This window comes from Cnephaeus nilssonii (assembly GCF_951640355.1).
Source record: "Cnephaeus nilssonii genome assembly, chromosome: 3".
In the NCBI taxonomy this organism is placed as follows: Eukaryota; Metazoa; Chordata; class Mammalia; order Chiroptera; family Vespertilionidae; genus Cnephaeus; species Cnephaeus nilssonii.
In genome coordinates this window covers 19535416-19596363 of record NC_137074.1, presented here as the reverse complement: position 1 = coordinate 19596363, position 60948 = coordinate 19535416, and the positions used below count along the sequence as shown (strand labels likewise).

Below are 60948 nucleotides of genomic sequence, written 5' to 3'. Positions count from 1 at the left end.
GGGCAGCTTCTCTGTCTTCCCTGGGATGCAGTGTGGGCAACTTCTCTGGCTGGCTGCGGCCTGCGTCTCCCAGGCCGCACCAGCCTCAGGCGCTGGGGCCAGGTTTCTCCGTCTCCCCCAGGACATGGGGCAGGTGGACATGAGACTTCTGCTGTTGGCTTCGGCTTGGGATCACGGGGCAGGTGGCTTCTTCGTCTCCCTGGCTGCAGCCAGCCTCAGGCACTGGCGCCAGACTTTTCTGACTCCCACAGGCCTGGAGCGGCGGGGGGCGGGGCTGCCGCCATGGTTTCAGGTTAATTTGCATACTCACTCTGATTGGCTGGTAGAGTAGCAGAGTGACGTTAATTTGCATGTTTCTCTTTTATTATTGTAGATCATATATAATCCCAAAGACTTCCAGGAGTTGTGACTGACAGAGGCAACCATTTTGAAGACAGAAACATCACAGTATTACTCACAATATAATAAAAAAAGAGACCCGGTTTGCATTATTTGGAAGCTTTTCTCAACATGGTTCTGTAGTATTGCATTTCATAAACAGTCTCTTAATTTCTCATACTAGTCAGCTCCTTCCATTCATTTACTTATTACAATATTGAATGAATGCATACTACATTCTAGATTTTGTTCTACGTTGTTAGTATTATAACTGTGAACAAAAACAATCTAAATATAAGTATACCGTATGTTTGAGCCAACTGCAAATTTAGACAACATAGTCCACACAGAACTTTACTCACTTCTGACACCAATTGTGAGTTCAGAATGTTCCCAAAACCACTATCAGTCTCAATACTTCACCAAAAGGACTCCCAGAACTCACTGAAAACTGTACGCTCACAGTTATGGAATGTTGCATGGCAAGAATACACGTTAAAATTAACCAAGAGAAGAAGCACACACAGCAGAATCCAGAAAAATTCTAAATGTGGAGCTTCTGTTGTCCTCTCCACATGGAGTCATGGATAGCATTCCCAGACTCAATGTGTATCACTATCTTGCTTGTACAGTGGAAAGAACACTGGGGTAGGAATCAGAAGGATTAATTTCTTTTTTTAAAAATATATCTATTGATTTTTTACAGAGAGGAAGGAAGAGGGATAGTCAGAAACATCGACGAGAGAGAAACACGGATCAGCTGCCTCCTGCACACACCCCACTGGTGATGCGCCCGCAACCAAGGCACATGCCCCTGATCGGAATCAAACCCGGGATCCTTCAGTCCACAGGCCGATGCTCTATCCACTGAGCCAAACCGGTTAGAGCCAGAAGGATTAATTTCAATCTCTGATTCTGATTCTGACTTTACCACTGTTTGACCACACTTAAACTCTTCAGAACTCAGTTTATTGTAGAGTAGATGTTAGAAATATCAGGGGTGAAGTGAGTCCAGAAAGATTAGATGATCTCTAAAACCTTTTAGCCATTCTAAGATACTAAACGAAGGCTAGACGAAAACCTACCGTGATTACATGATTCTCTTCTGCATTCAAGAAGGATATCCTTAGTGGATTTGGGCCTAGCAAAGGACCAAGAGAACTCAATGCTCACAAATTTTAGTATTAAGACCAGGAAAAAGACTCCCCAAAGATAAGTAAGGCAAGAGAAGCTGGTAGTAGGAACAGACATACGAAAGGACAGATCAATTTGAGATAATAAAAAAGTAAAACCTCCTAGAATTCCAGGGGAATACAAGGTTTCAATTAGTAATTTTTTTCTTTGGCTTGGACATACTAAAATCTATAACCAGAGATTATATGATCATATATCTATATATATGTATATATATATATATACACATATACATACACATATATATTTTATATATATATATATATATATATATATATATACATATATATACACACACACACACACACATATATATGTATATTAAAAACATGGTCTGCTTGCAAAGCTTTAAGCAGGAAATATGGCAAGCTGAAATGGGAGAAGGAATTCATAATACAAACACATCTTCCCTTTTTTCTCCCCCATATGTCCTCCACATTATCCTACAATAATAAGGTCTTCTTGTTCTTCGACTTGCTATGTGCCAGGGATTTCCATTTCTTCATATCACCTTTCTTAAGGCAAGCTTCACTCTGTCGCCTCCCTGGAGTTATAATTGTGTAATGTCTATTGGGGAACTTGGCTTAGGGGGGTAGGATTAAAAATATATCCATTTAGTATCTATAATAATAAAAGCTTAATATGCTAATTAGACCAGACATCCTTCCGGACGACCTTCCGGATGAAGCCAGGGCTGCGAGGGAAGCCCGAGTCCCGGGTGCCAGAGGGAAGCCAGTGCCAGCAGCTGGGGGAAGGAAGACCTACTCTTGCACGAATTTCGTGCATCAGGCCTCTAGTTTTAAAAATATTTTTTATATAGGTAAATTGAGGTTTTAATTATTGAAAATAAAAGCTTTATAAATCAAGGAGGCATAAGTAATGTGTAGACACCTAGTTTTTGTTATCTTTCATAAGACTGCATTATTTATGAACTATATCACTAATTGTGGTATTTTTCCCTTGGAATTGTCTCATTGTTTTTAGTCTTTCTGTCCTTGAGTTTCTTGGCCTAACTATAGTAAAAGAGGAAAAAAAATAGTACCTGCTTATATTACCTGACATAAAATAAGCACTCATTAAATGCTACTTATAGTATTATCATTCCTTTTCCTACTCCTGGTTGTAACATGGACAACAGCAGGAGTGCTTGTGATGCAACACAAGAAGTCTATAAAACTCTCACAAGGGTGGTGTAACATGCGTTTGCAGAAGGCCTGAATGAGGACGTATAGCAGATTGTATCTTTCAAAGATGGGCACAATATCTCCCATCCCACATGCTTTTCTCATAGCGTGACCCTGGTTCTCCTCCCATAGCATGGTGAAGCCTAACTGCCCTTTTACCTGGTGGACATCTATAATTGACGCAAATAATATAGTATAGCGGACATGACTTCTGAGGCCAGTTTAATCAATATGTCAGCCCGCTTTGTGACACTTGTTCTTGGAACTCAGCTGCTATTCTGTGAGGAGGCTGAAACTATGCCACACATAGAAACCAAATGGAGAGGCTACATGTAGGCGTTTCAGCCCATAGCCAGGGTTCCAGCTCCAAACCAGCATCAACCACCAGATGTTTGCGTGAAGATGTTTGCACATGATTCAGGCCCCCAACTATCATCCCACTGCAGAGAGGAAAGAAGGAGTAAAAAAGGCCTAAGAGAGAGAGCAATTTCATAATTACTTAAAACAAAATAAAAAACGAGTTGGTAATTTTATGATGTTCCCTCTATTTCCTTCTTGCTTAGCAAGAAGGAAATTAAGAGATTAGATCAGTAAGAAACAAACAAACAACCCCCACCCCACATTTTCTTTGCACATCTTCATTGTATTTTCAATAAATTTGTGATTTTACTATAAGTTATAGTCAAGAAGAGTCATTCTCTACAAATTCATTTTCAGTGTAACCACACTTTTCCAATTTCAGTTAAAAAACGTTATATGAAAAGACACTCTATTGAGTTATATAATAAGTTCTTCCATATCTTTCCTGATATAAGAGAAAAACAAACATTTTCTCCCCTTTCCCATCCTCACACAGCCACATCTTTATATTCTGTAGAGGTGTAAGATTATTTATATCAGCATATCCCCTCGTCTTTCCACCTCAAGAGGAAGTAAGAATCAATTAAGAGTTACGTTTTCCAAGGGAACACTAAAAATATTCCCAACCAGGCCTTTAGGAATATTAGACCCATGACAAAGTACACAAGAGTTGATTCACAGGATTGAGTTAAAGAAGATGAAGAATAAGAGATTCCTGGAGACTGGGAAAGCTGTAATAGTTTCCCACAGTGGTGTGCTTTGTGTGGCTCACCCTTGCTGCATATTAGAGGTGACTGGACTGGGAGGTGGATGCCTGTGGAAGTTAGATATCAAGCACTGTGGGTTTGAAAACAAATCAGTGTAGAGGACATTTGAGAGAGACAACATTTAGCCTTCCCAAAGCACACAAATGGCAAAGCACCAGTAAGAGTAGCCATGAAAATTATAATGAACCGATCACACCATTTGTTTTCCGACATTAGTTAACTAAGAATTCCTGTGGTTCCAACCAAGGCAGAAAAAACAATAATCAAGGAACAAAAGACACTTTTCTTCTGACCAATATCTTTCTTAAAAATCACCCTTTTGTGCAGATTTTTACTATAATGACATTTGTGTTAAGTGTCTGCCTAAAGCAACAACTTCAATGAATACCGTACTACATGCTGAAGACATCAGGAAAAATTAGTAATTTGCTAATCAACAAACATGAGGTGAAGAGAAATAAGACAATTCATCAGCAAAAAGAATTAGCACAACTTCTCTCTGGGGTTTTCATGAGGATTGGGTGAAATATGAACTGTCATTACTTTTCTATTGCTGCTATAATAAATTACCACAAACTCATAATCTGAACACAACTTACTATTTTACCGTTACATAGCATAGAAATTTTGACAAGGGTCCTCACTGGCATTGTCATGGTATTCCTTCTGGAGGCCCTAAGGGAGAATCCCTTTATTTTTTTAGTTCTACAAGCTATCTGCATTCCTTGGCTCATAGTCCCCCTCCCTCCATTGTTAAATCCAGCAGCATTTGGCTGAATCCTCATATCACATCACTATGAACTTCTCTTTTGCCTCCCTCTTCCACTTTGAAGGATTCATACCTACTGGGCTCATCCAGATAATCCAGGATAATATCCCCATTTTATGATCAGCTGATAAGCAATTTTATTTATTAATTAAAAATATATATTTGTATTGCTTTCAGAGAGGAAGAGAGAGAGAGATAGAAACATCAATGATGGGAGAAAATCAATGACTGGCTATCTTCTGCACGCCCCACACCTGGGGATCAAGCCCACAACCAGGTCATGTGCCCTGATGGGGAATCAAACCATGACCTCCTGGTTCATAGGTCCACACTCAACCACTAAGCCATGCCAGCCTGGCTGATTATCAACTTTAAATTCTCTTGGCCATGTAATGTAACACATTCACAGATTCCAGAAATTATGATTGATCATCTTTGGGGGTCATTATTCTGTTGATCACCAATGTGCACCACCTAGCCAACACCCTAGCAAATGCTAAGCAGCCAATAAATGCTAGTTCTTTCCTACACTCTGTATTAGTCTGCTCAGACTGCCATAAAAAGTACCGCAGGTTTAAGCCTCAGTGACATAAACAACAGAAAATTATTTCTCACGGTTCTGGAGGCGGGGAAGTCTAACATCAAGATGTCAGCAGGTTGATTCCTGGTGAAAGCTCTCTTCCTGATTTGGAGACAGCCCCTGTCCTCACATGAGGAAAGAGTGAGCAAGCTGTCTGTTGTCTTTTCTTATAAGGACACTAATCCTGTCTGATTGGCGGGGGGTGGGGAGGGTGTCCCACCTTTATGATCTAATTTAATTACTTCCTTTAGAGGCCACATCTCCAAATAGTCATACTGGGGTTAGGGCTTCAACATATGAGTTTCGAGGGAACACATTCAGTCCATACCACTCTCTTTCCTCAAAGTCCACACTCTTTCTCCCTACCATCTCCAAGATGCCCACCTAATCTTACCTATTGAATAATTCACATATTGTCATATCAGGCATGCCCAATGGGTACTTTAATTAAAATTATTAATTCCTATGGTCTTAATATTTGCCAAAAACTCACATATGTGTGGACGAAAGGAGCCACATGCTAACCTGACAAGCTCAGGGGAGGCCTGCGTGGCGGTCTTGCAAACTCAGAGACCTGGAATAACCACAAAGGATGGTTTGAAAATTAAATATTTAACTACAAACAGGTTATGGTGGGCAGTCATTCCTAGGCTGCTATCTTCCCTGACGAAGATCAACTTGGATCTTCTTTACTCAGCCCATTTGCCTTTTTGCCTCTAAGATAACATATCTGTGAGATGTCTGGGTAACTTGTAACTTCCTTCTTTTGCTGGAGCCCCTGGGGCACAACCAAATGTGGTGGGCGCCAGGACAGATGCCTCAAATTCCTTCATTATCATGTTAACTGTTCCTGTACCCACCTAAGTATGTGTCCATCATTTTACTTTTTGTCCAATCCCAGGGGTTTCCCACCATTTGACTTTATCCAATGAATTTCATGTAGCCCACCTATGTCCCTCCTTTGATGGCAATGCATAAATACAGATGTAACCCACCATTCTTCGGAGCATAATCTCAATTCATTGAGGTTCTGCTTCCCGGCATATGTCGACAGTTTGGCTCAAATAAACTCACTAAAATTCTTTACAGGTTTCAATGGTTTTTTTCGTTAACATATGTATAATCTTAGTCTGTTTTCCCTGCACTTAAACTCATATAACCAACTGCTTTCTAGATATCTCAATTTGTATGTTTCATAGGCTCCTCAAATTCTACATACATTATTTAAACACATTAACTCAACCCTTTTCCCAACCCCCCAAAAAATTCTCCTTGTCCTTTTTCTCATTTCAAGATATGGTACTGCCTCATTTGATAGACTTTCAAATCTTAAACTCGAAAGTCATCTGACCCTTTTTTCCACATTCAATACATTATCAAATATTAACAATATTGTCTCCTAATATTTCTTAATTTCAATCCTTACCACATCCCATCTTGCTCTGTCATCCCTTCATGCCTCCCTATATCACAGCCTGCTTACTAGTCTTTCTTTATCCACTCCTGTTTCCTCTATTCCTTTCTATTCAAAGGAGCCAAAGTAATCACTCCCCTACTTAAAGTGAACTCTTGCTATTCATGTAGCATATAAGGTCCTCCACGATTTTATATGCCACATAAGATTTTTTACCTTCTCCATCAGTGTTTAAGTTTCAGTGTAGAGTTTTCTCACTCCCAAATGCTTTACCATCTCTTTTCACACACATTATTCCCTCCACCTATAATAATCTCTCCCCTCATCATTAGTCTGGTAAAAGTCTACTTATCTAGCAATTCACTACTTAACCTCTCATTCTTTAGAAAGGACTTACCTACCTCCTAAATTAAATTCTTTTTGCTGTAACATTTCATGGCTGTTGGGGAAGAAAAACTTTTCCTCTGTCCTCATAGGTTTAGTTCTTGGGGGCCTGCAAATTAAACTGACAACAGACAAATAAGCAAGAGAACAGACAGATTTAGTCACACCTAAGGGAATTCAAAGAAAAATATGACTCACAAAAGGAATTAGAACTTGGGGCTGAATGGCATTTTAACAGAGGAAGAAGAGGAATAAAAGGTTCTTATGGGAAAGCAAAGGACTTTTAGGAAAGAGAAATGGGCTTTATGAGAATAGATGGGAGATATGATAGTTTTTTGAGAATGTCTGTTTAGGTGTGGTGCTGACTTTATAGCCTCCAGTGGTAGGAGTTAGTCTTCCCTGGTTCCTCCACCCAGGAAAGGGATTTATGAAAATTGAGTTCTTTGGGGAGGCTCTGCTTTTAGGCAGATAAGCAATTTCAGGAAATCAAATCTATCTGCTCAAAATATGTTTTATGCCACAGAGGCAGTATTCTGTAACCCTTCCCAGCATATAGCATTTTCTTTCTTCATTCACTGCACGGTAATTTCTTTAGCCTTTGTTTTCTTAAGATTGCACAAAATAAAAGCTGATGCCCTACTTCCTTTATTCAGTGGGTATCCTCAGTGCCTTTAAATCCGTAAAATGTGCAAATAAACTGATTCTCTCTTTGTGAGCATCCAAGCCTGCGTGTCTCAGTCGGTTGATTATTCAAGAACAGCTAGACACTTGGTGGCCTGGTCAATCAACGACAGAGAACTTCATATGAACATATGACTCTTCAACTGATGTTTAATTTAATTGCCTAACATGCTCATCTCATGGTGTTGGATAAAGGTAGCAGTGATAATCCTTTTTAAAAAGGCAGGGACGTTTTTATATTTAATTAAATATTTGAAACAGGTGCCAGGCAGTTTCCAAGACAGAGCACCAGAAAAAGGTTAACTCATTCCATTTCTTTAGGGACTTTTAGGAGAGAATGCATCGTCCCACTGGTCCTTTTACAGTGTCAATCGATATTCACTATCCAGGGCCTAATTGGACGCAAACTCCAGATTTTACCGTGAAGAACATGGAAGCAAAACCCATTTCCTCACTTGTTGGGCGTCGGGAGAAAAAACCTTGCAGCCTTTTGCTCGCTCTCCCTCCGGAGGCACACAGGTAACCGGCCGACCGAGGGAACATCAACTAGGACTTCACTCCAGCCAACCTCCCGCTCGCCGGGTGACGTCACCGGAAATGGCTGCTTGTGACGCTCAAGGGCCCGCCTTCTCGCGCTGGGCGCCGGAAGGAAAGCGGAAGTGGACGTGCATTCGCTTCCGGCCCCGGTCGCCATTTCTATCGGTTGCGGGTCCTCACGCGTTGTAGTCCGCCGGGACAATGAGCTATGACTACCACCAGAGCTGGGGCCGCGATGGTGGCGGCCGTGAGGGCGGGCCCCGCGGCTCCGGCGGGGGCTATGGAGGAAGCCACGGCGGGGGTCACGGGGGGAATCGAGGCTCCGGCGGCGGCGGAGGGGGTGGGCGAGGAGGCCGAGGCCGACATCCCGGGCACCTGAAAGGCCGCGAAATCGGCCTGTGGTACGCGAAGAAACAGGGGCAGAAGAACAAGGAAGCCGAGAGGCAGGAGGTAAACTGAGACGCGGTAGTGCCAGGCAGGGCAGGAGGCAGGGTAGCGTTTCTTTCTTTTTTTTTTCCCTGCCGCCGCCCCTAACTTTTCCTTTGTTTCTGTTTTGTGTCTTAACTTGGTTACTGACCCGAAGCAGTCAGGATTCTTGTGGGCTGAAGACAGACTTGGCCTGAGAACGGGAGAGCGGTGGGCAAAGCCAGCGTTCACTCCAGGTCCCAACCGAGATGGACTTTCCTGGGATGTCACTGTCATAGTATCTGCGGTCGCCCCCTTTCCCTTTAGAATAATGGTTACTTTTAAGGTTTTTCACCCTTTCCTTTCCTTTAGGATGATTCTGATCGCTTTTCTTTAAGATTTTTTTGCCTGGTGAGCTCTACACGAGCGACCCTCTCTGCCTTAGGTAAAGGCTTGCGGGGAACAAAAGCCGCCAAGCCTTATTTTTCCATGTAGATCGTTCAGAAGAATGGTCCAGCTTTCATTTTTTAGTATTAAAACAGTCACAAGCCCACCGTCACTTTCTAAAGAATCTTGGCCAAGTTTTAGTTGCCCCTGTTTCACACAAGGTTTTATGCAGGTTGCTGTGGGGATCTGAAGAAGTAAAATATCCAAGTAACTTAACAGTCTAGTTGGGAAAAATAAAACGGAAACAAAGGAAACGTTAAATCAGGAGTAAATGGTTCATGATTACTTCCACCTGAAACCAGTTGTGCCGTGGATCATTATCAGTGGAACTCTTGATTTCCAACCGCTCCCCAAACCACCTCCGTGTTTGTAAATGTCATTACTATTGATTCACTTGCCAAGGCCCAAAATGGGGTTTATCTGTGACTTTTTCATTTCAGCAAATCTGTCTGTTCCGCCTTCTTAATATATCCCAAGTCAAATCACAACAAGCCCCTATTTTATTTTCTGTTCCTGGCCTCCTGGGTGTTTGTTTTTGTTTTAAAAGTGAAGAGGTTTGACATTGTTCATGTACTGCTGCTAAGGGGGTCAGTGGAGAGGGAAAGTATATCCGAGTGGGCCAGATCATGCTGTAGTAATAAACAGCCCCCAGATCAGCGCCTTATAACAACAGAGGTTTGCTTTTCTACTCATATGACTTGACCATTGGAGTTCAGATGAGCGTTTTCATGATGAGAATGAGGCTCCCCGCGCCTCCACCCATTTAGAGCATCGCTGGTTTTGCTGGCAGCCAGGAGGGAGCACAGTAAATCCCCCCTGATTCTTGGAGACTCCCATTCACATTTCTCTGGCCAGTAAATCATGGCCATGCTTAACTCAGGGGTGGGAAAATGCAGTTCTACCATATATCTAGAAAGAAGCAAACCAGAATATTCATCAATAGCCTAATGACTGCTAGAGAAAGAGAGAGATTTAGGAAAGGAAGATAAACCTCAAAAATAGGAGATAGCCCTGAAAAGGTGAAAGGAATTGAGCTGCAGGGTGTAGGTGGAGAAATTAACTTTAAGCAGGAAAATGGGCTCCTTCCATTTTAACAGGAAGGAAAAGAATAAATGATGGGTTCTGGTAGTGTTGAGTTTAGGTTTGGTTGCAAGCAATTGAGGAGTTTTCCTTTTTTGTTTTCTTTGTGAGTACTGTGTGTGAAGTTATGAGGGTGAACTGGAAGGTGGTATTGAAGTGTCACAGAAAGGAGAAAGTTTGAAATAGTTGCAGATAATTAGAAGCTGGTAAAGTAGACATAGCCACTTTGCTGGACATTATTGAGGGTCTCTTTTGCCAGGAAAAAGGTAAAAACTATTTGAAGATGTCTGGGGAGGGAGAGGGGTAATTTTTAAAAAATCAAATCAAATAGTAAAATCAAAACAAAATGTGTGTGAGAGTTTCCAGACAGGGGTGAGGTAAAGTGAAGCGTGATGGGACTGGAAGGTTAGGAAGGACGCAGCTTACAAACAAATTCTCAACTGCTTGTAGCCTCTGGACCTTCATTGTGTGGAGAGCCTCATTAAAATTAATTTATAAAATATGTAAATTTTGCCCCGGCCAGTGTGGTTTAGTTGGTTGAGCTTCATCCCATGAACCAAAAGGTTGTTGGTTTGATTCCTGGACAGGGCACATGCCTGGGTTGCAGGCTCCATCTCTGGTAGGAGGCAGCCAGTCCGTGGTTCTCTCTCTTTCTCTTCCTTCCTCTCTCTAAAATCAATGAAAACATATTTTTTAAAAAAGGTAAATTGTGTTCTTACTAAAGAGTATCAATTATGTTTTCAGAGGCTATTTCATTTTTCAATCATTTCGCCTTTTTGTCACTATCATGTAACAAGGTGAGGAGGTGAACCTTTGTTCTGTTGGTAGAGGTAAAAGCTTCAAAATGTAAAGTTCTAGTTGGTTTAAGAAATGCTTTACTGTGAATCAGTTTCAGTTGGGAAGAAATTGTTCTTCTGGTAGACATGACATAATCTTCTCTTTGCCATTTTGAAAATGAATGAAAGAAACAGTGGCTTTGAGCCCTTGACGTAGTTGGAAAGGGTGTAAAAATTAAGAAAGCTGTATCTGAGAAGACTACGTCTTGGGGCTTCCTTCCCAGAGGAGTCTTTAATTAAAGTATTGCTGTAGATTCTTAAATTTCTAACTGCCAAGAAAAGACATAGTAATCAATAACCATCTAATGTAGTTCATGGAGCAGTAAATGTTAATATATGTCAAAGACATTTCAAAATTTAAACCATAGGGGGGAAATGTTCTAATAATGAATCTCTGTGTCATGGGTGGCCAAGACCACACTCCGGTACCATGATTCACTAGGAGGAATCACAAAACTCTGAAAAGCTGGTGTACTCACAGTGAGTTTTTTGCTTTTGCTTTTGCTTTTACAGCAAATTATTACAGATTAAAATCAGCAAAAATAAAGGTGCATAAGGCAGAATCCAGGAGAAACCAGTTTTAGTGGACATGCCCTATAGAAGAAAAGATACATTAGTCCAGTGGTCGGCAAACTCATTAGTCAACAGAGCTAAATATCAACAGTTCAACGATTGAAATTTCTTTTGAGAGCCAAATTTTTTAAACTTCTTCTAAAGCCACTTCTTCAAAATAGACTCGCCCAGGCCGTGGTATTTTGTGGAAGAGCCACTCTCAAGGGGCCAAAGAGCCGCATGTGGCTCGCGAGCCGCAGTTTGCCGACCACGGCATTAGTCCATTATATAAACCATCTTAAAAAGATTTCTATGCTGCACAGTTAAGAAAAACAGACAAAATTTTTGGGTTTAGTGTTTGTCAATAATTAGGTTTTGCTGCAGTTCGTAATTTTCTAAGGCTTTTCTATTAGCCAGAGTTTTGCAGTATTAAACTTTTTAATTGTCTGAGCATAATTATGCTTTTAGTAAACCCTTTAGTTAAAGTTATTAGCACAGATCTTCTGGAATTCCCCAAATATCTCATTGTATTCTTTTTGTGTACGTGCTTATTTTCTTAAAGAGAAAAATGGTTTTAACACAAATGTCATATATTCTTATTTTAAAGGATAGATTCAGCCGAAACCGGTTTGGCTCAGTGGATAGAGCGTCGGCCTGCGGACTGAAAGGTCCCAGGTTCGATTCCGGTCAAGGGCATGTACCTTGGTTGTGGGCACATCCTCAGTGGGGGTTGTGCAGGAGGCAGCTGATTGATGTTTCTCTATCATCGATGTTTCTAACTCTCTATCCCTCTCTCTTCCTCTCTGTAAAAAATCAATAAAATATATTAAAAAAATAAAGGATAGATTCAACCATTTATCCATTCTTTGGACAGACTTCTCTGATCTACCATGTGCCAGAAATATATCTGGAAAAAACACTGCAAAAAGTATAGACTATAAAGTTAATAACTTGTTTAAAAAATTAATAGTAACCAAAACAAGATCCTACTGCACATTTTTTGCAACTGACTTTTTTTCATTTAATACCTTGGCCATCTTTACTGTGTGTGCACACTTAAAGACAAAAATCTACCCACTCTTTTTAACTACTGGGTTTACTTATAATTCAACTAATTATAATTTGCAGTTATAAAAGAACAGTTTTTAGAAGTTCTTTTTCTAACTTTGTACAGAGTAACTAATATCTTCCATGTATTATTCCCTCCCAGTAAAATAATGTAATATTTTCTCTGCTATGCTTTTTTTTTTTTTAATACATTTTTTTACTGATTTTTAGAGAAAGAGGAAGGGAGAGGGAGAGAGATAGAAACATCAATCAGCTGCCCCTACTGGGGATCAAGCCTGAAACCCCAGCATATGCCCTGACCTGGAATGGATCCTCTTGGTGCGTGGGAAAATACTCAACCAATTGAGCCACACCAGCTGGGCCTGTGCTGTGTTTGTTTGTTAGTTTGTTTTTTAATAATTCTCATTCTGTGAGGAAACTGCATCATTTGCCATATTGGATCATCATCTCATGAGCAATGATCATTTTATGTTATTTTCTCTGAGCCCAATTTATTCCTCTTTTTATGTAAGAACTTTAAAATGCTCTTAAAATTCTCATTGCAACCAAAATAGTATTTCCAATTTTTAACTTAGTGTTTGTTTTTAAACAGAATATTGGGTTTCATTAACTTCAATTGTAGGTGTCTGAAAATTTAAGGTAGGGAACAAAATCATAATATGTGAGGGTATAAGGTAAAGGAACCCAAGTTTTAGGAAGGAACATAAATATGCATCTTTACCCAGTTACACTAGAGCTAATTTTGTACATATATAATAGAAAGGGATCTTGAAGGAAAAATGTTAACATTAGGTCTAGGAATTGGATTTGGGTAAGAAGGCAAGTGTCGTACTAGTAACATTAACTTTCTCTTACATGTGTTTGTTGAACATATATTTGCCTGTATTTTTGTATCAAATAATTTTACATATGCTTTCTCATGTTGATGAGGATGCTTTTTCTTTGCACAAAATAGAGAGCCGTAGTACATATGGATGAACATCGAGAAGAACAAATTGTACAGCTACTACATTCTGTCCAAGCTAAGAGTGACAAAGATTCAGAAGCACAGATATCCTGGTTTGCTCCTGAAGATCATGGGTAAAACAAAAAGTATTCTTTTAAAAAATGGGCAGAGAGTGACACTTCTTTCATAGCATTGGCTAGGAAAAAAATGACAATAGAAATTACATCTTTAGACTCTTTAATAAGTGAAATTTAGTCTTGAAGTCATTATTTTTCTTATGTAGATGGAGCAGATTTTATGAAAAATTAAATAAAAATAGCGTATTCTACAGGAAAGCTAAGTGATAGGAATAGTCTATCTGCATATGAGGTTTATCAAGTTGTTATTTATTGTTCCCATCATTTATGTATTTCCAAAATTTTCCTGTGGGGCAGATCTGCAAAAAGTGCTGCTGTTTTAAGAAAATCAAAGAAACTGTAATTTAGAGAGAAGATTAGTGAAAATTTTTCTGGTACTGTAATATAGCATCCCGTTTATAGCTCAGAAAAGGTGGCAGGAAGAAATAAAGTTGTAAAACAAAACAAGGCTCATAAAAAGATCACTAAGCCGTAATTGCCACAAGGAATACCTTATCTGGCATTATCTAGTAGGGAGGAAATTTTTTATTTTAAGAATCTTAAGTGTTTTCATAATTGCTCTACTCAGAGAAAAGAATAAAAGCTTTCGATTTTGGTGATTTTGAAATAACTAAATAGCATATTGTTTTCTTTCAGGACTTGAGTAGTTATTTAACCCTTTTGTCATTTTTTTAATTTTGTCCAAATAGGTATGGTTCTGAAGCTCCTGCTGAGAACAAACCAAACTCAGAGAAGAAATTGGAGGATCGGGAAAAAAAAGTGATAAATCAAGAAAAGAAGACATTTAGAATCAGGGACAAATATATTGACCGAGATTCTGAGTATCTCATGCAAGAAAATGAACCAGATATAAACTTAGACCAACAGTTATTGGAAGATTTACAAAAGAAAAAAACTGACCTTCGGTATATTGAAATGCAGGTAATGGGAAGCAAGATGTGGGAAAAACTTCTACTTGTCTTCTCAAACATGATAAAATTATATATATGTGTATTATATATATGTTTTTAAATATATTTTTATTGATTTCAGAGAGGAAGGGAAAGGGGGAGAGAGAGAAAAACATCAATGATGAGAGAGAATCATTGATCGGCTACCTTCTGCACTCCCCCCTACTAGGGATCGACCCTGCAACCTGGGCATGTGCCCTTGACCGGAATCGAACCCAGGACCGTTCAGTCCGCAGGCCAATGCTCCATCCACTGAGCCAAACTAGCTAGGGCAATCTATAATAATAAAAGCGTGATATGCTAATTAGACCAGACATCCTTCTGGACATCCTTCTGTCCTTCCAGACAAAGCTGGGGCTGCGAGGGAAGCCCGGGTCCCGGGTGCCTGCCGACGGCCGGAGGGAAGCCCAGGTCCTGAGTGCCAGAGGGAGCCCGGTGCTGGCAGCCAGGGGAAGGAAGGCCTACTCTTGCATGAATTTTGTGCATCGGGCCATTAGTAAAATTATATTTAGTTGCATGATATAGATTAGTGAGATAATTCAGCAGGCCTTCCTCTGAGAATTTCCCCCCTCATATTGTAGAGAAAAGCAACAAGAATGGAATTACACATAACTTACAATAGCCTAGCTCATTTACAGCAGCTTATTAGTATATGGTGAGGAGAAGAAATATTTGAAAATGGTAACGCAAATGAAAAAAGAAATTTAACTTTTCTAGGCCAGTTTAGGAAAATGTCATAAAAGACACAGTGGTTAGAAGTATAAAGTTTCTTCTCTACCATTTAATCCAAAGCTTACCTTTATAGATGACCACATTAAACCCCTCAAAAGTTATATGATGTGCTTATATTCAACATTTTAAAGACTAGACTGTGACAGGAACTAAAATTGTCCTGAATTCCCATTCCCCCTTCTCCCACCCCAATATTTTTGTGCTAGGCAAGATCTTTTAACCCTTTGCACTCGCTTGCTTTTTTCTTGATTCCTTTATTCTAATGCTAACCATGTCGAGTCATACTCGACATCCGAGTGCAAAAGGTTAAGGTCCCTTCCTCTTCTTCCTTCTCCTGTGTAATAAAAGCCTAATATACAAATTGTCCCCTCGACTGGGAGTTCAACCACTTGCTATGACGTGCACTGACCACCAGGGGGCGGCGCTGGCAGCAGAGGCGCTGCTGGCCCCGATGGGCCCCAACGAGAGTGGGACTGCAGCAGGATGGTGGAGCAGGTGAGCAGGTGGTGCCAGGCCAAGGCAGGTGAGAGTGGGGCCCAATCGCCCCACTGATTGCCTGCCCCGCAGAGGGCGACCAGTGGAGGGGACCCAATGACTCAGGCGGAGGGGGGCTTCCAGGGGCCCAGGTGCTGCCCAGGACCCAGAGGTCAGATGGGACCTGCCCTTCCATGCTAGACACTCGCGCTTTGATTGCCAGCCAGGCTTAGAGACCACACCTGGGCACCAATTTCGTGCACCAGGCCTCTAGTTAAACGATAAAATTGTATGCTTTGTGGATGTTCTAGAGATAGATGCAATAAAATGTTCACATGTTTTTTCAGATGAAAATTCTGAGGGCCATATCTTTAATATGCAAACGCTACTGTTTTAGAGAAAGGCAGGATATCACATCTCCTGTGGGAAGGATGCATTGACTGTTGCTGATTAAGAGTAGATATCTTGATTAGAACAGATGAGCCGAGGTTGTCCAGAGGCCAAATTGTGTAGCTTATTTAATGCCTATTGAGTGATAATATAAGGACAAAGGAGATTTCAAGATGAATTAATTCAGAATGGAGTTGAGAGACATGTATACTTACATGTCTTTTATTTTTTATAATAGGTTTTTTTTTATTTTAGAGAGGGGAAGGGAGAGGGAGAGAGAAACATGGATAAGAAAGAACCATTAATCCGCTGCCTCTTGCACACCCCCTACTGGCGATCAAGCCGGCAACCCAGGTATGTGCCCTGACCAGGAATGGAACTGGTGACCTCTTGGTGCATGGGACAACACTCAACCAACTGAGCCACACTGGCTAGAACAAGAGAGCACAGCTTCTTTTATTGCCTTAGGAACAAGGAGAATTAGCTACTGTCTCTGTTTACTTTGTATGGAGGATAGAGCTAAATGTTATTAAAGTTGAGTGATTGTTTTAGTTTAGAGAAAGTTAGGAGAAGAAATGTGCAAAACAAAACCAGTTGGTGTGTACCTATTGTCCAGACACTGTTGTGAACACTTTACATATAAACACTTTACATATGTCATTTAAACCTCCCAACACCTTGTAAGGGATTATACATGTCTATTACAGATGAGGAAAAAGAATCTTAGGTTAACTGACCTTAGGTTGCATAGCTAGTAACAGAATCGAGATTAAGTTCAGATGTGTTTTAAGAGCTTAACTCTTTAATCCTTGGTAATATGCCATAATTTCTCTTATTTTATGATTTATTTAATAAACATTAATTTTCCACTTGCTAGATGTCTTTCATTGTGCCATGTTTTCCAAAGACTGATAAAATATTCCCTCTCCTCACACACGGAATTGGAAAGAATATTGGGTTGTAAGTCTTCCTTCACCAGCATTTACGTATATAGAAAACAAATATGGTTGATGTTAGTTTAATGGAATAACTTGTATATACTTACATGTTAAGATGGTTGCATTTAACTACGTAGGATACTATTTTTTTTAATCATTAACACATTAAGCCCCATGTCACTCACTGGTGACTGACACTATACTTTCCGTCCGGAAGACAAAACAGGCCGGGCACTTAATGTGTTAAGAAATGGTTTTTAAATAATTTAAAAATTATAATACAAAAAATTATTAAGAAAAGTACTAGTTATAGTACTTTTATAATACAAAAAATTATTAAGAAAAGTGCTTTGTTATCTCAAAGCACTAGAAGTCCTTTAAGTCACCATGCTGACTCATTTTGATGGCACTAGTACGAATTACCTGACCATGACAAGGATGGCATGTAGAGCATGGTTAATAATAGCACTATATTGTATATTTGAAAATTGCTAGGAGAATTGATCTTCAAGTTCTCATCACAAGAAAAATAATTATAACTGTGTAGTGATGGATATTAACTAGACTTATTGTGGTGATCATTTCACAATATATACAGATAGTGAATGATTATGTTGTACACCTGAAACTGACATAATGTTATGTGCCAAATTATACCTCAACTAGAGGCCCGATGCATGAAATTCGGGAAAGGGGCTTGGCCCTTGCAGCCCTGGCTGCCTTGGCCGGCCCTCGTAGCCCTGGCTTCGTCCAGAAGGTCATTCTGCTGTTCGGTCTAATTAGCATATTAGCTCTTTATTATATAGGATAAACTAGTATTAGGGGACTTTGACATAGTCTCCATCTTAACAAATCAAATGGGCAAAAAATTAACAAGGATGATGTTTCAATAAATTAAAAAGCATGGCAGTAATATACTAGATTACTTAGGATAGTTCTAAGTTTGCATTTTTTTTCCCTTTTCAATAAAGAGGGTTTGTTAAAACTATGGTTTATTTTTTTATACCACTGAAGATTTTTTTATTTTATGTTATACTTGAGGCCCGCTGCATGAGATTCGTGCAATGCAGGGGGAGGGAGGGGTCCCTCAGCCCAGCCTGCTCCCTCTTGCACTCCAGGGCTCTTGCAGTCCGGGACCCCTCACTCCTTACCGCCTGCCTGCAGCGGACCCCTCGCTCCTTACTGCCCTCCTGCAGCGGAGGTGGGAGAGGCTCCTGCCACCGCCACTGCACTCTCCAGCCGCGAGCCCGGCTTCTGGCTGAGCGGCACTCCCCCTGGGGGAGCACACTGACCGTAAAGGGGCAGCTCCTGCGTTGAGCGTCTGCCCCCTGGTGGTCAGTGCGTGTCAGAGCGACTGGTCATTCCACCATTCGGTCGATTTGCATATTACGCTTTTATTATATAGGGTTATATAGAATGATCCATCTAGTTCAATGTCAACCATAGTGCTGCTTTCTTAGTGTATGTCATTTTTATGTAATGTAGGTATGGGGTTCCATAAAGTTTTCAAAACTAGAAATTATCATGTAAAAGTTACAGGAAAGAATTAGTCATGCTGTCTTTAGTATTTCTAATTGTAATTGCCAAAAAACTTGTTGAGTAGCTAATATGTGTCAGAAACTGCTACTAGTTTTATGTATAAAGGCTCTTCATTCAGATCTGTGGCAGCCCTGAGTTAAAAACATTTGGGACTCCAAGTTTGACTTAAGACCATAGTTCTTAAATGGCAGTACCAGATTTTCTTAGTGCAGATATTGTTTTAAGTTTTCTTTTATACTCAAAGGCAAGTACGTAGAATACTTTGAATATGTTGTAGTGCCTAATGCATTAGTAAATGGTGTGGATCAATGAGTGGGAAAAGAATGTGATATAGAAATAAAATCTAAAGTGAACATATAAAACAAAGAGAAAAAATTGTAACAGTAACTTAGGGATAGTAAGAATGCTATTAGATGATAGATCAGATTTCATTTTATTGTCACTTACTCTAAGAAAGTATCTCCGTTCTGTTTGATGTAATAGAATTCTATTTTTCTGTGTTTCAAAAACCAAAGCGATTGCTGAGTTATTACTTAGTTCTTTTTTTATAAAATTCTTTTTTAAGTTATGATACTTCACGTAAGCTGTGAGGTAATAAAATACTTTGTATTCTAGCATATTTATCAGTATATTCTGATTACCAGGATTATAAATTCATTCCAGTTTTTGGTGAAAATTTATAACTTTTTTTTTTTATTTCAGCATTTCAGGGAAAAGCTGCCTTCATTTGGAATGCAAAAGGTAAAATGATTATGCACTGTTTAATTTGATTTGTAAAATACTTGAATACAGGTTTTTTTTACAAAGTGCTATGTTAAGAAGAAATATAAATTTATCAACCTTTCTCTGAAGGATATTCTTAGAAACTCATTTTATTCTTTTGAATTGTTGAAAAGGAAATATGGTCATGAAACAATTTTTTCTAAAGTTTGCTTATATTTATGTCCATAATTGAAATTTTTTAGAGTTTAAAAATAAGAGTTTTCACAAAAAGTTATTTTGCTAACTTAGGTTTTTAATATTTTTCTTTATTTTAATTATTTGAAAGGAAGTAATTTTAAATTACATTATTCTTTAAAACAGTATACAAAATTTTTCCTGCAAAGTCATACTTATGAATTATGATATAAATTCTTAATGTCTTTAGTAGTTGTTTAGGTATATCAGGGGATATTTGCCTTGTACTCAATAGCCCCATATGATCACATTCTTTTTAATTAATCCTTATGCATGGAACTTATGAGCTGTTAACTTTTTTGTTCTTACCGGTGTGTTTTTCTTTAACAGTGTCTTGGCTGAGTTCTTTTAATAATTTAGTGCTTCTTAGCTCTTGAAAACTGGTATATCCAGAAACTCAAACTGTCAGCATTTCACATAAAATTTAAAAGGCATTAATGTTTGTTAGAAGCAATTACCTTCAGTTTGGTAGAATTTCGATAACTGTCTTTTCAGACTTAACATGTGATGTCCTTCACTTATTTTTCTTTTTTGAAATAGGAATTGGTAAATATGATCGATAATCATCAGGTGACAGTAATAAGTGGTGAAACTGGTTGTGGAAAAACCACTCAAGTTACTCAGTTCATTTTGGATAATTACATCGAAAGAGGAAAAGGATCTGCATGCAGGATAGTTTGTACTCAGCCAAGAAGAATTAGTGCCATTTCTGTAAGTTATCTCTCACTTCATTTTCCATTTTCCTTTTGGGTAGTCTTGATAATAGCTTTTTTTCCTTTCTTTTTCTTTTTTTCCCCAAGATCTGTTGTTTTTGAATGGACAGTATAAGTAGTGAAAAGTGAAATAATGATGTGTATGAGATACACTGATTGGAAGTTTTACTTCTGAAGTATTTCTTTAAAAGTAATCATGTCATTTTCTGTTTCTAACCTCAATCATCACTCTTCTGTTACAAGATGACTGTTGTTTCCTTTTAGTTACATAAATCAGTATGATTATAATAACATTCATCTATCCAGAGCTTACCTTTGGCACCATAACTTTTAGAACACAATGAAGAACTAGGAACTAAGAAACACCAATCTCGCCTGGCCAATGTGTCTGAGTGGTTGGGTATTGACCCATGAACCAGGAAGTTATAGTTTGATTCCCAATCAGGGCACATGCCCAGGTTTTGGGCTTGATCCCAGGTAGGGAGTGTGCAGGAGGTAGCTGATCCATGATTCTCTCTCATCATTGATGTTTCTATTTCTCCCTCCCTCTCTGAAATAAATAAAAACATTTTTAAAAATTATAAACACACTTTTTAAAAAAAGAAAAAGAACCACCAATCTAACCAAAAGAAACAACCAAATATAAAACTTGCATGGAATTTGAGGGTAAATACATCCTGTCCTATATAATAAAAATCTAATATGCAAATTGACCGAACGGCTGAACGACCGGTCGCTATGACGCTTACTGACCACCTGGGGGCAGACGCTCAACGCAGGAGCTGCTCCTAGCCCTCAGGCCCTAGGCTGGCCAAGGCGGGTGCCAGCGGGGGCTCCCGATAGCCCCGCCGGTCACCCCACAGATTGGCCCTGATCGCCGGCCAGGCCTAGGTACCCTACCTATGCACAAATTTCATGCACTGGGCCTCTAGTGTCAATATAAGTTTAGAGCAGGATTTCCTACTCTTTTAGAAAAGACAAAAAGAAAGAGAAGAAATAATGAGAGGGTGGCTGTAGAAAGGCACTTTGAAAATAGTGAAGAAAGAGCATTCAGCTTTGGAGAGCTTAAGAAAAAATGAAAAGTAAATATAAGAGGCGAGTAAAGATAACAATCTCAGATTTTCATGGATGGTTAGGATATTTATACTAAAGGGAAATCTCTTTCCTTTTAACTGTATTTTATTTTAATTAAAGGTTGCAGAGAGAGTGGCTGCAGAAAGGGCAGAAACTTGTGGCAATGGTAATAGTACTGGATACCAAATTCGTCTCCAGAGGTAAAAAATGTTCACTTGTTTACAGGTATATTTTAGTTAAAATTTGAAGCTAGAGATTAAAAAAGAACAGATTTTTCTCCATTTGTATGCCAATTATAACTACTAGAATTAACATTTAAAGTAACTGAAGCATAGGAGGCTTACAACCCTCTGTCATTTTTGTAACCTCAAATATTTTGATATTTGGATTACCATTTTAATGTCTTTTATATTATGGAATGATTTGAAAAATAACTTATTTCCTAGACATATATTAGTAGATCATCGCTCCCCCTGAAAGGAGTTAGTGTCCTATATTTTGATACCATACCCAGCCCCTGAACTACTTTATTGATTTTGGTATCTGTAACCCCTATCCCACTGCATTGTATTTTTTTAGTGTTTTTTTCCTGGAGATCAAGATTCCATTTATCTTTTTTAATTAACTGACTTTCCAATCACTGAACAAAAGTTTAGGTCCGAAGTAATGAGTCATTTTCTGAATGTCAGTGGTTATTTATGCCTTTAAAAAATAAATTAATTATTAACATTGTATCATGACAACAAAAACAATGTATAATGAACTTGGATGTAGTATTTCTCATTACCCTAGCCTGGTAGGCATTCCTGTAACTACAAAAGTAAGTATGAAGATTTTCATTAAAACTATAAACCTTTTTAAAATCGAAGATTTTCTTTTAGATGTTTGTGGTACTTAGTAATGTACTAGTAAAGAAAACCAAGAATTGTTAACTTGTGTCTTTTATTCACAGCCGGTTGCCAAGGAAACAGGGTTCTATCTTATACTGTACAACAGGAATCATCCTTCAGTGGCTTCAGTCAGACCCGTGAGTATATTTCAATTCAGGACATTTAATTAAATCCTATAAAAGATGTAATTATTTAGTAGGATGTTACTAATTGTTATACTGATTTACATACTTCACCACACTTCTGCTTCAGGCATTTGTCCAGTGTTAGTCATATTGTGCTTGATGAAATCCATGAGAGAAACCTGCAGTCAGATGTTTTAATGACTGTAATTAAAGACCTTCTCAATTATCGACCTGACCTGAAAGTAATATTGATGAGTGCAACATTGAATGCTGAGAAATTCTCAGAATATTTTGGTGAGTAAAATTTATGATTATTACTTTGGGTAACTACCAGATAATTAAGGTGGCATCAATAAAGTCAAACCACAAATCTGAATAATTTTATTAACATTTTATGATTCTTTTGTGGTTTTTATGTACTATTCACAGGCTAGAATGGCAATTTGCAAATGACAATAATACTAGTGATTACTAGTCAGTGTGCCAGGTAGTACATATGGCACTTTGTCTTTATTAATTCTCATAATATTTTGTGAGGTAGGTGCTGTTATTTTTATTTTTAAAGATGAGAAAGCCTCAGCACAATTAAGTAGCTTATCCAAGGTTGCCTAATTAACAGAGGGTTGAGAGGATTTGAAATTAAATTTGACTAGCTACAAAATACATATTTTTTAAGATTATTCCCCTGTCACTTACATTTAATTGGGGAAGGAGGGGAAAAGGGTGGGAGTTAAAATGGAATAGAGCTATATTTAATACATGTTCTTGTATTCAGCCTAGTTGACTCTCAAAGCCTGTGAGATGGGTCGAGTGTATTATGTCTTTTTTTTTTTTTAATGCGATATCCAGAACTAACATTGAGTAACTTACTAAAATTTATGAAAATCAGAGGCAAAGTTGTGATACCAATCAGATACTTTGACCTCTGCTGTATTGTTGACCTTTGCTTACAGTGTGTACTGTTTTGTTTGGTACAAAATATGAATAACATTTAGAAAACAGTTCTAAGAATCTTTTTTTAAAAACTAATGATTCTAAAATAGTAACAGTTTAATATTTGATTAGGTCTTAACTACTTTTTTCTTAATTCTGGGTGCCACGGAGCACTGCTTCTTACATAGATTTAAATAAAACAGGTTCTAATGCAATATTCTGGCTAATGATGAAGAGAAAATAGACTTCTAACTAATGGGTTTTAAGTTCAATTTAAAATACTTTGTCCTTTGGTATTCTGCATTACTTTGTAGAACTCTGAGGTATATGGGGAAGAAGGGGGGAAAAGTTTAGTAGCATTAAAATGGTGTTGAGTGAAGGCCAGGCTGCTGCCTTTTATTGAACTAGATATAGGAAATAGGATAGAGCTGTAAAAGCTCAGGACCATTTTCTGAAGTTATAAAAAGTAATAGATTCATTGTCCTTTTTATAGTGTTCATTTTTATTTTTAATATTTGAGTACAGACTTACGTTGTGTGTGTTTTTTTTTACCATAATAGGTAACTGTCCAATGATACACATACCTGGTTTCACTTTTCCAGTTGTGGAGTATCTTTTGGAAGATATAATTGAAAAAATAAGGTAAGTAAATATTAGGAAATAAAAGAGATTTAAAAATGCTAACATGTTACCTTTTCTATCAAACTTTAATTCAGAAACTCACCCTTAACCACTTCCTTCTAAAACATTGTTAATGAATCCTTAAATCAGGGATTCCCACACTTGGTTGCACATTAAAGTCACCCTCAGCCTTTTGGAATCCAGATGCTGTGATCACACACCATTCCTTAATCACATTACACAGTCTGGGCTGGCAGCTAGGCATCAGTATTTTTCAGAGATCCCTGGGCAGTGAACTTTGGGAGCCTCTGTCTTTAGTACTTGGACCTCACTCTGGTTTTCTCATTCTTCACGGGCTTCTGTCCCCTACCCTTTAAGTATGATTTTCTCCTCGGGTTCTCCATTAGCCTTTTCTCAGTCTGTTGTGATTCCTGTGTGCAGTCCTATTTCCATGACCATACTTCTGTATTTTCACAGCTTTCTGACCTACAACTTCAAAGCTGAAGCTCTTCCTGAACTCTAAACTTGTTATCTAACTCTGCTCAGCAGCATTCCAGTACCACAGACACCTTGAACCTCACATTTTTAAAACCAAAATCATCTTATATTCCATTCCCACCATGCTTTCACCAAAACAATTATGCCTTATAATGGTTACTGATGTTATCCTCCACCCAATTGTCTAAGCTACAAATCAAAAAAGCTAATATTTATCAAGGAGTTATGTAACTAGGATAAGTTAACTGCTTTACTTGTTTAGTAACCAAATTACTCTTAAGTCATCCTGTATTCCTCCCCATACCCACCCCCTAGCACAAACCCTGAGAGCTTTTGCCTTGATCATACATCTCTTCTCATTTTTGTTTCTTCTACTTAAGATCCATATTATCTCTCCTGTGCTAACATAATAGTTCCTCTTTTGGCACCATGATCTTCACTCTCAGAATTGCTGCCATTCTCTACCATGCCAGCCATTGGCCTTTCATTCATGACTTTGTGCTTGTTATATGTTATTTCCTCCTTTTAGACTTTATTTGCCACCTTCTCCACTCTTTCTCCTATAAACTATTGATTATGTAAAAATAAATTCCACCTTCATTGCCCATTAAGCCATCTCTGATCCTCTCTCAGAATGAGTTGTTTTCTAATCCAGACTCCTGTAGCACTGTTATCACGTCCCTTAAAACACATTATCACCATTTAAAGCGCCTCTTTATATTTGCCTTTTACAATAGATTTCAAAAGGTTCAAGGTCAAAGATTTTGTCCTCTTCATCTCTGTAACTAGTGCATAGCACAGTGCCTGACCTCTAGTAAACATCTGAATAAGTATAGGGACAGATGTAGAAACACTTGTGGTGAGATTTTTCAAGATTCCACAGCTTACTTGTTAAATGAGAAAATGAATAGTGGGAAAGTGAGAAATAAGATCCTACTGTATTTTATATGGAGAAAAGTCAGCAGAATTTTGTAGGCATTTAACAAATTTTTTTTAAACTTTATGTCTTGCACTGTGCCTTAGTGTACTGAGAATAAAACAAGGCAAGATTTGGTAGAAACCTCACAGCTAATATTGAGGCAGAGAGACATGTACACTGTTAATATGAGGTGTGATTGACCTGTTGTGAGAAAGTAGAGTGTGTCGGGAATGAGATTATATATAGCAGAGATAGGCTAGGTAAGTCAGAAAAGCAGTTAAATTCGGAGTAAGAAAGAGGGAAGTGTGTATGTCAGTGAGAGTAGAACATATTAAAAGTGAGATATATATATAGGTCTTCCATGCTCTGGTTTTATCATGTCCATAAATTTTTATGCCTTTCCTCAATTCCACTTTCCACTCTGTTCTGCTTCCTACCACAGCACATTTATCAATTGTTTTCTAAGAGAATAAAAGTCAATGCTTGACAATAATGATGAAAAAAAGTTTCAAGGATCAGTAATCTAAAATTACATAAGGATGGATTGCTTTCTTAAGCTGTCTAGAAGGCAGGTTATATACAAGGAACTGTAGTTAAGGGGTCTCTCGATGCAAAAGGATAGTATCTATTTGTAGAAGAGCTGCACTATAGGGAAGTAGGAGGGAAGAAAGTAGGGTGAGATGAGATGGAGGGTTGTGATCGGGCCCTTGGGGTGGGGGTTGAATGTTACCTCTGTTGTTCGAATTGCTGGGAAGGGAACCAACTGTGGGTCCATCCTGCTGACTAGCACTAATCTCTGTCTCAGGTTGCCCTACTTCAAGTTGGTGCCTCTATATGTATGGAAGACTTAGGGGGATCCTGGGTCACAGGTACTGAACAGGGAAGGGGATTAATACTTTTGGGGTGTCTGCTATGTGTCAGGCACTGTGCTTTATCACTTTTTTGCTTTTATTCTTATGCCAATACTGTTATCAAAGTATTAATCTCTTAAAATAAGGAAACTAGAAACCTGAAAGTTACACCTTGTTTAAAGTTACACAGCTAGTCAATGTCAGAGCAAGGACATCATTTCCATAATCTGTCTGACTCACAAAACCAATGCTCCACACCTCCCATTCTATCTAGAAGCTGTTCCCTAGGTGAACTCTGAGGGGATTTGGTGTTAAAAGTTTAGTTCATTTTTCTTTGTCTTTCTCCACCTTCATGCTCTCTTACAGTGAATAGTTGGGATTCTGGGGCAAACAAGCCCTGCTTATAGCAGTCACTGCAGCATGGTGGAGTCATAGCATAATGCTGAACAGACGAGATTTGAATGCTGATTCTGGCTCTGCCATTAGCTATGTCTGTGGGCCTGAGCAGGATAAATAGTTCTCAAGCATGTGTCTGTACATTTATAGATACGCTATCTGAATCTCCTGGGGCACTAATTAAAATTCCTGGGTTAGCTAACCCCAACCAACCAGACTTTAATTCAAATCGCAAGGTATAGGATTTCAGAATTTACAATTTATACACTCTAGGGAATTCTTATGTGTACTCAGGTTTGGAAACCTATATGTAAAATATGAGTCTTCTATTAGGCAATATTAACTATTAGTAGTATTTTGGACTTAATGTTAACTTTTTTTTTAGCGCAAAATTAAAATTGAAGGTGAAAGTTACTCTAATTTTGATTGCTTAAAATGACCTAGAGGTGTATATACTTTGATAGAGAAGAATGATTTTCATCTAAAATGTCAGATTTTATGTTAATGAATACTTGCAAATAAATGGATATTTAACTAGTGCTCATTAGAAATTATAGTGAAATTACTTTTTAAAAATCTTCTTTAAAATCCTAAATATAAGCTGAATATTAGCTACAACCAGAGAGTTTTTAAAAAGTGAAACTACTTACGAATGTTTTTATTTTAGATATGTTCCAGAACAAAAAGAACACAGATCCCAGTTTAAGAGGGGTTTCATGCAAGGGCATGTAAATAGACAAGAGAAAGAAGAAAAAGAAGCAACCTATAAAGAACGCTGGCCAGATTATGTAAGGGAACTGCGGAAAAGGTAAGTTTATTCTGTTTGGAAGTCAGAGCATAGTGACTGAATTGATGAAAACAAAAAGCAGGAATTATCTTCTTGAATTTATACATATTTAAGAAGATTATTATTATCTCATTTTCCACCTAAATACTATGTTGTAAACACTGTTATTTCCCCAGTCACTCTCTCCTATCATTCCCTCATTTGAAGGTTGAGTTAATTTTTAGAATTTATAGAAAGTTAAACCTCAGGAAACTATATCAAGTATTTCATGATTTTTTATTTAACTTTGATAGGTATTCTGCAAGTACTGTAGATGTTTTAGAAATGATGGATGATGATAAAGTTGATCTGAATTTGATTGCTGCCCTTATTCGCTACATTGTTTTGGAAGAAGAGGTTAGTTTTGTTTTCCTCAAGTGACTTAATTTTATTTTCAGATCAAGGCCATAAAAAAAGAAAATAAATTTCTTAAATGCTTTTTGAAGAAATTGATTTGAGAGAGAGTAACATTGATTTGTTATTCTACCCATTTATGCATTCATTGGTTGACTCTTGTATGTGCCCTGAGCGGGTATTAAACTTGCAATCTTGGTGCATCGGGACAACTCTCCAACCAACTGGGCTAGCTGGCCAGGGCCTCGTAAATGCTTTTTAAAAATAGCTATGGATGCCCTAGCCTGTTTGGCTCAGTGGATAGAGCGTCAGCCTGTGGACTGAAGGGTCCTGGGCATGATTCTGGGTTCAGTCCCTGTCAAGGGCACATGCCCGGGTTGCAGACTCGATCCCCAGTAGGAGGCGTGCAGGAGGCAGCTGATCAATGATTTTCTTTCATTGATGTTTCTATCTCCCTTTCCCTCTCCCTCTCTGAAATCAATAAAATATATTTAAAAATAAATAAATAAAAATAACTTGTGGAAGAAATTGCTTTTGACACCAGGAATGAGAATCTCAAAATGCCAAATGATATAGATATTTGACCTATTGAAGAAAAAGACTGAAGAAATGAAAAATCTGGTTTATAAATTCTGTTTTTAAAAAGTGAGCTTGTATTCATTATTTATAATCAGTAACCAAAATTGTCCTTAGGGAGTATAATTTTAATGAAGGCTAAAGTGCACATATTTTTTTGTGTATTTTGTTATGTGATCATTTGTAATGATTATTTCCTTTCCATACAGGATGGTGCAATATTGGTCTTTCTACCAGGCTGGGACAATATCAGCACTTTACATGATCTCTTGATGTCACAAGTGATGTTTAAATCAGGTATTACTGAAATGTATTTTATTGCAATTCCAAGAGTGGTACTTGAATCATATGTAGCCTGGTTTTGGATTATTTTGTGTTTGGTTGTTTTTTTCTGAAATTGTAGGTGAAGATGGTGGGTATTTAGTGAAGTTCTTTGTGTGCTATTATAGGGAGAACATTTCACTTCTCCTCCTAAATTTGCCTAATAAAATTGAGCCCTTAAAGAGAAAATGTTGGCATATGAGTATGTAATCCCTTAGTCCAGTGGTCGGCAAACTCATTAGTCAACAGAGCCAAATATCAACAGTACAACGATTGAAATTTCTTTTGAGAGCCAGATTTTTTAAACTTAAACTTCTTCTAATGCCACTTCTTCAAAATAGACTCGCCCAGGCCGTGGTATTTTGTGGAAGAGCCACACTCAAGGGGCCAAAGAGCCGCATGTGGCTTGCGAGCTGCAGTTTGCTGACCACGGCCTTAGTCCACTGATTCTCATCTCTGACTATACAACAGTCAGCATGGCACTTACTTAGACTTCAGATACCTGACCCCCTACTCACCCCAAATCTAAGAAAGTGACCTGAAGTTTTAAAACTTTCTGAGATGATTTGATTCTTTAACAATATGATTTTAAGAGACATTACCTCTTTTGTCTTAGAGAAATGCAGGGGAACATTTTTCTCCTATAAAATTCAGTTACAGCATCTTCAGGTGTCATTTTTAACTTCTAATCAGTAAAATACAAAGCAAATTCTATTTAATGTGTAATTTATGAATATAACTTTTAACTTGACTCCCTTGAAGTACTTTTGACACATTTTTATTTTATAATACTAAAAAATATTTGGTCTAATTGTATTGGCTAAACTAGTAAAAGGTATATTTTTTATTCTTTGTTAAATCCTATTATGGTAGTGCCCTCAAAGTATTTTTTATAATTAAAATTATTTATCCTTCTCAAGTTAGAAAAATACTTTTATCTGATTACCATGACTTCTCTATGATGAAATACCACTTCTTCTTTTTCTTGTAAGTGGTAACATTTATCTATAGAAGATTAGGCATGATTAAACTCTACGCTGAATTTTTTTTTTTTAAACAGTGGGAATTTTGGGGGGGAGGTGTTGAGTTTTCTAACTTTGGCCTCTTTTTTCCCATAAACACTATGATCCACTTTTAGTTTTAAAAAATGCAGGGAAGATATATACCCAAATGTAATATTATTTCTGTGGGAATGGGGAAAGGGTGTGATATGCTAGATTATTATAATTGACTTCATTAACTTTCTAATTTAAGTTAATTCTCAGGAATGGAGGTATTAATTTATACTTTCACCACCAGCTCAAATTTTTTTAAAGGAAGTCTTAAAAGTTTAACAAGTATTTTTTTCTCAAATCATATTTTAAAATTTTAGCCTTAATAATCAGTTATACACTGCTAGCCATTGTAAAAGGGGAGAAATTGGTCGTACTCATACTGACTGAAAAGTAAATCATAAAATTCAACTTATCAAATGCTTATCAACATTCTCATTCTTGTCATAAGAAATTTTGATCCTGTTGACTACTTTGGTGTGTGATATCAGCTAATTTATTTCATGTCACCAAAGTAATTTTAGAGCATTTTTTTTAGCAAACCATTTGCTTGACAGCATTTTATTACTTTTTAAGTTCAGAAGGGTCACAGACAGTCTCTCTTTCGAATAACACCAGTTCTTTTCTGGTAGAAATATAGCTATCTTGATTCATTTGGGCACTGTTGCTAGAGATTTAAGTCAGTTTGCATTTTTTTTTTTGTAACCACAGCTAAATGTGAAAGATACTTTTGTTTCCTTAACAGTCACCCTCCTTCCTCTCACTATACTGCAACAAACTTTCTATTAGCTGATAATCATGAATGAGCTTGAGCTATTTAGTTTTGAAATTTAAAACATATGAATGTAATTTCTTAAAATTATGTTTCATATATGTCTGATGGAGCTTTTCTGCAACTATCTTAAAATTTAATTTTCTAAAAAGAAAAATTAATTTTCTTTTTAATTTTCAGACAAGTTTCTTATTATACCTTTACATTCACTGATGCCTACAGTTAACCAGACACAGGTATGTTAAATTTATTCAGTCTTTCAAACTGAGGCAATCTTAAAGGACTGCTTATTGTACGTTTTGTTTTATATTTTTTATTTTAAGGCATATTTTTAAACAGTAATCCATATAGAAATACTTCTTTGGGAACCTCTGCAAATGAGTCTTCAGGAGATAATTTTACAAAAACATGAATTAGAGAGGGTAATCCACAAATCAAATTAGTTATGTCAACATTAGGGAAAAATATAAAGATTGGTTTCACCAATAACTTGCTTGGCTTTTATGAATAAAAGGAAAAAGGAATGTGAGTACCACTAAATATAAATCAACCTAGAAATTAAATATCTTGATATTTGAATTTTTTTTTTAATATATTTTCTTGATTTTTTTTTTACAGAGAGGAAGGGAGAGGGATAGAGAGTTAGAAACATCAATGAGAGAGAAACATCAGTCAGCTGCCTCCTGCACACTCCCCACTGGGTATGTGCCCACAACCACGGTACATGCCCTTGACCGGAATCGAACCTGGGACCCTTGAGTCCGCAGGCCAACGCTGTATCCACTAAGCCAAACCGGTTAGGGCGATATTTGAAATTTTGATTTAACAGCATTAGTATATTTATTTGTAAGTGTGAGATTTCCTGTTTTGTCAATAATATATTATTTTGGTTTTTATTATTATGGCTTTGAATATTTTGGCTTAGTCAGATTCAGATATTTCTCTAGTTAGAATGAGCTCTGCATTCTCAAAGGCAAGATAATTTTCTGGATTGCAGTGTTTGCAGGCCCTGGTGGGTCCCTTCTAGTTTTTCCACTCTAAGAAAATATAAAGACTTTTTTTTTTTTTACTGAGACTCTTTTAATATCCTTTCTGCTGGTACCAGTCCTGAGTGAGGCTCAGCCAGCTGAATTAGTTATAGGGTGCTGCTAGATAAAGAAGAGAAGAGGAAAGAGGGAGAGCTCTTGATTCCAAAGACGTAGATCGCAGAGTATTCAGTGCGGAGGCACTTCCATCTCTGACACCCTAACAGTCAATTTTTTACTCCTTTGCTAGAGACTGTGACTAGCCTTGGAAACAGCATTTTCTCTATTACCACTTTTACACATGTAGGGACAAGTTTATGCATTTTTTTGCTTTATAGCCAAGTGGGACTTGGCTGCACGTCTTTTCATCAACTTGGTAGCTTTATCCATGCTGCATTGTTGGTAGGATTCAGCATTTGAAGAGGATTTTGTTTTATTTTTTTTTTTTTTTTTTTTTTTTTTTTATTTTTCCAATTTTTTTTTATTAAGGTATTATATGTGTACATATCTTACCATTGCCCTCCCCACACCCCACTCCCATATATGCCCCCACCCCCCAGAGTTTTGCATCCATTGGTTATGCTTATATGCATGCATACAAGTCCTTTGATTGATCTCTTATCTCCCCCACCTCTCCCTAACCTTCCCCTTGTAATTTGACAGTCTGTTTGATGCTTTACTGTCTCTGTATCTATCTTTTTGTTCAAGATTATAATGTTCTTTATTATCCATAAATGAGTGAGATCATGTGGTATTTTTCTTTCATTGACTGACTTATTTCACTTAACATAATGTTCTCCAATTCCTCCCAGGTTGCTGCAAATGATGAGAATTCCTTCTTTTTTATGGCAGCATAGTATTCCATTGTGTAGATGTACCACAGTTTTCTGATCCAGTCATCTGCTGACGGGCACCTAGGCTGTTTCCAAATCTTAGCTATGGTGAATTGTGCTGCTATGAACATAGGGGTGCATATATCCTTTCTAATTGGTGTTTCTAGTTTCTTCGGGTATATTCCCAGGAGTGGGATTACTGGGTCGAATGGGAGTTCCATTTTCAGTTTTTTGAGGAAACTCCATACTGTTCTCCACAGTGGCTGCACCAGTCTGCAATCCCACCAGCAGTGCACGAGGGTTCCTTTTTCTCCGCATCCTCGCCAACACTTGTCGTTTGTTGATTTGTTGATGATAGCCATTCTGACAGGTGTGAGATGGTACCGCATTGTTGTTTTGATTTGCATCTCTCGGATAATTAGTGACGTTGAGCATGTTTTCATGTGTCTCTTGGCCTTCCTTCTGTCTTCTTTTGAAAAGATTCTATTTAGGTCTGTTGCCCATTTTTTTATTGGATCATTTACCTTCCTTTTATTAAGTTGTATAAGCTGCCTGTAGATGTTGGAGATTAAACCTTTATCAGTGATGCCATTTGCAAATATGTTCTCCCATGCAGTGGGCCTTCTTGTTGTTTTGTTGATGGTTTCTTTTGCTGTGAAAAAGCTTTTTATTTTGATGTAGTCCCATTTGTTAATTTTCTCTTTAGCTTCCATTGCCCTAGGGGCAGTGTCAGTGAAGAATTTCTTTTGGCATATGTCTGACATTTTGCTGCCTGTAAATTGCTCTAGTATTTTTATGGTTTCCCGTCTTATGTTTAAGTCCTGTATCCATTTTGAGTTTATTTTTGTGTATGGCGTAAGTTGGTGATCAAGCTTCATTTTTTTGCATGTATCTGCCCAATTTTCCCAACACCATTTATTGAAGAGACTGTCTTTATTCCATTGTATGTTCATGCCTCCTTTGTCAAATATTAATTGAGCATAGTGGTTTGGGTCAATATCTGGATTCTCTATTCTGTTCCATTGATCTATATGTCTGTTCTTGTGCCAGTACCAGGCTGTTTTGAGAACAGTGGCTTTGTAATACAGCTTGAAATCTGGTATTGAGATCCCTCCTACTTTATTCTTCTTTCTCAGGATTGCTGTGGCTATTCGGGGTCTTTTTTTATTCCAGATGAATTTTTGGAGAGTTCTTTCAAGGTCTGTGAAATATGCCGTTGGTATTTTAATGGGGAGTGCATTGAATCTATAGATTGCTTTGGGTAGTATGGACATTTTAATGATGTTGCTTCTACCAATCCATGAACATGGTATGTTCTTCCATCTGTTTACGTCTTCCTCTATCTCTTTTTTCAGTGTCCTGTAGTTTTCCGTGTATAGGTCTTTTACCTCCTTAGTTAAGTTTATTCCTAGGTATCTTAATTTTTTTGGTGCGATGGTAAATGGGATTGCCTTTTTAGTCTCTCTGTCTGTAAGTTCACTATTGGTGTATAGAAAGGCCATAGATTTCTTGGCGTTAATTTTGTATCCTGCTACATTGCCGAATTCATTTATTAAGTCTATGAGTTTTTTGACGGAGTCTTTCGGATTTTTTATGTACAATATCATGTCGTCTGCAAATAAAGACAGCTTTACTTGTTCTTTTCCAATCTGGATGCCTTTTATTTCTTCTTCTTGTCTAATTGCAATGGCTAATACTTCCAGTACTATGTCAAACAGGAGTGGTGAGAGTGGGCATCCCTGTCTTGTTCCTGTTCTTAGGGGAAATGTCTTTAGTTTTTGTCCATTGAGTATGATGTTTGCTGTGGGTTTATCATATATAGCTTTTATTATGTTGAGGTATGAGCCATCTATTCCCACCTTGTTGAGAGCTTTTATCAAGAAAGGGTGTTGGATTTTGTCAAATGCTTTTTCTGCATCAATTGATATGACTATGTGATTTTTATCTTTCAATTTGTTTATGTGATGTATCACGTTTATTGATTTGCGGATATTGTACCATCCTTGCATTCCTGGGATAAATCCTACTTGGTCATGGTGTATGATCTTTCTGATGTACTGCTGGAGCCGATTTGCTAGAATTTTGTTGAGGATTTTGGCATCTATGTTCATGAGGGATATTGGTCTGTAATTCTCTTTCATTGTGTTGTCTTTATCTGGTTTTGGTATTAGGGTGATGCTGGCTTCATAGAAGGAGCTTGGAAGTGTTCCTTCCACTTGAATTTTTTGGAATAGTCTGAGGAGGATAGGTTTTAGTTCTTCCTTGAATGTTTGGTAAAACTCTCCTGTGAAGCCATCTGGCCCCGGGCTTTTGTTTGCTGGAAGCTTTTTGATGACTGCTTCAATTTCGTCCATAGTTATTGGCCTATTGAGCTGTTTAGATTCTTCTTGATTGATTTTTGGAAGGTTATATTTTTCTAGGAATATGTCCATTTCCTCCAGATTGTCCAGTTTGTTGGAATAGAGTTGTTCGTAGTATTTTGTAACAATCCTTTGTATCTCAGCGGGGTCTGTTGTTATTTCACCTCTTTCATTTCTGATTTTGTTTATTTGGGTCCTCTCTCTTTGCTTCTTGGTGAGCCTGGCTAGAGGTCCATCAATCTTGTTTATCCTTTCAAAGAACCAGCTCTTGGTTTTGTTGATCTTATGTATTGTTTCTTTGGTCTCTATGTCATTTATCTCCGCTCTGATCTTTGTTATTTCCTTCCTTCTGGTTACACTGGGCTTTTCTTGCTGCTCTTTTTCTAGCTCTTTGAGTTGTAGGGTTAAGTAATTTATTACCATTGTTTCTTGTTTTTTGCAATAGGCCTGTAGAGCTATGAACTTCCCTCTCAAGACTGCTTTCGCTGTGTCCCATAGATTTTGGATTGTTGTGTTTTCATTGTCATTTGTTGCCATGATGTTTTTTATTTCTTCCTTGATCTCTCTGGTGACCCAGTCCTTGTTTAATAGCATGCTGTTTAGTCTCCATGTGTTTGATTTCTTTGGATTGTTTTTATTGTAGTTGATTTCCAGTTTTATGCCACTGTGATCTGAGAAGATGCTTGATATAATTTCTATCTTCTTGAATTTGAAGAGACTTTGCCTGTGACCCAGAATATGGTCTATCTTTGAAAATGACCCATGTGCACTTGAGAAGAATGTATATTCTGTGGCTTTGGGGTGAAATGTTCTGAAGATGTCAATTAATTCCATCTGGTCTAGTGAGTCATTTAGGATTGCTGTTTCTTTGCTGATTTTTTGTTTAGAGGATTTGTCCAGTGGTGATAGTGGGGTATTAAAGTCTCCTACTATGATTGTGTTGCTATTAATCTCTCCCTTGATATCCTCCAGGAGTTTTTTTATGTATTTGGGTGCTCCTATATTGGGTGCGTATATGTTTACCAGAATTATTTCTTCTTGTTGGATTTCTCCCTTTAGTATTATGAAGTGGCCTTCCTTATCTCTTGTTATGGCATTTACTTTGAGGTCTATTTTGTCAGATATAAGTATTGCTACCCCAGCTTTTTTTTCATTTCCATTTGCCTGAAAGATATTTTTCCATCCCTTCACTTTCAATCTGTGTGAGTCTCTTGTTCTGAGGTGGGTCTCTTGTAGACAGCATATATATGGGTCGTGTTTTTTTATCCATTCAGCTACTCGATGTCTTTTGATTGGAGCATTTAGTCCGTTTACATTTAAAGTTATTACTGAAAGGTATTTGTTTGCAGTCATATCTATTTTTGTGTCTGTATTCCTTCTTACCTGTTTATTTCTTCTTTTTACAGTATTCCCTTTAGCAATTCTTGCATTGCTGGTTTGGTGGTGATAAACTCCCTGAGGCTTATTTTGTCTGCAAAGCTCCTGATTTCCCCTTCAATTTTGATTGATAGTCTTGCTGGATATAGTATTCTTGGATTCAGTCCTTTGCTTTGCAACACTTTGTATACCTCCTTCCATTCACTTCTAGCTTGTTGTGTTTCTGATGAGTAATCATTTGACAATCTGATGGGTGTTCCTTTGTAGGTAACTCTCTGTCTCTCTCTTGCTGCCTTTAGGATTCTCTCTTTATCATTTATATTTGCCATTGAAATTATGACATGTCTTGGTGTGGGTCTTTTGGGGTTGATCCTGCTTGGGACTCTCTTTACTTGTGTAACTTTTATCTTTCCCATATCCGGGAAGTTTTCTGTCATTATTTCTTCAAATAAATTTTCTAATCCCTGCTGCTCTTCTTGTCCTTCTGGCAGCCCTATTATACGCATGTTACTTCGTTTCATGTTGTCCCGAAGCTCCCTTAGGCTTTCCTCCTGCTTTTTAATTTTTTTCTCCAATTGCTGTTCAGCTTGAGCTTGTTTCTGTACCTGATCTTCTAACTCACTAATTCGGTCCTCTGCTTCTTGTAATCTACTGTTGAAACTTTCCATGGTGTTTTTGATTGTAGCTATATCACTTTTCATTTCTTCCTGATTCTTGCATAAGTTGTTGATTTTCTCATCCATCCGATGTATAAATTCCATGACCATTACTCTGAACTCCTTTTCGGTCATGTTGCAAGCTTCATTTTCACTAATTTCCTTTCTTGGCGACTCCACATTTTCTTTCCTCTGTGAGTTATTTCGTTTCCCCATTCTGGCTATTACCAGAAAGCTCAAGCTTCTGTTTGCGTGGACCTGGGTCGTGTGCTGTGGGGACTTCGCTCCACCCTAGTTTCACTGAAGTGCTCTGACACTAGGACGTGTGACTGTCTTTGGTTGGTGGGAACCAAACTTGCCCAGGATCAGTGTCCCCAGTGTTCCGTGTGGTCTCGTGTGCACATTTAGAATCAGGGGCCCTGTCTGCACCACACTGTTGGTATGTGCCGAGAATGAGATCCTTAGCATGTGCCAGGAGTCAGAGTTTCCCTGTGTCTGCACCAAGACTCGAGTGTCAAAGTCTCTGTTGCCTTGTGCGGTTTCTCGTTGAGAATCAGGGTCCCTGTGTGTGCACGCACCAACAATTGGGGTCGCTGGCTCTTAGTGTGAATGCGCTGTGAGTCAGGGATCCCAGGCAGCTGTGTCCGGCGTGCCAAATTCCCTGAAGTGGGGCTGCGTCCTGCGTGTGCTCTCTCTACTGAGCCAAACCGGCTAGAGCGCACATTCTTAAAAACCTGAAGGTGAGCCGGCTCAGTGCACTCTCCCAAAGTCCCAGAAGGGTGGCGGAGTCCGTCCTGCGCGCCAAATTCCCCAAAGGGAAGCCCCTCTGTGCACGCTTTTAAGAATCTCCGAAGGGGGAGCTGTGCCCCGCGAGCCAAATTCCCCCAAATTCCCCGAAGGGGAGCCCTCTGTGCGCACTGACAGATTTCCCCGACGGGGAGCTGCTTCTGTCCCGTGCGCGAGCGCGCGCCAAATTCCCTAAGAGGGAGCGCGTCCCTGCGCAAAGCTCGGCAGCTTGGGCCAGGGGCGGGTCTATCAGTTACTATGGCGCTGTCTGTGGGCGCGCCCGCCCGTGAGCAACTTGGGCGAGGGGCGAGTCTATCAGTTACTATGGCGCTTTCCGCACGCCTGTGGGCGCTCAGCAGCTTGGGGGAGGGGCGCGTCTATCAGTTACTATGGCGCTATCAGCGCCTGCAAGGAGGGGGATAGGCTCTTTGACTCACGGAAATCTGCCGGGAAGTCTGGATTCTTGTTTGTTTGTCTGAAGCTGTGATAGCAGTTCTCTGTCCCCAGTGGCTGCAGGGTCCTGGTTTGTGTCAGAAGCCAGGATCCGAGTCTCGGGCAGCTCTGTTTCCCAAGATGGCGTGGTCTCTGCGTCCGCACCAGCCGCCGAGAAGTGTCCGCTTTGTGCGCGGGGCTCCGCCGTCTAGGGCTGCCCTGTTCGGGAGCCCCTTGGAAGACCTGCAGAATCTAACTGACCCTATCTCATACACACACACACACCACACACATCTACACTCTCCTCTATGGGTTCCTCACTCACACTCTCTCTCTCCCTACCTTCCTGCCGGTCGCCATCTTTTTCTGCTTTTTCGAGGATTTTGTTTTAATCCAATCTAATCTCAGAAGGTAGTTTACGAAGGTACACCAGCTAACATTTATTCTGATGAGTTGGGCATCTGCTTGGTTATTTATTGTCATTACCCATATATACCCAAGAATAATTCATAATTCTTATCCTTAAACTAAATTTTTCTCTCTCCCTTAAAAGCTTGACTACACAATACGATGTTTAACCAGTTTTTGTTTTAAAAAACATTATATAAATTATTGTATTTCATTTAAAATCTTGTTTGTGATAAGGTTCTGACATCTGTGGGAGATTTAATTTGGTATACCTAAAGGGAGTTTTATGGTATTGAAAATGATGTATATCTTACAAATACAACTATAAATATCAGATTCATACATATGTCCACAGTGCTAAAAATGAATAGTATCTAAAGTAATTTCTCTAATTGCAAGAGTGATGTACTTTTGGGGTTTTGATGTATTTTTCTTACAGGTGTTTAAAAAAACCCCTCCTGGTGTTCGGAAAATAGTAATTGCTACCAACATTGCGGAGACTAGGTAAATATTGTTTTAAATATCAACTGCTGGTGATTATATTAGTTTTAAGCCCCATAAATTATTTACATACCTTAATCTTTTTTCTCTACAAAATATTTGTAATTTCTTAGTCATGGTAGTAGCATAGGTTTGTTTAGTTTTTGTTTGTTTTAATCTGTACTAATTTTTTAGCCTTCTTCAGAAATAGCTTTTTAAGTGTTGTATGGGTATGTTGTTGTTTTTTCAAAGCCTTCCTAAAAACTATGGGAGCTGATGTCAGTTTTGTTTCATTTGCCTTTTGTTGGTTGGGGATGGAATTGTTTGGTAATTTGGCTTAGTTATATATAGCCTTTAAAATGTATGTATTGTCTTGAGGGTACTAATATACCGGTACAGCACTGAAGGTTGTTCTGTGAAAGCTGATACTAAACCATGGCACTGGGAAGGGGTGGGGGACACAAAAGCTAGGAACTAAAGTATTCAGGCAAGCTATGAAGTTTGGTTGTGGGCAAGTAAGAATCTCACATGGGATCTGCAAAATTGGCAGGACACTGCCGCTGCAGGTGCTGAGGATGTCTACAATGAGGTGCTTGATCCAGTAACATTGGTAAATGTGGGAAAAGTGGTGAAAATCCTGAACTGCTAAAATCAATGTGATCCAGTAGAAATGTTCTAAAATCTCTGTCTGTAGACCTGACGTAGATTAATATGCTTTTTATGTGTTAATATTTTATATATCTGTTTTCCTAACAGCATTACCATAGATGATGTAGTTTATGTGATAGATGGAGGAAAAATAAAGGAAACACACTTTGACACACAGAACAACATCAGTACTATGTCTGCTGAGTGGGTTAGTAAAGCTAATGCCAAGCAAAGGAAAGGTCGAGCTGGAAGGTAAGATGGGACTTGTCTGAAGCCTTTAAAAAGAAACAAAAATGTTATGTAGCAAAATATGTTGCTAACACTTAAAAATATTTATTAGGAGAGTTACTTTTCATATTTTTTAAAACACTGTAGAACATTTTTAAATGGAAAAGTTTTAATTATAATTTCTTTGGAATTCTTTTTTATGATTTTTCTACCTCTTATTTTCAATACAGTTAATTAAAATTAATGTTCTTTATTATATTACCTATAATTTTATTTCTTTTTAAAAGTGTATATTACTAATGGTAACTACTAATACTATTTGAATGTCCTAATCACTTAATATATTAACTTAATTTTCAGCAGTGCCATGAGGTAGGTTATTATCTCTATTTCAAGGGTAAGGAAATTAAGGTACAAAGAAGTTGAAGAATCTGTTTAAAGTCACATGACTTTGTAAGATGGCAGAGGCAGGACTTGAATTCAGGCAGCTGGTTCCACAGTCTGGCTCCTGATTCCTGTACTATACAGCTGTACTGGTTCTGCACCATTAGTTACCAACGAAAACACCAAGAAAATCCCTTTCTCCCATTGATATAAATAGTAGTATAAGTAAAAGTATGTCTTAATGGTAGGAAAATGACTTGCCATTAACACAAATAATTGTACTTACTCTTGATTTTCATGCATTTTTCCACAGCATTTTTACACTTTTACTCATGTGAGTGTAGAATCCTATGGAGTTGTAGAGAAGCGTTTTCTCTTATCTTTTACAGGCAGAATCTAAAGATTTCCCTTAGTGTTCAGATATTGGCTTAAGTAAGGAAATGAAAGTTGAAAGAAAACATTACAGACCATTTTTTTAAGTTTGTAATATATCTATAAAGCTCTGACATACTTGCAGATTGTCCCAGAATAACTTGATTTCCAGGTAGTTCATTAGATTATGCAAAGTCATGGTTTAGTGTAAGAAATGTACCCTTCTAATTACTTATTAGGGGATAACTTGATTGGGGACCCAGCAAGACTGGGGTTTTTCCATGTGGACCTATTACCACTGGGTACTGATTTAAAAAGTATTCATTGTAGGGAATGGGTTTTGTCACACTTTTGTATGAATAGCACATACACTAGGCCTTAGGTTGGAACCAGGAAACAGTTATGGAAATAAAATAAATGAAGTGTGTTACATTTTTATCTAGCTCTTCATCCCCACTTTCCTAGTGTAGGTTAACTGTGGAATTACAATGTTTTAATTGAAATGGAAAATAGTCGTTTGTAGGCTCCATAGATGTAAATTCCTCTAGCAAAGCCTGATTAGCTTGATAATTAAAGGTCAGAGCAAACTATATTATGTGGTCCTGAGTGGAAGCACCCTTAGTTTTTGAGCACATGTTATATACACTGAGTGGCCAGATTATTATGGTCTCTGAACGCATAATAATCTGGCCACTCAGTGTATATTCTATATAATAAAGGGCTAATATGCAAATTGTCCCCTTGACCCGCAGGCAGGCCGATCAACTGCCCATGTCCCCTACCCCTGGCCAGACCCTACCCATGCACGAATTCATGCACTGGGCCTCTAATACATACACACACACACACACACAGAGTGGCCAGACTATTATGCGTTCAGAGATCATAATAAGCTGGCCACTCAATGTATATAAAAGGCTATGTCCATCCTTCCCTTCGACCAGTAGCTATGACACGCACTGACCACCAGGGGGCAGACGCTCAACGCAGGAGCCACCTTGACATGCACTGGCCATTTAAAAATAAACGGCACCACCTCCCAGGAGCGAAACCCCACAAAATTACAGCCAACACTGCTAAAGCCCCATGGCGCAAAATGCGGCCCACAGCCCAGCCCGGAAATGTTCACTGTGGGCGCTGGGTAATGATGTCATATAGCAACGCCTGGCTTTCTCTCTCTAGCGACTAGCCTCCTTGGAGTTTCTTCAGCCCAGGAACCCAACTTGCTTTATAGCCAGGTGCAAATATTTTACAGTTTAACCAAATGTTTGTGAAGCGTTTTCCTGTGCCTCATCTCATTTATCCTCACTGAAGTCCTGGAGTAGGTAGATAGGAGACTCATTAGAATCCTATTTTCTTTTCATTAGCAAGACAACGGAGATTTAGAAAGTTGAAAAACTTGATCCGACTGAAAAGAAGTAAAAAATGGTGGAACTTGAAAATGACTTCTGGTTTTTTCACTGAGCAGAATATAGTCAAACACTGCTGCAGTTAAATATTTTACCCTTTGTTCTCCCTGTGTGATCTACAATAATAATCTCCTTCGTGTTGATATTTACTGCTGTGTTGCTGACAATTACCTCAAAGAGAAGTTGGGCTGGAAAAAGTTTAGCTAAATCCAAAAGCAGGCCTAATTAAGCAAGTTTATCTCTATATATAAAAGGCTAAGTTGACTCTCGCATGCGCAATTCATATAAAGCTTTCTCTGGCGCCAGTCGCACGCGTGTGTTTCAATCTGTCATTGTCGATCGTGAATTGGGTTGACACTTTTATTATAGAGAAAGGGCAAATAGCGATATTAAAATATTTTTTCTAATTAATTTCCTTTCAACGTGCACTAATCCCTGTACTGGGACACTAGTATATGATAAGTAAAAGTGAAATAATTAGTTATGGTGTGGCTTGTAAGAAATAGATAATTGGCTACGTTTCCTGCCTATTCTTTCCTCTGGAGTTCTAAAATGTCACTGATAAATGATTCCTCCCTGGTTCGCCCCCCCCCCCCCCCCTTTTTTTTTTTTTTGAAGAGTTCAGCCTGGTCATTGCTATCATCTGTATAATGGTCTTAGAGCAAGCCTTCTAGATGACTATCAACTGCCAGAAATCTTGAGAACTCCTTTGGAAGAACTTTGTTTACAAATAAAGGTAAATTGGGTGGGTGGTTAAAAATGGGTGTGGGGTTCTAATTTTTATCACGTGTTTGTTTCCTGTGTGTGTTAGTAAACTATGTTTATAAACTCCTTTCAAATGCTTATTTAAAAGATTTTCATCATTTACTGCTCTGGAGCCAAAGAACCTGTGTTGGAATCCCACCACCCCTCTGACAAGCCAGTGTTTGTTACATTGGACAAATTACTTAAATTCACATAAAACTCTTAATGGCACATAGTCAAGTGTTCAGTAAATATTAGCTACTGTTACTCCATCTTAAGATTTTTATTCCTCTTTATAAACTTAGTTACCCTTTTTTCCAGTATTTTATATATTTTCATAAAGTTAACTTTATTTTGAAAACAAATAATCAACTTGTTAATTGGTAATCAACTTGTTAGTTGAGATTTTAACCAACTACTTTTCTCATTAATAAGAATTGGTGGTTCATAGAAAGTAGCAAGCATATCAGCCTTTAAGCATGTTTTTATGGAATCACAAATGTAATTTTAACTTACTCTAGTAAAAACACTAACTTGAAAATAATGTTTAGGTTTGATACTCTATTTGAATGAGTGACACAGGCAGGACTACTAGTAAACTGTTATGTCAATATATGATACATGTTTAATTATATTTGTCTTCCCCCAGATCTTAAGGCTAGGTGGAATTGCTCATTTTCTGAGTAGGTTAATGGACCCACCATCAAATGAAGCAGTGTCACTCTCCATAAAACACCTGATGGAACTGGTAAACCTGATTTTTCTTCTTAATTGTAACTTAGATGTAGAGTGTTAGAGCATGTAAGCCAGCTAATTATGTACTTACTCTCATTACTGCAGAGTAGACTGGTGAATGTGCAGTGACAATTTTATACACTAGTTGACTATTCACCTGAGTGTATGAAATATGAGTTGGAAAGTTAAAAAATTATACCTTTATGATATTTTATAATACTGGCTCCTTTCCACACAATTTTTTTCATTGTAGGCCTGATTTAAAATTCCATACAATTCTGAAATCTTTGAATTCTTGGTCTTTGTTTGTGTTTCTTGAAATGAATTTGTTTTATTCTACTCTTTCTGATTACTGTAGTGTTTTTTAAAGCTTTTGTCAAATCTAAGTAACTTAATTACAGTATGGACATTTTATTAAGGCAACTCTTGTATTTTTGAAGAAATACTAACAGGTGACTTTTCTCCAAAATATCATTTTTCCCTACCTGTCATTTTATTCTTACCGATTTTTCCCCTTAATATATATATATATATATATATATATATTTTTTTTTTTTTTTTTTAATGAAGTCAGTATTTTGAGAAACTAAGTTTCAGTATCTTAGTCAAGTGACTGTTTAGTTGGTAGCCATCTGTGCAGGATCATGTTGAGAAGCACAGAACTAGCTGTGAGGTAGTGCCTCCAGTGATGAGAAAGGGACTGTTAGTGCCCAGAACGGAGAGAACAAAGTTAGAGCTGTGCTGGCCAATACAGTAGCCACTAGCCTCATGTATTCAATGCACAGTAATAGAATATTTCTGTTATCGCTACAAGTTCTGTTGATTGGTGCTGAATTAGAGGATGCCAAAGTATATTTTACATACTTCAGTTTTATTTAAGCCATCCGTGCAGAATCTTTTGAGAATTTGGCCCATATTAGAACATTGCAATAGCTTTTAATGTGAGTAATAAGTTGTTTAAGTGAAAAAACATTGTATATTATCTAACCATCTTTGGAATGTAGGTTAGATTTAGTGAGGTTACTGGCATTTTAGGAAGTAGTACGGTTTTACTAGTGGCCCCTCTCCCCTTCAAGCTTTTTCTAATAAAATACAGCTGGAGAGCTGGGTGGTGCTTAGAATCATCTTATTAGGGTAGAGATAGATGGTCAAAGGCAGCAACACTTAAAGCCTGAGCAGTGTGATATCCCCTCTCCCAACTGAATTTAAGAGCTGATCTTGACATAATCATTTGCAGACAACAGAATCTTGAAAAGGCCAGCAAATGCTTGTCAACAGTGGGGTGGAGCCCACGTTTTTAAAAAACTTGACTGTGAATTACAGCATTCCCATGTAAGAGGGGCCTCTTTTTTTCTAAGCAAACTAAAATTAGGTTTGAATGTGATGCTTTAGAATGTCTGTTTTAAACATAAACCCTTACTTTACAGAATGCTTTGGATAAACAAGAAGAATTGACACCTCTTGGAGTCCACTTAGCACGATTACCAGTTGAGCCACACATTGGAAAAATGATTCTTTTCGGGGCTCTGTTCTGTTGCTTAGACCCAGTCCTCACCATTGCTGCTAGTCTCAGCTTCAAGGATCCCTTTGTCATTCCATTGGTAAGAAAGATACAACGGAAAGGCTAGGCAAACGAAATAGTTGTTGCTTAGGTACAATTTTTCACTCGCTTTTTATTAGTATGCTCTATTATATACTGTCAGAGCCATTTAAATTGCCTTCCTCTGTATTTTTTAAGGGGAAAGAAAAGGTTGCAGATGCAAGAAGAAAGGAATTGGCAAAGGATTCTAAAAGTGACCACCTGACAGTTGTGAATGCATTTGAGGTAAAAAAGAAATAAATAACTTGTGACAGTTTATTCAAGAGAAAAGCTGATAATAGAATAGAACCATATTTAACTTTTTAAAATCTATATTATCATAGGTATTAGGAATAAATTGCTAAGTGAGAATGTTTAAAATTAGGTGAACATTTAAAAAAAATTTAACCTCATTTTGTATGTTCCTGTTTTGATCACAATTGAACAAGTAAATAATTTTAAATTTTATTTGATATTCACTTGTATCTATCTTATTGACATTTATGACAGGTCTCTCTCTGATCATTAATAAATTAAACCTGTGTTCCGATTTAACGTTTTGATAGAGTATCTTAATCATGTACATTATTCAGAATATAGACATATTCTGGTCCCAAATGCCAGGCTTAGCTGAAGGTAAACATGTATCACCCATCTTTTCAAAAATTTAAATGTTATGTGGTATATAGAGACAGCAACTTCTAGAGTCAGTTTTGTACTGCATAGCATGAGAATGTTTTTTTTTTGCCTTTGAGTTCATTCATTATTACTTCCCTTTTCCCCATCTTTTCTCCTCTAGCTAAAAAATAAATTTTATATTTGTGAAATTGAAAAATATTTGATAGCATTGAAGTTTGTTGAACACTGCTCATTTTGTTAACTTCATTATGTGCAGTATGATGCCAATTTATATGAAATGCACAATGTATTACTATATAACTTATTTGTAGAAAGGTCTGGAAATTCAGTGGCAGTTATCTTAACAATTAGGATCATGGGAAGGTTTTTGTTTTTCTTTAGTTTTATAAATTTCAAAATTCTTTGACCTTTTTATAGAGAGAACATCAATAGAAGATTATTACCAAAATAAAGACAGACAAGTAGGCAGTCTTTGCTTTGGGGAATGATATAGTTTACTTTATTTCTTTGCATCATAGGGCTGGGAAGAAGCTAGACGACGTGGTTTCAGATACGAAAAAGACTATTGCTGGGAATATTTTCTGTCTTCAAACACACTGCAGGTAATGGTGAATGTTTTGAAGTGATTCTCATTTATATTAGAAAATATATGAGTGCATTTTGTACAGTTAGATTGGTAGCAAAAGGTTAATTGTGTGAATTTGTCTTAGGAAATTGAGTCATTAAACAAAATCTTTATTAAAGCAAATGCAACAAAACAATAAAAGATGTATAATATAATAAACAACTGATGGTCAAGGAAAGCTACAAGAATCTAAAGTATAGCAAGAAAACACAGTAAGGCTCAGTTACTGTTCCTGTACCCACCCTCTAGTTGACATTTTGATGGTTCAGCCTGAAAATTTTCACTAATACTCCTAAAACCTATTTTTAATATCAAATAGGGTATCTTTAACTTTTAGGTAGGTATCTTTATCTTTAACTGATTTAGTGTAGTGAGAAAACACTGGGCAGTAGGCATTTGTGAAACAGAAGCAAGTTAACAATACATAGGGCAGATGCTCTGTAAGGGATAAGTGATCTCAAAACAGTAAGAATAGGAATGTCCTCACCTTTCCCGTCACGAATACACTTCAGCTGTGTGGCATGAACTTTGGGCTGGACATTGAACAATTCTATAAGTGGGTAAAAAAATCAGGAATCTAGCATATTTAATCAAAACTGCCAAGGCATCAACAAAATGAAAAGAAGGATCATGGCTATAGCCTTACTTACAACTGTTTCCTATGGGACAGTTTAAGAATATGCATTCAATAAAACAAAAATAAGAAAGGAAACCAATAGAATAAAAAGACTGTCGGGCTAAGAAGAAAAATTAAAGACCAGAAAGAATTACAATAAACAAAATATGCATCCCTTTAAAGCAAATTATTGCCATAGAAGAAAGGCTTGAGATAATCACAGTTTATAAATGCAGCTGCAAAAGGAAAACATCCTGTCTAATAAAAGAGTAATATGCAATTGACCATCACTCCAATGCAGAAGATGGCTGCCCCCGTGTGGTCAAAGATGGATGCCCCCCATGTGGACACAAGATGGCCACGACAAGATGGCCAGCCTGGGAGGGCAGTTGGGAAGGACCAGGCCTGCAAGGGAGGGCAGTTGTGGGCGATCAGGCCAGCAGAGGAGGGCAGTTGGGAGGGACCAGGCCTGCAAAGGAGGGCAGTTGTGGGCGATCAAGCCTGCAGGGGAGGGCAGTTAGGGGTGACCAGGCTGGCAGAGGAGGGAAGTTGGGGGCGACCGGGCCTGCAGGGAAAGTCACTTGGGGGTGGGGGGGGACCCAGGCCTGCAGGGGAGAGCAGTTGGGGGGGAACCAGGCCAGCAGGGGAGTGCAGTTAGGGGCAAACAGGCTGGCAGGGGAGTGGTTAGGGGATGATCAGGCTGGCAGGCAGAAGCAGTTAGGGGCAATCAGGCAGGTGAGCAGTTGGGAGCCAGCAGTCCTGGATTGTGAGAGGGATGTCCGACTGCCGGGATTGGGCCTAAACGGGCAGTCGGACATCCTTCGAGGGGTCCCAGATTGGAGAGGGTGCAGGCTGGGCTGAGGGACATCCCCCTCCCCCAGTGCACGAATTTCATGCACCGGGCTTCTAGTTAAAGTAATAAGTAAAAAACTTACAGACAGGAAGACAGTACTAATCCATCGTGAAAATAATAGATGTCTAAACATAGAAAATTCAAGTGTAATTAAGTATGTATTTGAGAAATGTGTAAGAACATTTTCCTGGGGAAAAAAGAAATGAACCACAAATATGGAAAGTTGGCTGAACCCATGTGTTGAGAATATTGTATTCAGTCAAGATATTGAAATCTGAAGAAAAAGGGTAGACATTCAAGAAAGCACTTGAAGTACTGCACCCATGAGCTTAAGCTATCCTTGAAAAATCCATTGAAAATGAAATGCTGCCTTTTGAGGGATGAATCAAAAAGAATTAATTAATAAAGAATGCATGCTAAATCAGCTGGTGGTGTACACTGAAATTACGTAAATATACAAGTTCAAAATAAAAATGTAAAGATCATTATCCTGAACAATAAAAAATAATGGTAATAAAACTCAGGAGGTAACCCAGAGAGTCACTTACAAGAAAAATTAAGTTGGAAAACTAAAGTCACACACAGTTCATAAAAGGAAGATACACTTAAATATGACCAAGTTTATGTTTCATAGTCTCTTATTTTAAGATTGCAAGGATACCTTATTAAACATCTCATGATTATGAAATTGTAAAATTCATCTAGTCCAGTTTTATTTCTATTTAACTTTTAAAAAATTGATCTAGCCAAAATCGGTTTGGCTCAGTGGATAGAGCGTCGGTCTGCGGACTGAAAGGTCCCAGGTTCGATTCCGGTCAAGGGCATGTACATTGGTTGTGGGCACATCCCCAGTAGAAGGTGTGCAGGAGGCAGCTGGTCGATGTTTCTCTCTCATCGATGTTTCTAGCTCTCTGTCCCTCTTCCTTCTCTGTAAAAAATCAATAAAATATATTTTTAAAAAATTGATCTAGAATTAATTTTAATACTTTTATAAAACATTTTCTATACTGTTATCCCATTGTTAGGATAGTATTTTTGTCTAATTCTTCTGTCAGTGTACATAAGTGTCTTCAGTATTATTTCTTAATGAATGATCTTTCTGACAGTATTGAGTTTAGGGAATTCATTTCTACTTTTCAGTATTACTTGAATGCTTTATAATGAGCAGTGCATCATTTTTACCCAAATAATGATTTTTCTTTAAAAAAAAGAAGACCTTAACTTTTTGTGCCAATAAGCAACAGTACTTAATTCTCAATAGTAGAAATATGGATGGATGTTGGAAATATGCTTTTCTCTATTTCTTTCAAAATATGGAGTAGAGAACAACTTGGAAGACTTTATTAGTCTTTTTGCAAAATGGAGTAATCCTTAAATATCAGTACTTACATCCTACAATAGGCAAATGTTTTCTGTAAAAGATCAGATGATAACTATTGCAGGCTTACAAACCATATGGTCTCCTTTGCAACCACTCACCTCTGCCATTATAGTGCAGAGCAACCATTGATGATAATGTAGATGAATGGGTGTGTTTTATTGACAAAAACAGGTTTTTATAATGTAGTTTACCAATCCCTGCTCTGAAACATCACATTTTGCAGTATTTTATAAAGCAGAGAAAGCTTATACTAAATTTATTTTTAAGTGTATGTTTTATAACCCCCCGTCAGTCTGAGAAAGGTTTTTTAGTTCTGTTTACTTGTTCTCTAGATGCTGCATAACATGAAAGGGCAGTTTGCTGAGCATCTTCTTGGAGCTGGATTTGTAAGCAGTAGAAGTCCTAAAGATCCAAAATCCAATATAAATTCAGGTAAAGCAGAAAACAGTGTAAATAACTTGCTGCTATTGTCCATTGTATCAGTATTTTATACTTTTTTCTCTACCTTCCCACCCCTAATAGATAATGAGAAGATAATTAAAGCAGTCATCTGTGCTGGTCTGTATCCCAAAGTTGCTAAAATCCGACTAAATTTGGGTAAAAAAAGAAAAATGTAAGCATTGAAGATTATGAATTACTTGTAATTCTGTTCTTAAACTTTTGAAATTCTATAATACAACAGGGCTCAGTATACATTTGTTCTTAGACATATTTGGGCCAGATTCTCGTTTTTTACTTTTGATTATTTAGGATAGGGGTGGGGAATGTCTGGCCTGCAGGCCATATAAGGCCCGAAAAATCATTTGGTCTGGCCCAGCCAAGGCATTAGGGGTGAGTTAATTAAATGTCTGACCAAATATAGCAGATTTATTTTTAAGTTGGTAATTGTGTATGGTCCGTGAATGATGTCAATACCCAAATGGCCTTTGGCAGGAAAAATGTTCCCCACCCCTGATTTAAGAGAAGGCAAACTGTTTAACAGAGGCATCTCTTTCCCTCACAGCACATCCCTGGTGTGAGCTCTCAATCACCCATTCATGATTCAAAAAGAATGTTAGTGAATATAATAGCAGTGTAAATATACGAAAAGTAAGCCAGGCATTAAAGTCATCCCAGAAGCTCAGTGACGTGATATGAGTGGTGGTTACTTGTAGCCATGTTATATATCAAAGTTCTCTAAGACAGCTATCTTAAATTTTAAATGCAAAACTTTTAAATGTGAAAACAAAACAAAACACAGTACCAGGTGGGCATTGCTTATAATAGATTTGCTTCAGGACTTTTTGCCTGTCTTTTAAAACATAATTTTGTAATTTGTCTCTTTGAATAATATTGTGGCTTTACTATGGTGAAAAATAAAGTATGACTTTTAATTAAATATATACTAGAGGCCCGATGCATGAAATTCATGCAAGAGTATGCCTTCCTTCACTTGGCTTCCGGCACCAGCTTCCCTCTAGCACCCAGGACCCAGGTTTTCCTCTGGCCACCGGGACCCGGGATTCCCTCGCAGAGGGAGGCCCCACCCACTCGCCGCAACCCGCTGGTTGGTGGCCTGGGCCTCCCTCTGCGGGGCAATCATGGAGCCCCCCAATTGATCACCCTGCTGGCCAGTGGCCTGGGCCTCCCTCTGCGGGGCAATCATGGAGCCCCCCAATTGATCACCCCGCTGACCAGTGGCCTGGGCCTCCCTCTGCGGGGCAATCATGGGGCGATGGCCGGGGCCCCAACCAATCGCATCGCACTGCCTTGGCTGGCCTGGTGCCAGTGGGTGTCACAGCGTGGTCCCGGATGGTTGTCCCGGATGGCCATTCCGCTTTTTGGCCATTCGGTCGATTTGCATATCATGCTTTTATTATATAAGATAGGTACAAGTAGAGTTAGCCTAAGTTGTAGTGGACAGAATGAGAGAACTTGGCATATTTTTGCCTAAGAAATGAGCTAGTGAGGAAAAAGAGACACTAAAGTCACAAATGACTAGTGGTATGTGAATTGTTGGCACCCTTTATTTTAAGGGTGCTCTAAATTAGAATTATGTTTCAACAGTCATTAAAATAGTCCCTGGCCCAGTGAATTCATAAGTGAATATTTTAATTTGAGGCATATGTCCTAAGGAAGTAATTTCAGGTTTTTTAAAAAGTTGTATTTTAAACAACATAGAAGTCTAATAATAAGGAGAAAATTATCCTCCTATATAATAAAAGGCTAATATGCAAATCAACCGAGCAGCAGAACGACCGGTTGCTGTGATGTGCACTGACTACCAGGGGGCAGATGCTCAACTTAGAAGCTGCCCCTTGGTGGTCAGTGGGCTCCCACAGGGGGAGTGCTGCTCAGTCAAAAGCCGGGCTCATGGACTGTGAGAGGGCGCAGGCCGGGCTGAGGGACCCTGCCCCATGCATGAATCTCATGCACCAGGCCTCTAGTGATTTTATAATACCATCCTATCCTATATAATAAAAGCCTAATATGCAGGTCAACTGAACGGTGGAACTACTGGCAGAACGACTGCACTGACCACCAGGGGGCAGATGCTCAATGCAGAAGCTGCCCCCAGCTCACAGGCCAGCCCTGCAGAAGGAGGCGACTGGCGGTGGGTGGTGCCAGGCTGGCCAAGGCAGGTGCCAGCAGGGGACCCCTGATCACCCCGCCGATCACCCCACAGATCAGCCCTGATCACCGGCCAGGCCTAGGGACCCTACCTGTGCACGAATTTCGTGCACTGGGCCTCTAGTATTATATAACTTTTCTGATAGGTGGGCATGTAAAATAGACATTGTATAGTAACATATACAATATCTGAACTGATATTAAATGAAAAAGCTGTGTACCCTATGATTATAGACATAAAAAATATAGACCTTAAAAATAAAGCGCAGGCAGTGTTCTAGGTTGTTGGTTCTCAGCTGAGTTTGATTTTTGCCTCTTGGGTCATTTGAGAGTGTCTGGAGACATTTGTGATGGTTACGACTGCTGTGATACTACTGGCAGCTAATAGATAGAGGCCAGGGGTGCTCTGTGAGGACAGCCCTCTGCTGCAAAGAACTCAGTATGTCACAAATGCTGATTCTCAGAAACCCTATTCTCAGGTGTAAGATTATGCGTAACAGGAATTTTAATTGTGGCTGGATTATTCACATTTTAAGTGATCCAAGTACTTTTTGACATCAGTACTTTGTCAAATTTTTCTTCATATCTATCCCTAACTTGAAAGGTAGCTTAACAGAGATTCTTTAAAATACAAACATTTCATATATCCCTCTGCCATCCTGGGGTGAAGGGGGTAAGTGTCTTTGGACTGGTACTTTGTTTTGGTCTAGACCAGGGGTCAGCAAATTTTGGCACACTGGCCAAAAGCTTTGTGTACATTTTTATTGGAACACAGCCACACCTGCTTGTTTACCTGTTGTTTGTATCTGCTTTACTGCTACACTAGCAGAGCTGATAGATATTATTTTCTCTCTGGTCCTGTACGGAAAAAGTGCCAGACTCTGCTGCAGCAGCAATGTAGCGTTTCAGGATGGCATTGGTTAAATGGACTGTGCACTGAGGAAAATAATTTCTGAATCTATTCTGAATGATGACTCATCACCATGATTTTGACAGAAGTATATGAATTCCTAGAAACAGAAAAGATACTCGTTTCACTTATATGTGAAATGTAAAGAACAAAATAAATGAACAAACACAATTGAAACAGACCCATAGACATAGAGCAGACTGGACTGATGGATGCCAGAGGAGAGGAATTTTGGGGGACTGGGAGAAAGAGGTGAAGAGATTAAGAAGTACAAATTGGTTAGCTATAGACCAGCCATGGGGATGTAAAGGAAAGCATAGGAAATATAGTCAATAATATTGATAACTGTACGGTGCCTGGTGGGTACTGGAAACATTGAGGGGAACACTATATACTAGTAAAGTATATGATTGTCTGACCACTGAGATGTACACATCTAATATTGGTAATTACCATTGACTATTTAAAAATAAGCCACCAAACAACTCCTTGTTGAATAATATTAAATAAAAACTCTCACAAATTGAGGTAAAATTTTTATGACTATCAAAGAAAAGACCCCTAGGAATGAAGAGACTGAACTAGAGTTGTGTCAGAGTACATTTATTCCAAGTATTCCTGTTTTGAAAATGGGGGATTTAAGTGAAAGTGCAACCACTTAAAACTTATATTAGAATAGGTTTTCAAAAGAGAGTTGTAGCTAAAACTCCTTCTAACCATTCTTAATTTTTTATTTTCATCTGGGTGTATAACCTGTGAAATTTTTAAATTATCGTTTCACAAAGTTATTCTGTAAATTAAAGGCTTTAGTGTCATAATTGACAGCTTTATGTATAGACAATTCTCTTGGTGTGAATCACTTTGAAGTATTTCAGCTGTTTATTTCATTCTTTGTTCTTCAGTGGAATAGTAGAAACATAATTAAGGAATATTTTGTCACCTTTTTAATGTGTTGAGTAATTATATCTTAAGAGGATTTGATGTATGATTTATAGAGTTTTCACATTTAGCTGATACTTTTCCGTGTTTTATTAAAAATATATATTTCCTCAAATATAAGTTTGTAAACTTATATCGCAAAAATAAATTGAACTTACCTGTGGAACTTTTTTAGATTCTGAAATTGGTTTGGAATTTCCAGGATTTTTTTTTTAAACAAACTCCATTTTAACTTTCTTAAAGGGTGAAAGTTTACACAAAAACTGATGGACTAGTTTCTATTCATCCTAAATCCGTTAATGTGGAGCAAACAGACTTTCACTACAATTGGCTTATCTATCACCTGAAGATGAGAACCAGTAGTGTAAGTAAATAAAAATAATCATGGATCTTAATGTCAGTGTTGTTGTTTTCTTATCATTATACGATTTTCATAATTATAAACAAAATAATTAAAAATTTAAAAAAATTTTTATGACATGAATTATAACTTTCCTAAGCACATAACCTATACTTTTTAATGTGAATGTATGTCATGATCCATTTTTGTATTTTAATTAATTGGGACAGTTATTTGCTTTGCATAATTTTCTTTCAGTGTGTGCTTTCAGGAAATACTGGTATTTCTTGGTATAGAGGAGTTTACACTGTACAAAGAATTTTGTTGGCATATCAGTATACCTTATAAGTATTGGTCAGAATGTTAAGTGGGATTCTGTTTATACATCTATAAAAATGCTTTCAACTGTATTAGTGTTTTGGTTTTGTCACTCAGAAAATATTTTAAGAATAATGCTGTTGTTTGAATTGAAATAAAAATATAAAACTGTGTTTTCTGAGTTAAGAATAGCTTGTTTAAAATTATTTCTTTATAACTAGTCTTTCTAATTACACAAATAGGATAATACCTATTTTAGAAGGATCAATACTAATAAATTGATACTGATGATAATTGGATTAATGTGGCAGTAATTCAGACTCTTTATGTGCTAATTTGCTTTAATTTCATTATAGATATACTTGTATGACTGCACAGAAGTTTCCCCATACTGTCTCCTGTTCTTTGGAGGTGATATTTCCATCCAGAAGGATAATGATCAGGAAACTATTGCTGTAGATGAATGGATTGTCTTTCAGTCTCCAGCAAGAATTGCCCATCTGGTTAAGGTGATTGTCTGGCTTTACGTGGTTGTCTTTGAATATACTTGCCAGTTAAGATGTGTTCTTGTGGTTTTATTCAGGGTGTTATGTGTTTTGTAAACATTTCTTGATATATTTCAGCAGAACAAATAGTGTTGAGAAATTGATTCATTGTTTTTTGAGGTAGTTACTGACCAACCATTGTAAATGTCTAAGTCAGATGGAAGCTTAAATTTTTATACTGAACTTCAGTTGCTTACTAAATATTTCAGTCTTTTGTATAACAGCTTATGAAGTTCCTGTCTCAGCTAGTCACTTTTATTTGTTACATTGTTTTATTGTACATCTGCCTTTGGTGAACTTGTGTAATTTTTCCAACCTTAGGAATTAAGAAAGGAACTAGATACCCTTCTGCAAGAGAAGATCGAAAGCCCCCATCCTGTTGATTGGAAGGACACTAAATCCAGAGACTGTGCTGTGCTCTCAGCTATTACAGACTTGATCAAAACACAGGAAAAAGCAATTCCCAGGAACTTTCCGCCACGACTCCAGGATGGATGTTGCAGCTGACACCTTTTCTGTGGTGGTCGGAAAAGCCAATTTGATAGCCATTTTCCATCATAGTTTAATGCTTGGCTAAATGCCAAACCCTGGGACATGAATAATTTTCATGTGTAAGGTAGAAACCTTCAGTAGATAGTAAAGACTTGCTGTGCATGAGTTTGCAATGTTATCTGTAGCTATTATAAATATTCCATAAAAACAATGTGTTCTCTGATCATATACTCTGTGTGGTCATACACTTTGGGATTATTCCTCTTATAAATAGTGTTGTACCACTTGAGAAAGTCCTATCTCTGTTATGGAAAAAAAATTTTTTTTTCTGCCCATAATGACTGAGTATAGAACTGGTAAAAATAGAATGCTTACCCAAAAGGCAGTGTCAAGTAGGAATTTGAACATAGCCACATTTTTTAAATGAAACTTCTATCAGAAGTTCATTTGTTCTAATAAAACCCAGTATTTAATAAAATGTACAATGTGTAAATCTCCGCTACCCTTTTGGCTTGGTTTCTACCTCTCCCTTGGTTTATTTGATTTTTTAAAAATCTTTTTAGAATATATTCATTCCTCTTTTACATCACCTTGTACAGCATAAGGTAGCAATTGAGAGCATGAGTGTGGTGTGGAGTCTGACTCTAAGTTAAAATTTCAGCTGTCATTTCTCTTCTGTTTCCTTATCTGTAAAATACAGGTTACATTGTGAGGTTTGAATATGTTAATGCACATAAAGTACATAGACTAGTGTCTGGCATGTAGAGTATGCTCACTAAATCTTAGGTATTATTTGTCCCTGAAATAGATTTTTATCATAGTCCATTATATTCCACTTTTTTTTCATACTCTGAGTGCTAGTTTACCCTCTCAGCCAGTGGACGTTAGTGTGACATGTACTGTATGTTTTTTAGCCCTATCCAGTTGTGAGAAGTACTGGTTATTATCCAACAGCCATCCTATCCCTCCCTCTCACTTGCTTGTTCAAGCATTCCCTCTCTGTGCAGACTTGTGCCCAAGGATGTTGGACCCTTCATGGTCTTAGTCCCCTTTTAAGTAACTGATAAGGCATGACTACCCTGGCCAATGAAAACAGATCTGCCAGGGGCGTAGGAGAAAGATTTCCCCCACTTAGAGACTTAGCACAGAAGTTCTGCTTTCCTTGTTTGAATGAGAACTGCTGCAGTCATTTTATGGTCACAGGGTTGGCTCACTGGGACAGGGGTGAAAATCATCAGTCCTTGATAACGCTAGTGAGCCGCTGAATTATCCAACCGCCTTCCCTACTCATGGATGCAATAAATCTTTCATTGAAACACAAACTATTCATCATCAAGCATTGTTAGCTGAGAGTTGTTTTTACCATTTATTTTGTGATTTAATCGTTTGACCCATATGTCTGATAAAAGGTATGAAAGTGGTGGTACTGGACATACTGCAAATAGAAACATCAAGAACCTCCTACTATACTCTAAATAAAAGCTACAAATCTTACTGTGCCTTCCAGTAAATGCAAAGAAACCAAAGGAAGAGTATCTTACAATGCCTGGGATTTCCTGATAATGACATGATGATCTGTTAACAGCATTGGTTCAGGTACTGCTCCAGGAGTGGGTGTCAACCCTACCATTGCCTTCCAAGGTTTTGAATATCCTGTGTGTCCTAAGTCCATTCTCTTGGCTAGTCTCCCAAAAGTGACCTGTCTCTCACTGTTCTTGAGTCATGTCACAAGATTGTAGCACCTTAGTTTTGCCCCTAAACTCAAGATGACCAATTAGGTCCTGTTCTAAAGAATGACTTTTTGCTTTTACTATACACAGTTGGCCAAAATGGTCTTGACAGAAAGCATTTTTTAAAACCTGTAAAACAAGATTACTAGGTAGTTGGTTCCTATGTTTGCGAACCAATATTTGGTCTCCATATAAATAGAAAAAAAATGTTCCTGAAGAATTGTTTTAATAGATGAGCTACTCGAAGAAATTAAGCAGTTCCCACCCCGATTTATGTATTCTCTACAGCTGGTCAGAATGGAAATTCTAATTGAAGGTGCTATTTTTGCTCTCTTTCTTTTGTATACAAAATAGGGTGTTACTGAATTGAAATTGTATTCCAGGTCCGAGAACTATTTCCTTGGTAGTTTTAAAGAACAAGGCATTAAATTAAGATGAAAACGTATTTGCTTCACTGTTCTGAGTGATACCGAGGATAACTCTTGAACAAATAACCCTGAAACAGAAACTTACAAAATAACAAGGTGTAAACCAATCACTGAATAATCATTAAAAATGTCTTTAAAAAGTGGGTCCTTGTGACACCTTCCTAATTCATTAACTAGGACAAAAGCTCTAGATACCAGCGGTTTTCAACCATTTTCATCTCATGGCATACATAAACTAATTAAAATTCTGCAGCACATCAAAAAGTACATTTTTTGCCGATCTGACAAAAAAAAAGGCATGATTTTGATTTATTCACACTGGACAGCTATTCTTGTGTTGGCTATTGTCATTTTGACAGTCTTAAGGGAAAAGAAGTCAGTGCCCCTGACTAAATCATCAAGTAATGCATGCTTTTAAAATTCTTGCTGCATACTGGTTGATAATTGCTGATTTATACCGATAATTACAAATGATTTTCTCTTACTGCATTTTTAAAACAAAGTCCCCCCTAAGTTACAAATTCCTTTAGAAGGAATTTGCTTTAATACCCTCTCACCCAAAGTAAATGGCAATTTTCCTTCCACTTTTTAGCTCTGAGTTTGTGTATATTTATTTTTAAGTAATTGTGATTATGTAGTAAAATCATATTTTATAATACATTGTTTTTAAATGGCATTTTTATTCTGATTTTAAAACAATATATATCATTGTAGACTTTAGAAATTAAATAAGCATTTTACCCACTTTTATATATTTACATCTTTTTTAAGCTTTAAGGTATTATTTTATATATAATAAAATTAGCCAAGTTAAGTGTATAAATCTGTGGATTTTGTCAAATGTATGAAGTCATGTATTTGCTACCACCAGAAGCTTGATATAAAACATTCCCATCACCTAAAAATTTACTTTGTTGCCCTGTCCGGGTGGCTCAAGCTGGTTGTAGCATTGTCCCATACACCAAAGGTGGCAGGTTCGATTTCTGGTAAGGGTGCATGCAAGAGACAGCAGATTTGATATTTCTCTCTTATATCGATGTTTCTCTCTACCCGCCCTCCCCTCTCTAAGATCAATTTTAAAAACATATCCTTGGGTGAGGATTTTTTTTAAAATATTTCCCTTGTTCTCCTTTATCAATCTCCTGCCCCCCACTTCCATTGGCAACCATTGATCTGCTTTGGTCACTAATGTTTTTACCTTTTCCAGAATTTCAAATAAATGGAATTATTATGTAGTCTTTTGTGTTTGGCTTCTTTCCCTAAACAATGGTTTAGAGATTATTTATGTTGCATGTATTAGTAGTTAGCTTCTTTTTTATTGTTTAATAGTTTGCATTGTATGGTTATACCAGTTTGTTTATAAACTTACTTGTTGATGGACCTTTGAGGGTTTTTTTGCTGTTATAAATAAAGCTGCTATGAACATGTGTATGCAAGTCTCTGTATGGATATATTTTATTTCTCTTCAGTAAATGCCTGATTAAGATTCTTGTGTCATATGGTGTGTTTCAAGGAAAGTGCAAACCAATTTCCAAAATGGGTGTACCATTTTACACACCCACCAGTAATGTGTGATGGTCCCAGTGTCTCAAATCCTTGCCAGGTACTGTTATTTTTAGTTGTAATTTGTTGTTGCTTTGGTTATTTTAGCATTTAGTGGATGTGGAACCATAGCTCATTGGGGTTTATTTTGTATTTCTTATAATGATCAGTGATGAGCATATTTCACATGCTTATTTGCTGTCTTCCTTTTGTATTTTGATTTTCCACCTCATGTTAAGTAATTGGGGCTTTAGGGATATGTCTGACTTTAGGGAGGAGGATTCTTGATGAATTTTAGAGATGCAGAAAATTATTAAATTCATTGACACTGAAAATGGCAAAATGTGCCACTCTTCGCTTGGTTGGTATGATGCAAAGAGGTCAGCCAGTGTTAGGTGCCAGAAGAGAATAGCATGAGTGTCAGGTAACGAATGTCAAGTGGTTGCATAGCAACTGGGAGGTAAAGAATAGGGCCTGAGACAAAGCATTTCTTGATGTGGGTAAAGAATGCATGGGAGCTAAGGAAGACAGCTGAGGTGGAACTTTGCAGAGAATCCCATCAGTCCTGCTGAGTGAGCTAGGGGAGCTGTTTTAAATTGTGGTTACCTTTTTCCTAGTTCTTAATTTTGATTCATGTCTTAATGGCCCACTGTGAATTTTCAATTTTTTTTTTCAAGAAGACAGTGACATATTTCTGAGTCCTTGCAGAATATATGATGTTACCTTCACATAATGAAGGCAACTTGGGGAATAAAACTCGTGTTCGCAAAGCTTTCATTTGATGACATAGTGATTCCTTGGTGATTTCTCTTTTTCTAGGCCTCTCAGGTATATTACCTTTTAGGTATTTTAACCCTTTGCACTCGCTTGCTTTTTTCTCGATTCCTTTATTCTACTCGGGATTTAATTTTTTAAATACCCCAGATTTTACAAAGCGCAGCAGTATAATAAAAAACAAGTTTCTTTTCATACAAACTTATTTATTTGGATTTTTTTATATTTCAAATTATTGATATATTCAATACAAATCGACATACGAGCTGCTACTGATGCTAACCGTGTCGAGTCACACTCGACATCCAAGTGCAAAAGGTTAATGCTTCCATTCACCCCATTCTCTTTTTAAAAAATATATATTTTTATTGATTTCAGAGAGAGGAAGAGAGGGAGTGATAGAAACATCAATGATGAGCCAGAATCATTGACCGGTTGCCTCCTGCACACCCCTTACTGGAGATCGAGCCCACAACCCCATCATGTGCCCCTGACCGGAATCGAACCCGAGACCAGTCCGCAGGCTGATGCTCTATCTCCTGAGCCAAACCAGCTAGGTCCACCCCATTCTCTTTTAACAGCTATTTCTCTTATTAAATTACTTGGTTATTTTCCATTGTTACTGGAAAACAACTTTTGATTTGAAGGCAAAGAAACATTTTTGTAGATTCTGGAATAAGAATATAAATGAAAGCCAACATACCACAAGTCTTGGATGAAGTATGTTCTATCCTCCTAACTTGACAAATATACATTCATAATGAAAAAGTAAGAAATGGCATATAAAACCAATTCTTTTCTACAACTGAAGGTCAGCAAAATATTGAAGATGATTTTTAGCCCTAGTTTGATGAGAGTTTTCCCAACTATTTCAACCTTTTCCAAATATTTTTACATCAACTGATATAGCCATGGTTTTGCTTTGTTTTTTCTTCTTGGTGGATTGCATTGATTGATTTTCAAATATTGAACCAGTCCTACATTCCTAGAATAAACCCCATGTGTAATATTGATTGCGATGTGTAATATTTTAAGACTAGTGGCCCGGTGCACAAAATTCGTGCATGGGAGGGGGTGTTGCTCAGCCCAGCCTGCACCCTCTCCAATTGGACATCCCTCTTGCAATCTGG

The 60948-nt window shown here is 37.8% G+C and overlaps 1 protein-coding gene across 1 annotated transcript; it reads left to right on the top strand.

Moving 5' to 3' along the window:
- The first annotated feature begins 8403 nt into the window (after positions 1–8403).
- On the top strand, positions 8404–58952 carry DHX36 (DEAH-box helicase 36). Its single transcript, XM_079766215.1, has 25 exons — positions 8404–8698; positions 13592–13716; positions 14409–14640; positions 19445–19483; positions 20240–20410; positions 21607–21686; positions 22439–22513; positions 22629–22795; positions 23995–24076; positions 27387–27527; positions 27800–27902; positions 28685–28772; positions 30801–30856; positions 38937–39001; positions 39734–39877; positions 42637–42754; positions 43412–43510; positions 44925–45098; positions 45236–45322; positions 46234–46317; positions 49523–49622; positions 49713–49803; positions 53893–54013; positions 54664–54816; positions 55174–58952. The coding sequence occupies exons 1-25, from the start codon at positions 8450–8452 to the stop codon at positions 55357–55359; spliced, it is 3030 nt and encodes a 1009-aa protein (XP_079622341.1). The 5' UTR covers positions 8404–8449; the 3' UTR covers positions 55360–58952.
- Positions 58953–60948: the final 1996 nt, after the last annotated feature.

Coding starts and splice junctions, on each gene's coding strand:
- DHX36 (XM_079766215.1), top strand. CDS start 8,450: ATGAGCTATGACTACCACCAGAGCTGGGGCCGCGATGGTGGCGGCCGT. Junction 27,903..28,684: donor ACATTGTTTTGGAAGAAGAG/GTTAGTTTTGTT, acceptor CTTTCCATACAG/GATGGTGCAATATTGGTCTT. Junction 39,002..39,733: donor ACCAACATTGCGGAGACTAG/GTAAATATTGTT, acceptor TTTTCCTAACAG/CATTACCATAGATGATGTAG.